The 72089-nt window shown below is 38.1% G+C and overlaps 4 protein-coding genes across 6 annotated transcripts; all 4 read right to left on the minus strand.

The window, feature by feature from the left end:
- Positions 1–3490: 3490 nt before the first annotated feature.
- Positions 3491–10824, minus strand: LOC143471353 (uncharacterized). The gene is made up of 5 exons (XM_076969810.1): positions 10658–10824; positions 10330–10396; positions 8056–8280; positions 5261–5411; positions 3491–5088 (listed from the first exon to the last, which is right to left on the minus strand). Exons 1-5 carry the CDS (start codon positions 10807–10809, stop codon positions 4757–4759), a joined length of 927 nt encoding a protein of 308 aa, XP_076825925.1. The 5' UTR covers positions 10810–10824; the 3' UTR covers positions 3491–4756.
- Positions 10825–13584: 2760 nt separating this feature from the next.
- LOC143470821 (DNA-directed RNA polymerase III subunit RPC3-like) lies at positions 13585–26560 on the minus strand. The gene is made up of 11 exons (XM_076969099.1): positions 25037–26560; positions 24609–24803; positions 24300–24424; positions 21827–21930; positions 18923–18981; positions 18555–18803; positions 18165–18319; positions 16560–16680; positions 14785–14916; positions 14599–14688; positions 13585–13795 (listed from the first exon to the last, which is right to left on the minus strand). Exons 1-11 carry the CDS (start codon positions 25181–25183, stop codon positions 13598–13600), a joined length of 1575 nt encoding a protein of 524 aa, XP_076825214.1. The 5' UTR covers positions 25184–26560; the 3' UTR covers positions 13585–13597.
- A 72-nt stretch (positions 26561–26632) lies between these two features.
- Positions 26633–30830, minus strand: LOC143470822 (deaminated glutathione amidase-like). Of its 3 annotated transcripts, none has more exons than XM_076969102.1 (3): positions 29257–30830; positions 26840–26922; positions 26633–26772 (listed from the first exon to the last, which is right to left on the minus strand). In XM_076969102.1, exon 1 carries the CDS (start codon positions 30828–30830, stop codon positions 29907–29909), a length of 924 nt encoding a protein of 307 aa, XP_076825217.1. In that variant the 3' UTR covers positions 26633–26772; positions 26840–26922; positions 29257–29906. The 3 variants fall into 3 exon arrangements, with proteins under 3 accessions (XP_076825217.1, XP_076825218.1, XP_076825216.1); XM_076969103.1 differs by having other exon boundaries at positions 26840–26936; XM_076969101.1 differs by having other exon boundaries at positions 26840–30830.
- Positions 30772–36882, minus strand: LOC143470820 (uncharacterized). Its single transcript, XM_076969098.1, has one exon. It carries the CDS (start codon positions 34738–34740, stop codon positions 31408–31410), a length of 3333 nt encoding a protein of 1110 aa, XP_076825213.1. The 5' UTR covers positions 34741–36882; the 3' UTR covers positions 30772–31407.
- Positions 36883–72089: the final 35207 nt, after the last annotated feature.

A 72089-nucleotide genomic window follows, 5' to 3' on the forward strand; every position in this document is an offset into this window, starting at 1 on the left:
TTATTTAGCGCCGCGGGCCGTAAGGATGACAAGTTGATAACTGATTGAACGTACATGAATTGGAACAGGCAACCCAACAACACCAAGTGTTTGATGTTTAAAGCTCGGTTTATTATTTTTCTTAGAATACAAGTCCAACAAATATTGACGAAAAAAAGTAAAAATACGTCGCACTCAATAATATACCCTACCATGAAATAAAATAAAAGCTTACTTACCACGAAGTAGGTTTATTATTGAAAACAAGGCTTTGGGAAAACCAGTGTATTTCACGGAAATTGGGCTGCACAATCAGTTGGAACAACATTAACTTAAAAATATTTTATTAAGTCAGTGCTGCATTGTTCGATGTTTAAAGAGGGAGCACGACATATGGCCGCGGGAAAGTGGCCGCGAACAAACTCACCGGGGTCAACTGAACGTGACGTAAATTGACCGCAGACAAACTGACTGTGACATAAACTGGCCGGCGATCAAATTAACCGTCGATAAATTGGCCGGCGATCAAATTAACCGGCGACAAATTGGCCGTCAAAAGGTCAAAATTTTAAACTCGGTAGTATATGATATGTAAAGTAAATATTTGTTTGTAACTATTTCCTTTGTTTTTAACAAAATTGTTTTTTATTTCAATACACATTGACTGCAATACACATACTGGATAGTGACTAGATAGTGAATTAGAATTTTGACCTTTTGACGGCCAATTTGTCGTCGGTTAATTTGATCGCCGGCCAATTTATCGACGGTTAATTTGATCGCCGGCCAGTTTATGTCACAATCAGTTTGTCTGCGGTCAATTTACGTCACGTTCAGTTGACCCCGGTGAGTTTGTTCGCGGCCACTTTCCCGCGGCCATATGTCGTGGAACCGTTTAAAGAAGCCGCTCTTAAATATGAGCACAAAGTAGACCGATAAAATGAATATGTAAAAAATGAATGTACGCGGCTTACGGTATGCTATATAACTTTAAGCTCGTACGCAGAAATGCAGCAATAGGATTCTGTCAAAGACGACCGTACTACAGGTAGCCGGCGTCTAAAAATGTATATGAAACCAAGCATTTAAAAGTTAAAATTAGAAATTGCGTTAGAAAGTTTGGCCACATTGAAAGGTGCCGTACTATTAGTCTTGCCAAAATTAAACTGAGGCTGCTGAATAAGAGCAGTTTTAACTGGGCTATTTTTAATTATTCTTCTGTTGCAGCCCAGGTTACAAGCGATAGGATAAATCTATTTATTCTATCGTATGGTGGGGCAACTGCTGTGCTACTGTATTGTGCGATTTGTTATAATCTTGTTTCTTGGTTGAAAAAAGTAAGTTATACTGTACAATGATCCCGCGGGCCGGAAATAGTTCAATGTATGAAATAACTACGCGGGCCAAGTTTTATTGTAAAGCGGGCCGGGAGTTTGACATGTATGGCGTACAGCCTTATTATTTTCTCTCGAATAGCACCAGAAGCTGCTGCTAATACAAGAATTGATATAACCTTTGTAGCTAGAAACGGTAAAACTATTTTTCCTAAACTGAGTAAAGCACTTTAGAAATCTTCTTGTTTTTGTAATTGCGTTTTATTAAACTTTATTTCTACTCCATGTCCAAAAGTTTTAGCTTTTTCAAATCTATTAAATTTTTAATTTTAATGTACTGTCTCCATCAAATAAATTTTTATGTGTGAATCTTACTTTTATGTTAGTTTTATTTTTATATGCATTTGAAATTTTTTCGTTTGATTTTCTGTTAAATTGAGTAAATATTCGTAATACCTAGAAAGCAAACTTTTTTGTTTGCACATTTTATATTAAACACTATAAAGTCAACCCTAAATTTGGAATATTTACTGAGCAATAAACCTTTTCCAATCGTTTCTGGTTTAGTAAAATATTTAACTTTTCCCCACATCTACTTGAAGTTCCAAGTAATGCTTTACCCGTTAATCACCCCATTCGTCTACTGTCCGCCCATTAAAATGGGCCAGAGTGCGGTAATATTTTCTCATTCGAATGACAGGAAGTATGCAGTAGCACTAAATACCGAATAGGACCGAATGGGACCGAATGGGACCGTATAGGACCATATGGGACCGAATGGGACCGCTAAAAGTGGGGCTATTGGGGCTTAGTATATTTTATTTCAGAATGTTAACTGCGAATGTTAACTGCATGACCGAATGAAAGCCGCTAAAAGTGGGGCTATTGGGGCTTAGTATATTTTATTTCAGAATGTTAACTGCGTGTAAGCAAAAACAGACATTTTCAAAACGGCAATATAATACTGAATAACATAAATAACGCTATGCAGTTTAAACATGGATTCCTCAGCGTTTTGTTTAACTTGTATGTACTTTTGTTGTATGTATGTATGTTTTTGTTGTATGTACTTTTGTATGTACTTTTGTTTAACACGTTGTATGATAGGCCTATAGGCCTACCTGGACTGCTTAACTAGTACGGAGCAAATATACAGGCACCTGCTAAATAAAAGGATTAGGACAAAGTGGACAAATGCGATGGGTTTTACAATATAATCTTACATGAAAGATTGTGTTTACTAATTATATGCTACATCGACCTTACTATGGAAAAACTTTAAAAGTTTTTTAAACAAAAGAGGCCCCCAAATGAAAAGCTGAAAAACGCTTTTTTCTGTACTAAACTCAGCAACATCGTAAAGAAATTGGCAACGTTAACGTAACAATGGTAAGATCTATACAGTATATAAATTAACTGATTAGTATGTCCATGTTTAGTTTGGTAGATAAATAAATAATAATATAATCGATGCTGACCTGATCATGTCGTGCTGCTGTGAACGAAGCCATGTTATAATTATAATTTTGACCTTTCGGGTAATTTTTGCTCTAGCCTATATATACGTTTCATTAAAAATACAATGTTCCGAAATTGAAAATAATTTGTGTAACGTCATAATTAAGCGTTAATTTTTAGTGGGGTAATTTGAACAATAAATTGTTTCTATTTTAAGCATAAAATTTTACTTGAGTTGAACTTAAATCGCTCTCTAGCGCTATTAAATATTTACGTTTTCCTCACAGATGATTTTTATTTGAGTCCTGTATATGGTGTTGTGTAAGTTATAAGGGATAAGGGTAAAAATTATTAATCAAAAAACACTCAAATTAGCTTCTTACAATGCTCATTAATATGTTGATTGATTAGTTTTAAGTTAGGGACAGCTAATAGAAAAGTCGGAAGTGAAACCTTTTTTGGATGAAATATTTCTTACCATTTCTATAGCAAATACTGAATTTACGATAATTATCATTTCCATCTGGCCCACGACCTATGCGCCAATTACTATATGACTATCCTACTTGATGGCTTGTCCAATTGTTTCACAAGCAAGCAAGGAAATCTATAGTGTAAGCTATAATTTTAACGTCCACACTACTTTGAAAGTATATATACATACGGAAAAATTGCCACAAAAATGCATGGAATACGCAATACATGAACAAATATGGGGATAACAACTTTTTGGTATGTAATAAAAGAACAACGACAAAGAAATATTTCATCACAGACATTACACGGTTATAAAAAGCTGAAACAAGTTTCATACATATAGCCTTACATTTACTGTTGGTTTCTAGATATAACAAGTCATTTATTGACCAAATATCAATACCTGTGTATGAGTGTTTGATATTGGAAGATAAACTCAATATCATTCTACGAAACTATTATACTTTTTGCATACGCTTTGTCTGGGAATTTTGTCCATGACACCAACCAGAGATACAGTAGCGTAAGTGAGATTTAAATATTGCTTAACTTTTATCACTGCACCCATGTTCAGTTTGATTTTCTGTAGTACAGAGGTCGTATGACATTTCCGTGATAACTTTTCACTCAGGTGAATATTCTGTACAATACCGCTTAGTAGAATGGTGCATCATTGCACTGCTGCGAAGGAAATAGCTTATACAGGAAAAATGAATTGGGGAAGATTTCAACATATGCGATACAACCAGGTACAGAGCGTGACGTAATGATAAATACGGAATCGACAATGATGTCATAATTACTGTAAGCGTTGACAATTTTTGCTTCATAAAGCCTGCGCTAGAGTAACGTTTTGTACATTTGTCACCACTATCATTAAGACCACAACACAAAAGACTATATATGTTCTGTGAAGTTCATGACATTTGGTTGCATGAGGCTGAGAAAGTGTAGGCTATCGATAATAGCGTAACTATTTTTTCAACATTCTTCGCTTGATGTTGCACTACCTTTGGTTTTATTCTTTTGTCTATGGCGATTTTTATAGTGAAACGTAGCATGAATGTTATAGGATTACGTAAACCACAACGCACAAAGCGCTCTATTGATGTTCAGTCTAGGTTTGCAGTGATATTGAAAGCATCTCTTTCAATGATTTCTGAAAACAGTAGTCATTTCGTTGTAACTCGATAAACAACTATATTCACGAACACTGTCAGTTTGGTTAAAGTACTATGTCGTTCAACTTGTCTATCACAAAGTTCTACCATGTTCAGCATGTCGGTCATAGGCACGTATTTCTTGCAGTGACGCACCCCTGGTTGTAGTGCTTATTACTCGAAAACTACACGTCATAGAACAATCGGGTTTTCACAAGTAAAAAGAAAAATTCTTTGGCTTTTGGTTCGCTGCATGAAACTAGTGCTGTGAAAAACACACCTTGTGCAAAACGCCAAACTTTACATGAGCTTTACAAGCATGAACGTTCATCCAATTATTTTACTGCATCAACGAATGTAGCACACAGATAGCGTGACAAGGAATGAAAGGAAAATGAAAAACTTAATCCATAATCTCCAGTCTAATAACTCGTCCAAGATCCTTGTGTACCGGTATGAAGGTTGTCGAAGGATTGTTGCGAACGGTCGGTGACATTTGTGATCCGAGTGCCATAACCCAGGCTCGTCTGTATCATCTAATTTTGTGGAGTGGCAAAGCCCATATCCTGAGCACGAGTGAGTGTTTTGTGCTCGTTTGGCGCCAATCTCGTAACTTACCATACGAATTGGTCCCTCCTTTTCGAATAAAGTTTCTACTCGAGTCCAGTGTGGTCCTAGATCTAAAATAACATGTCAAGTATAAGGGAAGCAATTATCCGTAATGTAATACTTAATTAATCAAGCATACGTGCTTGCACATATTATAAATTAAGATGATGTGTGACTGAGTGTGTTCAAATAGCTTTATCAATGGATTTGCGGGGACACATTCCAGAGTTTACAGAAGCCTACATTTCCTCCACTCTTTGTAAATTTTAAGCTTTTCTGTTTCTAATGATTCTTTTCCAGAAGAAACAAAGCTCACTGATCTTCCCTGATCCAAAATTTCCCCACTGCATATTAAGTTCCACATCTCTTCCGACATCGAGTCAATGACTCTTACCTACGTGATATACATAACAGATATAAAACAAATCATTGTGCTCGTCCATTGTTACAGTGAATAAATGAATATGATATAAACAAATACAGAAACCAGATGTCTACTCCTAGCTTCAGTACCACTCAAACTTTGACAAAAACGGGCAAATGTCTTTGCTTTTTACATAGGCTATATAGTACATTATCCCACAAGGGCAACGATGCGAATTTTGAATCGGTCACACAATGTATGTGTGTAAAACCGTTGCAGAAGCTTTAAATCTGTCGTGCGGTCTTTAAATCAGTTGCAAAATCGTTAAATCAATTGCACAAACTAATCGGTTGCAAGATCTTTAAATTTGTTGCATAAATTTTAAAATGATTGCAGAATCTTGGAATTAGTTGCACAAACTTTAAAATGGTTGCGAAAACCTTATCAGTCGCAAAAACTGTGTACATGAACTGTGTCACTTCGGAATCGATTGGAAAGAAAAACATTTGGTTGCACATATTTTTTCATCCGCAGGTTGCGTATAGAAAGTAAGTCTTCTTAGATAGTTTTTCACTGAAAACTCGATTGATGTTGTAAAAGTTTAATATTGCACCAAATGTTGTATTAATTACTACAGCAACTATGCAATTAAAATTAATTTATTTTTTATTCGTATAATTGCATTTTCAAACAAGTTTTATTCAAAAAGCTTTTAAATAAATTATTTCTCAAAGTGCCGAATTATACATAAGTCCTGCCTTGTGGCCAACTTGTTTTTGTTACATGATTGGGTTTACAGCAAGGTATTGAATGACAGGAATACGGTAAATATTTATACGCTTTTTATATGTTCCTTGTTTTAAATTTTGACTTGAATTCAGTATTATAACCATAAATGTACCGATATACCTTTTTGCCAATGCTTAAGAAGTTGCAGTAGAACTACAATACTGACGACGATATTTGCCAGTAATGGTACCACCAACTATACTATGCTAACAGCGAAATTACGAAAAAGTAGCAAAAATAAGGTGGCCACAAGGCGGGGAATACGTATTCATCTTAATTTGAGAAATCACTTCTTTAAATTTTTTTCGAATAAAACTTGTCCAAAAATGCATTTATAGGACTCACGCGTATACTAATCGCACAACACTTTATGCACTTTTGATCTTGTACAACCGCAATCTAGTATTTCTAAAAACTAGATTAAGAGTGCCTATTTTCTGTACACAACCTGCGGATGAAGAAAATGTTTTGGTCTCAAACAATTCCAAAGTGACGCAGTTAATGTCAAGTTATCACGACTAAGATACTGTATTAAAGATTATAGTAACAGGCCCAAAAATAGATTAGGGAAAAAGGACTACTTCAAAATTCCGACATGGGGTTTCTGAAACTTGACGTATAAAGTATCCAGATGCCCTATAAGCAAAAACTTCATGTAATGTTAGTGAAATCAAATATTTTAAACTTTTTTGTTATATGGATCACTTATGAGTTGTAAGTAACCTATGTATATAGGGCCCCCCCAGTCTATAAAATCAAGATCTTTTAAAAGAAATTTTCTATTTTTAAATTTTTCGCAAAAAGCGCAGTGGGGACGAAAAATCAAGCCAGTTGTTACTAACACGCGCCAAATCAAACAACAACACTGTTTTTAGTTGATAGGAAACTCGTTTTCTGGAATAGACTATAATAGGTCAAAATTAAGTAAAAATTTACACTTGAGTAAAAATTTGTCAATATTTTTTTCTTTTCATGACATTTCTATACCAATAAATATCACGTTTGATTGTAAACACACGTAAAAGTATTGCAAACAAGAAAATAAAAAAAGTTACATCATATCAGCTTTGACTAGCGTATTTAGGGGGTAAAAGGCTTTGTACAAAGATCAATGATCATTCCCCTTAGAACCCATTTTTTAGGCCATAGGCTAAGCGTTTGTACATGTTCCTTCTTCTTTATTCATCATAGTTTCTTGTTTGTCACTATACTTATCGGATAAAAGTTAAAAAAATGAATATAGACCTACTGAAATTAGGTTGGTTATACAGAATCAAAAAATCAAAATCATTGTAAGTTATACGGCGTCTCAAAATTCTACAACATAAATCCATTAAATCGTTAGCTGTTGGATTTACATATGAGAATAGCAGCTTATATGTGGTCTAAAAACCTCAAAAAAATTCTCTTTGCGTTTTTTACGCAGGTTAGATGAATGCAGGGATTTTAGATCCAGCTTTTAACAAACTTTGTCCCTTACCCCCTCAACGCAATCCTATAAATAGACCACAGATATCAACATGATAAAGACAGGAAAACTGTCTTGGGTTAAAATAATTTTTACCATAAATCATTCATTGTTTGGTAATACCGGTCATTAGTTAGGCAATTACCAGTTCATGGATAAATTAATCTAAACAAATTAGTTAAATTCATTATGTTAAAAAAGTTAAAACTCAATCAAAATATATAGTCAAGAAATGGTCCAACTTATGACTCAAGACAAAAAACTTGTACAATAATATCATCCATCTCATAGTTTGTTAGACTATAACCATTATCGAACTATTATGAAAAGTCATTACCATTATGAAAAGTTTAACAGCCTCTATAACAGCGTTACTCCCACTCTCAAACCAAAACACTTCTTAATTTTTCAGCTTACCTTTGTTAGTTTAACAAAGTTTAACTCTTCAAGCGCCTTGAGGACCCAAACGAAGCCCAAGCCTTCTACAGCCCACCAACCAGGGAGCTTATGTATATCTTCATTCTTTTTGTCGTAGTAAGGTCCTCTGCGGTCTTGTCTTTTTATTACTGTCACATTGCGAGCAATCTCTTTCGGCGACACCCTTCGCCAGAGGGCATCGCGTATCAGATCAGTGACACTTTCCTTTGATTAGAAAATAATATATATACTGTATAACGAAGAACATGTATATTTTCAAGAGAAGGCCCACATTTTAGAAAAATGCCTTAATAAACTTCTATAGACTATATCGCAAAATTGTAATTGATGTTATCTTACATAAAAGAATGGTGTATTCTTGGTAAAATAACATTTTACTAGACCAGAGTTTTATGAAATTTATTAAAAGATAACTTGCAGACTTTCTAAAATGTTTTAAACAGAGAAATTTAACTAATTTGACGTTTGTACAACTTACTACTCGAGGCGCCGTTGTTATGAAAATTGCTTTATTATATATGAAGTTTTATATCGTTACACACGGCCAGATTTAGGGGAGGGCCCCAGGGCCCCCGCGACATTTTTGGTCAGCTGCTTTTTGCTATAAAAATACAGTAATATATAATGCAAAAATGTTCATCAAAGTTAAAGTTTTGTTTTATATTTTTATTTATGTTTAATATGCTTTTACTTTCTAACTATTGAATTGCATTGCCTAATTCTTCAATATGCATTGGACAATGTTTTTTACTACAACTATGATGACTCAAGAGAGACTTGTTAAGTTGTATAAAATAGCATAGTTAGGGAGGAGGCTATGCTTCCCTTCCACGAACCCAAGTTTTTGTTGGTTGTAGGCATTTTTACGTCTATCTTGTTTTTTGTTTGTTGTATTTTCCTGTTTGTATCTCCTTATCGGCTCTAACTATTGCAATATTAAATGCAATACTGTAGGCTAACTATGAAAGCTCTATCCAAATTGCTATCTGCAAAACAAGGAAATATGACAACATAATGTTCATTTTGAGGTGTTTTAAACATTTTTTTCCGGCGTAAAAAGCAAAATAATTCGCGTTTAAAACATTTTTGACGCGCTGAGCAGACGGGCCTATTTAAGAGCCAGTGTCAAATATAGGCTACACTACTCTTTGTTATTAACGTGCTTGTCATAACTACTCATAAGCACGGAATGCGATATCCTTCGAAAAATAAAATTTGCATTTATCAGTTAGAAATACAAGAAAAACACTTTTTAAGTAATCTTTACTTTTTAAGCCGAAATGTTGGAGCGCGGGTGTTTCAGAGCCAGCTTTCAAAATATTTTGCCCCGCTCCTCAACGCAATTCAAAAAGCGCCGCTACTGCTGGTTAACCTAATGGTCATAAGCATGGAGAACGAGGGCAAAATCTTTTGAAAGCTGGCTCTGGAACACCTGCGCCCAAATTGCTCGGGGCGCAAAACTTTTGCTTAATATTCCTCAAAAACTGTTTATCACGCCTCAAAATGAACTGTATATTCTTATAGTTACTTATATACACTAGATGGCAATTTGGATGGAGCTTTCATGGTATGGTAGTCCTACTATATTTAACATTGCAAAAACAATGATCGTTAAGGATTGGTAAAGAAGAAAATGCAACGAACAAAAAGCAATAAAAACGTAAAATCATTTACAACCTACAAAAAATTGGGTACGTAGGGGGAAGTATGGTTCTCTCCTTAAACATGCTAGCGTTAACGAGTTTTTCTTGAGTCATCAACGTGTGCAGCCGGTTTTCGACTAGCATTAGTTTAAGTGAATAATAGTCTATTCTCTTTTGTGTTGCATACCAAATAAATATACAATGCAATTGAATTACTTGAAAAAGTAAAGGATAAAAAATATAAATAAAAAATTAGACAAAAAATGAGACAAAACTTTACCTTCGGAGAAAATATTTGCATTACACTCCCTGTAATTTTTGTTCATTTTTGGCAAAAAGCAGCTACTCAAAAAAGTGGTGAGGCGGGGAAGGCCCCCCTAAGTCCCGCCCTGTAGGCCTTCCACCAAAGCTGGGCCCCAGGTTACTCCACCGTGTATATCCGGCACTGCATGTTCAGAAAAAAAGCCTTGAAAATCTACAAAGGTGATATTGCTTTAAATCGCAAAGTTTGTTCGTAGTTTTCATTTCCAAAGTGTTTTTGTGTTTTAAAACGTTTGCTGCATCATGTACTGATACATTTATCATATTTCAACAATTTGAAAGTACCTACCTTGAAACCCTCAGATTCAAAACATATTGGTGATATCACATCTCTTGTATAAAGGATCTCTGACGGTCTGTGCAAAAAATTATTTTATTGGTTTGTCTTATTTTGTTTTGAATTTTAAAATACCGCCATTATATCCAAGAAGATGACTACATGCCGCGATCGTAAAATCTTGAGTTTTCTATTTTTGGGCAAAGCATTTCGAAATAATTTAGTGTTATCCATTTACCAAACGATAAGGGAAATTTTGTTTTTATGTTTTATACGGTCATTTGATTTTAAAGGAGATATAGGCCTACATATTATCTACAGTAATTTCTATTTTGTGTACCTGAGGCTGATGTAGGTTGCTGTGCTTTCATGAAAAATATCTGATAAAGCATTCAACACTTTGTTGGCTTGCGCTATGCCGAATCGAAACACAGCACTAACATACCATTTAATTTTCAAACCACTTAAAAATAACTTGTATTTTATCCACATTTTACTTTTGTTATGATGGCTCAGGGCACTGTACAATAGAGTAGTAAGTAAATTCTACAGTTTCTGTTTTTTTTTAAGTCAGTGTTTCGTCATAATATTGTTTTTGATAAAAGAATTACTAATTGACTTGAGTAATAAAATAGTAAATATAAGCAACCTTTAGTCTGATTGGCTAGCGCTAGACAAAGTGTAGGCTACATGCAGCAGAACTGTAATTTTTATTTTTGTTCCGAAAAGAGTCCACAAGTTCATGGTTTATTAACTTCATCATCATAAATTTAATCAATCACTATATGGTTAGCGTTAGATGAATTTATGGTTGAAAAAGTGCGTATTTTTTAATGAGTTTATGTTATGTTTTAAGCTGCCTTGGCTTTAACCATTTCTTTGTTTGAAACATAATTGTTTTGATTGCTATAGTTTAAGATAGGCATTGCCATTTTAATCGAACCATGTAACTTTATATTTTTCCAACGGTGTAGTTGTTTCCTTGTTTGAGTTATTTTGGCCTTAAATTCGTTAAACTTAGGAATTACTTGGTTTGGTGGCAATGCTAACCTACCAACCTAATAGCGCAATTGTTTTATTGCTATCTTGCATGTTTTAAAGTTAAACCCTTGGGCTTGGCCACTTTTTCTTGCTTCTCAACTATTCGTGAGAATGAGTTTTATTATGCTATAACTACAACGGTTAGCATCGTAACTTTAGCCCCACACAGTTAATGACGAAAAATAAACAATACAATATAGTGAATATACTATACAAACGATGTTCTTGAACAATCTGGTTACGTTTCAGTACCAGGTTTCTCAGGCTTCGGTGTATTTTCTCCAATCATTCTCAGAAAATTTGTACAAAACATATCGACTTATTATTATGACCATCATCCTTATAATGCAAATCTTTCCAATTTCTTTTTCCTTCCTAGAATATGAAGCTGATAAATTTGGCAAACAATTGCGCATTATCTTGTGACATTAACGCTATTATAACTCTATCTATTATATCCTCTCGTGATTTCATAATCTTGTGACCAGATTTTAATTACCTGTTTGTTAGGTTTAAAAATTGAAGTTTGTAAGCATGGCGCAATGCAACCCAACCCCATAAAATACGCTAGTCTAGTGGGTGGGCCTAATGCCTTAGTAGGCTGTTGCCTGGCCTGAAGAGTTTGTGGTGAACGGTGGCATATGTTTTAGATTTCTTTTAATTGTACTTAATCAGTTAGGGAGTTCTGGTATGCGCGTTTTCGTCATTGTTCATTGGCCTTTTACTTAATATTGAAGCTATTGAATCAACATAGTCCTAAGAATAGAATAAAGTACATACGGATTTATTTACATCTCTGCATCACGCCTCATTATTCTAACTGCTTGTGAAACTGTGTGAAAACGCCCTTCTAAGGAGTCAGACACCTTAACTGAGTCATACTTTAGTTTAGTATAGCGGCGGCTTCTCAAGTATCAAATCTCTTCGAACACGTTAAGTGTGTCATAATACCTCTCATTCCATTTTTACACATTTATTTTTCAAAGGGCCCAAGCCAATCCTCGAGTCCGGGAATAAACGTTGTGACATAATATCACTTTGCAATCTTTGTGTGTAATGTTGGGCGATCGGACGGAGTGCTGTGGCAAGAGCCAATTCATCAAGTCTAGAATGCAATCTTAATTGCATTGCAATTTTCACACCAAGTTGTTAACTGAGTTACGTCGAGCATGTTCTGCGTTCCTGTGCATAGACATTAGCTTAGTTCAAATCATGCAATTATCCAGAATTATGCTACTGTACAATGATTTTAAAAAGGGTTCCCGTAACACCTCATTTAGAATAAATTAAGAAGTATGGTGATATTCACATACTTTCCTGTGCTTGCCTCATTCTTATTCCGTTAAACTATTTCGTGCGTCAGTCATTTCGTGTGCCATTTACAAGGTATATTGTGTTGAAAATATTAGGCTACTCACGCATTAATTATTGTTGTGATGTGTTGCTAGCTATTAACAGAGTGGTAACCAAGTCAGTAAACTCGAGTCGCAAGTCAAGTCATTTGCCATTTAAGACTCGAGTCAAGTCGAGTCGATTAATATTCGAAACCAAGCCAAACAAAATGTAAAAACACCCCTTTCCATCAACTCCAAATGTTTAGGATTATTACACAATTTGCTTCATTTGGCTGCAACGTACACATTTGTAGACAAATAAAATCATTTCAAGTTACATTTTAAAGTATTCCGACCAAAGAATAGAGATTCGTTTTACTTTAATTCTGAAACGTAATCAAAAAGACCTTACTCGAGTCATTTCAAACGACGACCAGAGTCAAGTCGAGTCTTCACTAAGTATTTTTAATTATAAACTGCAATCTTCTGAGAATGTTTTGGTAACGGTTAGTTAATGTAACACGTTGCCACATCGTAAATAGGCTACAACGATTTTGAATTGCCGTATTCTTGCCTATTATATGTTTTTCTGGGTTATGGCCGATAAACAGTCGCAAACAGGAAGTGAATCAAAACGTAAATAAATGAATGAATGAATTTTGTAAAAACGCTTAAAACGACCTCTTTACAACTAACCAAGAATTTAATAACCGGTTCGGGCGAATAGGTTTCAGAACAACAATCGCATCGAATATGCAACCCTTGATGTGTTTTGGTAAGTTTCTAAATGATACAGGGGAACAGTAACAGTTTTCAACAAAGTTATTGTGATTAACGCCAGTAATTTGCTCTATTTATCTCCAGCTGAGTCAACAAGCATCAAACGCATAAATGCTGCCAAGGTCTTACTTTATTGATATTGCAAATGTTTGCAAGGATTTCACGTAAGCATTCAATATGAAAACCGTTTCGGTTATTTGTAGCTGAGCATTGTGCAACTTATTACTTTGATGTTCGTGCTTTGCCAAGCGTGCTCTTTCTGATGACGTCAACATTTCGTCAATCTCATCTAGTTGGTCGGGATCAGCGTCAAGTAAAGTCTCCTGGCGGAATTCAATATAGTTAAGAATTAGATCTCCTTAAAATGGATACTTGACAACACTGTTCTAACATATCGCATAAAAATGCTTTATGAAATAAACACAGCTAAAGAAATAGCTGTATTTATAGCTTAGGCCAGTGGTTCCCAACCGAGGTTCAGCGGACTTTTGAAGGTGGCACAGAACGTCCGTGAGTTATACTACAATTTCTCATAAATAGCGTATTATGTAACAAACTGGGGATATGCAAAAACATTTTTGCAGCAAGGGGTCGGCAAGTAGGGAACCACTGGCTTAAATCCTACATGAAGATTGCCCAGCCAAAGAGTCACATGCCAGCCAGCTCTTAAGTGGCCACCGAAACATTTCCAAGTCGATGCAAAATAAGTGTTAAAATTTTAGTAACGTGCAATAAAAAAGTTGAAAAATATAGTAGACATGATTTGGCTTCCCTTCAGCTATTTTATGTCTTTGGTTGCCGTAGAGTTCGGTTTATACCGTTTCTTTAACAAAAGCATTTTGTATCATTTCGACTATCAATATAACAATGATAGGTACTGTATACCAAAAGATGTTGTTTTCCATAAAAGCAAAACGTTAAAAAACTCTTTGCTGCAAAACATGATAACTGACAGATAGAACGGGTTAACACAACTGTTTCAATCATTGCAATTATTCATATTTGTGGTGATATTTGCCAAACAAATGTCGCTCACAATATGCAAAATGTTGGGCAGACCTGCTCCATATGTTAGCTACAATTGCTGTGCCTTTTAATCAATTATAAGTTTTGTGTTCTAAAGTACCTTGATTGCAGTAATCCTCTCTTGTTTTTCTAATAAACGAGTGTTGCTTTTTTCTTCGCACTTTCGTCGAATAATCATATTTGTGATCGCCTGAAGAATACAAAGAATAGTATTGCAAGTAGAATTCATACACTTGCATGTTATTAAAAACTAGGAATTTAAAAACTTGTGGAAGATATATGTTACCTTGTAAGACCTGATGAGAAGTATCTTTGCAATTTTTTGAACATTGACTGAAAAAAGATAGAAAGTACGCGACGGTGCGTGATCAGGTGTTCGTGGTATCTCTTGCATGACTAGCATGTTTTCAGCAAGCATCTAAAATTTTAATTGAGAGGTATGTATAAAAATTTACTAGACTTAAATAGTTACTTCTTGAAATATAGGTTGTGAAAACACGTAACTGTAAAAATTTGCTATTGGTAACAAAATTGTCTCAATACAGTAACAAAATTAAGAACAACTAAAAAATGTGTATGAAAAGTACATTAAACAGAAAACCTACGTTTAAACCAACATTTTCATTTTGGGATGCTTTTCTAAGTAAATATAAGCAATCTCAGCCAAAACTTTTACGGTTATCCTTAAAATCTCACTTTAAAGAAAATGTTAGGAATAAAGGAAAAAAATGGAGCATTTTTTTCAGACAAAAATTTAAAAAAGCTGTCTTTTCAAGATGAAAAGGTGAAAAGTGAAAAGTATTCAAACAAAAACATTACTTAATGTGGATCATTCGAGAGCTCATTTCATTAGCAATTAAAAACAAAGTTTTCCACTTTGTTCAGGTTTATAAAACATAACAAACAATTTACTGATCAGAGAGACATCTCAAGAAACACTGATTTGTGAAAACATTACTCTGTTTGGGTAGCAGTGATTAAATTCATGATACAATTTCTTTTCCGCCAAAATGCCACATTTTATTAAACACTGTAATTTGCAATCCAATGAAAAAGTCTATGCCCAAGACCTATGTTCTGAATGCAGATGCAAATTTTGGTAGGACAAATAGGTTTGTCCTAAATACAGTAGGTTTTGTCCTTTCTCCATACCACATCACCCTACCAAATTTCTAAAGGGAGATGTTGAAGTGACAAAGTGATAAAAAATTACATGAAGAACAACTAACAGCAAACACTAACAGCAGACACTAACAGCAGATGCGCTGGATAAATTTTCTCTCAAAAAATCTAACAAACCCTAAGTTGATTGCCCTGGAAAGACATCATGTATAATGTTATGCGTCATTTCTGATCCTAACATTTTAGGCAGGTTGAAAAAGCAAGAACAGAACAAGGCAGTGGTCTAGTTTTGTTCTGCAAAGTACAGGATCTTGCTAAGTTCTACAGCTAATAGCTGGTTTACATAACCAAAACAATGGCTGTATGTCTCTTGGCTTCAAAATGGTTTGAGATCATAACAATTGCAATCGAGGTCAGCAATGGTTGGATATGATAAATATGAACCTTATTTGGAAAAGCAGAGAGAGGGACAGCGAGAAAAGCCGGACTTTACCACAAAACTGGACCATTCCACATTAAATAAAGTGGATGTGAGACGTATGATATGTACGAGCAACAAAAGCTATCCAACTGTGGTCATGTAATGCAAAGCAATTTATTAAAAAAAGTAAAATGACTGGCAGTGGAACAAAACAGTTGGTCTAGAAAGTTAGCAAAATTAAAAGAATCTTCTAGGGACCAGTAATCATAAAGGAGATGTATAGGTAAAAAATACATTTCTCTGATTTTGTTAGAATCTTACGTAGTACCTTAAAAAAGCTGTTTAGACCAATCAGAGGGCGGCATGATTGATGTTGTTTTTAGCCCGGAAATAAATAATCAAAGAAATTGACACTTTTTTGAAACCATACACCTCCTAAAAGCAGTTGATCCATAGAGTGACAAAGGTTCAATTTTGAATGAATGGCTTAACTACTACCAATATTTGTAAAAACTTGCATTGTATAAATACTCCTTTGCTTCTTTGCTTGGGATCATAGCAAACTCTTCAACTTGTTTTTGCTCAAGATGCTTCTTCATGAGAAGAAGTCGAAATATCCGACATGATTTGCTTCCAAATCTAGAGAGTTGCACATTAACATCACTAACTTTTGAGTTTCATCATAGATATACACAAAACTTTAATTAAAGTGAGGAGCAAATGCTAAGATAGGTTTATCTTAAATCAAAGAAGAGTTATCAGTAAATATACTGGAAAATGCACAAAAAATTGTTCAATACAACGTAATAGTTAAGAAGCTATTGTCAAAAGTGTATTGCAGATTCGCCTCTAGCTACGTGAAGGTGGCGCCGATTATGGCACCACAATGTGAAATTAACATGCTTGATGGCTGGTGCTTGCAGCTGAAAGTAGTAAGTGGGAGGCCAGCTAACACATTTTGGGTTGACTTTAATCTTGCAGGTAAGTGATTAGTTGCAGTTCATGTCTAATTTCAGCAAAAAAAAAGTAATGTACAGTACCACTACCAGTGAAGCATTTGTGTCCTTACAACAAACAAGTACTGGAGAGAGCGAAAGAGAGAGTTTATTTCACCATTTAAAGTAAATTAAAAAGTATCATAATATAATTTTAACATAATTGATTGGTGTGAGGCAGTGAAAAGATCTCACCGTCAACTACGTTCCTTTTTTGTACACAGGGATCACTTTGGCTACCGTATTTTCTTGAATAAAAACCGCGGCTACTATTTTTTATTTTTGAACGTTTTGTGCGGCTTCTATTCGAGGGCGGCTTCTATTCGAAGGCGGCTTCTATTTTTATTTCATGAAGTACCGGTAGTGTTGATTAGGTGACAATAAAATTCTGCGCTCTCTTTTGACAAAAAGGTTTTATTCTATTACTATCCGATCAGCGATTTCAGCGTTGTCTTCTGCTGCTTCTATGCGAGGTTTCTATTCAAGAAAATATGGTATTTTAAGTTCTGGTGGGTAGATACCAGTGTTTATGGCTTGGTTAAAAGCATGTGATAATGGTTCAGAGATTAGATATTTGCAACCTTTTAGGATCTTGGATGGTACATCATGAACAAGTTTGCCCACTCCTGTATTAGTCGTATTGTTGGTTTATCTAAGATTAGTCATATATTGTGTTACACATTGCAATATAAATAGGAAAATGGTCTGATAAATCATGTGATAGGATTACCAAGTAATAAATATCCTGGACTAGGCTTTAGCAGTAATAATTCATCAGCTGAAAGTTAGGCTAGACTTAACTAACCAAAGAAGTTCTAGTTATGCACGTACACATACACTCTACCTACTTCTATGTATACCTTCATATCTTACTAGAGTTACGCAATACGCATACTCGATTCAAACACCAGTGCATGCAGCATGCACATACATTTTGCAATATAACATCATAATTGCCACCATATATGTAAAAATTAGTGGTATGTTTGCGCTTATTTAAACCACTAATGATTAATTATTGAGAAATTATCTAATGTCCATTATACTTACTGACAGTGACAACTATTGTTTGGAGTAAGTCAATTTGTTCAGAGGCCACTTCAAATATTACTGCAACATGAAGCCCACCTTTCCTGTATATATGACATGATGCTAGATGTAGCAAGAGCTTGGCTTGCATTCTTGAAATTAATAACATAAGAGCCACCACCACCAGAGTCATCAACAAGCTCAATGATTTTGTTGCCATCATTTGAGAGAATTCGTAGATACTGATTGATATGCTAAAGAAATAAATGTACAACAATTCTGACAAAAATTTTTTGATATAGGGTCAACTTTCTTTGCAATTACCCTTTACTGCAAATACACATTGATTTTTTAAAACTGTTCTAAGTAATTTTTCAGGTTTAGTATTTTGATTGTACTTAAAATTTAAATTCGTTCAAATGTTTTTTGGTATTAAAAATTCAACAATTTTTAAATTTTTTTTAGAGATTCTCTCTGAGTTTTTCTCACCTCTGCTGAAAGGGTGTAATTTGGGGGCAAGGCTCGAAATATCTCAGCTGCAGATACTAATTGTGTTTTCCACGCATCTGACAATGTAGTAACTTCACTGATTCTTAACATGGCTCTCACAATTTCCCCACAAGCTTGACCGTGCTTGCGTGTAGCTGCTGAAACAATTGCTTGATCTCTAAAGTATTGCTCAAACCTCTGAATATTTATAGACCAGTATATTCCATCATCGTCAACCTCACCACACTTCTGTAACACAATAAATTAAAAACTATAAGGTGGATAAAATCACAACACACACAAGCACTGTAAAAAATAAAGTATACATAAACATTAACAAGAAAAACTGATTTAAAGTTTTCTTCAACCTTCTGTCGTTTTGCCTGTGGTTCACCTTCATTTTCTTCAGATCTCTGCCGCTTTAATGCTAAAAGAAACAAAGTATGAAGAAACCTTTACAATGATGGAAATTATACTAAACATATATTACCAAAATTACGCCAGAAAACCTTCAGAATTTATGCTTTCTTTGACCGCAGTGCACAGTTCTGCTATACCTAGGAGCTAAGTTGAGCCACAGAAAATTCTGTAAGATTTAAAACACTCTCCAAAATCAAGACTCTTACCTAGAACAAATACAATGATCAAGACAGCAGAAAACATTTTATTACTCCTTTAACTGTTGCTAATTTTATATCTTGGCTCTTGTATTCATTCTACGCATGATTTATAACTCTCAACACTTTGCTTCTAAAATCTATCCTACTTGACATAGTTTTTGGAATCAATGCTACTCACTTTTTTCGTTATTTTTAATGGTTCAATTAGCTTATTTCAACTGCTGTAAACTATGATGGCTTTAGCCTCTAAGGGATGACTTTGTCCTAATTAGAAAACTTTGTTTGTCTTAACCATAAAATTTGGTAATTTGTATTAATTCTTAAAGCTTTGCATATAGCTGAAGACATTACTTCATAAATGATTTTTTTTGGTTTTCTATACATGTTCAAAACCCCTCAAAAAATTTTAAAAGGATTTATCCCCCTATCTTTTCAGCAAAGGTATTATAATTGTGAAATATGAGCATTTGTTATCAGATTTCAATGTGAGTTTAGTTGACCTTTTGTGTGGTGTTGTTTTAAAGTCATCACAAAAAGAGTACCTGTTTGTACTTATTAGGGGATGATTTAGGTCTAACATAACATTTCTCCCTCAAGTGTTACCATTCTAAAAATTCATTAATAAATTAGTTAACTTTTTGATGATATCAGTATCGCTACTCTACAATTTGAAAAAAATTACAAAAAATGAGGAAAGTAATTTTCATATTGCTAACTAAACTGAACAGAACTAACTAAACTGAACATATTTCCAAAGACTCATGATAGTTGTACTCCCACAACAATGTGAGAAATATATTTTCAGAATGACAAAATACACTTAAACAATATCTAGAAGATTGATTAAATTAATTAATTATACATTAGGGATTAACTGATCATAATGCATTAAAGAGGTCCAATCGTGCCCAGCAAGCAAAAGTCCAAAGATTAGCTAACACATTATGTACACAATTGGCATTGAACGCCAACCTTCTTTTAACTTTCAATGAGATAAAAAGCAAAGTGCAAGAAAAACTGTTATTAGTAAGTCTGCTACGTTAGTGAAGCACAAAGGATAACAAAAAATTATTCTTTTAAGTTTTACACTACTTACCAAGTTTTACACTATTACAAGCCTGTTGGTGTGCACTGTATATGTTTTCAAATTTAAATTCATAGCTTCGTATAAATGTTTATATAAAAACAAAAAACTCATCCAAGTTTTTAAGACTATTTTATTTAGCAAAAAATATTTGGACCAAAGTTATACTTCTGCAACCATAACACTGTTATAGGGGCATTACAAACCGCTTTGTTGTTGCAAATAAGTTGTGGGCTAAAATTACCCCAACCTTTGGAGTGGCTCTGTCCCACCACTGTTTTGAAAAGATGTGCTTTGAAATAACTTTTTTCTATGAAAATAATTGTGTTTTTTTAGACATAATCGTATATAATTCAGTAAATGCTTATGGAAAATTTTAGGTTCCTACAGTATTTTAATGAACTTGCAAAATTGTACCCAAAAGTTTTTCTCACATTATTATTATTTATTGGACAGTAAGTTCATCTCTATCTACCAAAGATGATACACCATCCTGTAATGAGCAATGTTGTCATGTCTCATCAAAGATCATGATCGGTGTGCAATTCTGTTGTACAAACTAGGACTAATCACTAACACCCAACATTTTCACCATGGCAACTACAAACCTATAAAATCCACTTTCATGACGCTAATGCTCGGATCAAATATGAATAGGATGTCTCATATAAAAGATATGAAATGGGTACAGTTTATACATACTGTATTTTATGCAGAACAGGAATAAATGTGTTAGTCAGGTTTAGCGTATGGCAGCTTTACGGATATGCTTAGTCACAGTTCATTGAGTTTATTGTTGGTGCTAGCCTATTCCGGACAGGTAACTGCCATAAAGATGTAAACACTTCACTAATACTTGTACATCTGTTGTCTTCTGTAACATTGCTAGCTATATTGAAAGCAACTGCCACCTGCCTGCAAAGTTTTATTCCCTAAGTCCTGTCAGCCAGCTTACACTACTACTGACACCATTTCTTTAATCAAATGCCAGTGATCAAGCATGTTGGTTTCATATCTTGTCAAAATCTCCACCACCTCTATCATTAATAGTGTTGAAGTTGAAATACATTTTTGGCATTAATCATTTAATCACCAAATATTATTAAAAAAATTCTTTTATTCAAGTCTTTTATTTTTTATTCTAAAATTCAAGTATACTTATAGACAACTCTTCTTAACTTGAAAAACAACTTGTTTTAGCACTTGCCCCTTACTCTAAGTCAAGAGAACTTGTTTTCAAATATGTAACTTTTAACTTTTGTTTTCAATTTTAAATTTAAAATGCTAACCCATGCTAGTGCCTAGTTGTCACCATCTTTTTCATGCAAGTTTAAAGCCAAAGCTTTGTCACTTTTTGTCGTGCATAGTGCATGATATTATCCACGAGCACAGTTTATTTTCATACTCAGTGTCACACCATGTAACAGTGGATTTTTAAAATCCATCAAAAAATATGATCTTAAAATAATATTGGCAATAGCGCTGAATATCATTGGTATAACACTTCATTGGCATATATATTGAATTGATAGGCTGCGAGGCTAAATACCATGATATTGAAAGCTTACTGTTTTCTGAGATCAGGGGAATACGATAGAGATTTTCCTTGGTGCTAGAAAATGTAGGAATCACATCATCCCCATTATCATCAGTTATCCACAGTTCAGGTTCTCTACAGAAAGTTATGAAGACTTAAGACAAACAGCAGATAAAAAAGTAAGTTCTGCAGCTACACCAGACAAAAAAACGTGAGACTGAGATTACAATAGGCAATTTTACTATATAGTAGTTATTATCTACATCAGCGGTTCCCAAACGGTGGTTCATGAGAATATTTTGCTAGTCTGCAAGACACTGTAACTATCTGTTATTATTATGTTAACTAAAGGCTAAAGTAAGGCAACTTTACAATTAATAGCTCTAACTTGATTTTTTTCATCTTAATATCTTCATAATAATTTCTACAATTAAAGAAATGTACTAACAAGTGAAGTGAGGGAAACAGTCATACTAAAATGTGCCCGTGCACTATGGACGCAAAGCTAAATTTTGACGGTGCAAAAGGTCATTTTCATCTGTCACACCAATTTAAACACGGTACCATTACCGTCTTGGACTTCAAGCAGCCCTCCAGCTTACAATAACATCAATGGAGACAAGTATCCATAAACTAGTTTCAAATAATGAGGAACAACGTCTCACTTAATGATCAAAATGTATAATGCTTGAATTAATTTCACTAGTTTGGAGTGTTTGGGCTCGTTTGTCAATTTACAAATACACCTTAAGAGGTGTAGCCAACTCAAACATCAATGAGCGTCTACTGTAGATCATTAAGAATGAATGGCAAAGACTTTGATTTGTGGTACCTCTCAAAGCAATAGCGAAAAGCATTTTAACACTTTGACAATAAAATGAATGTTTTTAAGTTCTTAATTATACAAGTTGTTAACCACAAGCTTAAAATGATAAATTTAGTGGTGAGTGAAGACTAAAACATTGACGACTGCTGATTTACATACTAGTATTGTGGTAAATTTTTAACAATTCCACAAACTTTCATTTTTTAGTAATGGCCTATGAGAACGATTCCCTACAGCAGAGGTCCCCACTGTTGTGGGCCCTTGGGCCAAATACGCTACACAAGGAGACCTTCAAATGGGCTGATTTTTACCAGAAACTTATCACTTATGATTAATGATTTTCAAAAAGCTAGTAAAATATTTTCTTAAGCCTACTGTTTATAACAAGTGACTCCAACCCTTTCGGCCACAAATCCAAAATGATGACGGTAAAGTGTTGGGATAACTAACTAAAAAACCTTTTACTGCAGTTCTAAGACCAAGTCCGTCTCACTATACTTAAAATTTAAAAAATTTTAATATAAAATCTTCAATTTTAACAGCATTGTGATACAACAATGCATAATTTCATCACGTTCTTATGTTGAGTGGAGATGATAAGTGAAACCCATTACGTTTTGCCACTTTGCTACGAAAGTAATAATAACAAAAAGCATTTAATGAAATTTTCGATTTAATAAAGGCTGCCACTATTTTACCAGAAAAAAATCTTGTGTTCGAAGCTATTTTTCAGTTCCATGTTAACCTAACTTAAATGTTATAACTTAGTAACCTAAATCAACCTCTTAATATAAATTTAACGCCAATAAAACCTCAAATAGCTAAAATCAAAATCATTTTGCATACCCATTCTCCTAACCTATCGTCTATCTTTAACAACAGGCTGCATGACCTACATACGGTGAAATAGTCTCTTCATTTAATAAAAAGCCGGGAAGTGATGAATCTGTTAATGAAATTTACCCTGTGTTTGACATAAAACCTTAATTTGATCTGATAGAGCAGTAATGTGATGCAATCATTTGTAAATGGAATATTGGAATATGCAGATAAATAGTACACCTTGCTTGTAAGAATACATATGTTGCTGACTTGTTAGTATTCGCTAAGTATGACTTATTTGAGTTTGTGTTTGTAATATAACATCCCTAATATTAATACCATTTCAGCCAAAATATACTGAAAACAGGAAATGTCGTTGTAAGTTAATGCAATTGAAAGCAGTATATTTATTTAAATATTCACACCTTTCCAGAGAACTTGAATAATTTTTAACTGCCATGAAGCAATAAATCAAGCCGCAAGCTTACTTTTGGTAGGGCAAACTAAAAATCCAACATTTGGAAAAGCACAATTAATTTTGTCATAGCCAAAATTTGTGGCAACAATTTATTGGTAAGATTTAAAAGTACAACAGTCAGCAATGTCAGTCAGTATAAAAAAAACTGTCGTCATGGCATAACACTATGACACACTGTGAAGAATCTTTAGGATGTTCTCAGCATGTAACCTCTTAAAAGTCCATCTTAACTGGCATTATTGTTACCTTACAAAATACTGTACTTCAAAAGTGCTCATGCGCAAAATGGAAATAGAGATATATTGTTTGTGAAATACTGTACTAAAAATATACACTATTGAGTAGACGCAAATACTGTTTCACATATAGTATATATACCTTTGCAAGAAATGGGTGTGTACTAAATCCTGAAACGCTGTTTGAACTTTATCAACTTTATTTTCTTCTTGGGTAGAATTTTGCCATCTGTCTAGCACCCGTTTTAGTATTTCACTCATTAATCCCTGGAATATTATATTAGTACACGAGAATACAAAGCAGGGTAAATCACACAAGATAATTGTCAGTCAGATGCTTATTTAATGAAGTGTCAAAGCTTTGGTACATTATGTTATTAGAATAAGCCTTAGCAAATCAGACTAGGGTATATATTAATTTTTACATATGTATCATGAGCAAATATCTTACTATTCCGAGAAAAAGTGTTTCTTCAACTATCAGTTCTGCAATGTCCCCATAAAGTAACTTAGCAGTATAAATCATCCGTGGATAAAAAATTAAGTTGACAATTGACTTAATATCTGCTTTGTATTCAATTATTTGTTTCCTCATTTGAAATTGAACCAACTTATGTTGGATGAGAACACACAGTGCTTTTCGTATCTGTACAATATTCAGAGTAAGTGGTAACTTTTTAAACTGAAAAACTAGAATTTCTAAATTAACACATAAAACATGATCCTTATTCAATATGATTCAGATGTAGATTAGAATATGGCAGCATACACATCACGCTTGTTTTCAATAAAAGAAAATTATTTTTTTCTAGACAATTTTCTGTAAAATCATGTCAGTAGAAATCATCAGACTTTACTGTGAAATCATTGAATACTAACTTGGTCATGTTTGAGTTTAGTGCCAGATGCAATAGAACGTAGTAGTTGCCAGCCGTTTCTGCAAAGATAACCAGCTACTTTCGCAACAAGATTCCCATAATGCTCACAAATAAGCTCCTCACACAGGTGACTTTCTTTGGAGCACATTTTTCAGCATTAAGAAACAAAATGAATCATAGCCTCAGGTTTCACTTAAACAATAGACTTGGTTTATTATGACCACCTTGAGACCAGACTATTTTGGGAATAATATCCAAATGGTCACAATAACCGAAATTGCTACAGTAACGTTTAAACCACACAAGGATCAATATAGTTATACACAAAATGAAAACAATACTGAATTCATTAATGTTAAGCAGCACTGACATGAAAAATTGATATAAAAATCTGAAAAAGTTGGTCATACAAAGTGGTTCTACTGTACAACCAAAAAGATAAAATTTACATAATGGAAGGACTATATTTTACCCATAGTGGCTACCAGTTTGTAAACAAAAGATTAAGTGTAAAACAATTCTAAAAAAGGAAGAAATTTAAATACAATAGCAAAAACTAATTCATAAATTGACGAGATCACTGGTGAATTCAAAAATGACTTATTTCTTTCCTGACACATTCCAATAGCTAGTGTTGGGAACATTTTTTGTATCTGCATAAAATTTATACTTGCACATTTAGAATATCGCTGTAAAGTAGAACTTGAAGGGTAGATTACTGTACAGTATAAAGCATGACAGCCATTGTTTGAAAAACAAAGTAGGCAGTGATTATTTTCAGAGAAATGCCACACCAAACACCAATCCGAGTTTCAGACATGGATATTAATCAGACCTGGGTGTTTACAGTGAACAACCCCCTGTACCCAACCTAGTGCTCCGCTTAAATTCTATGACATGTCACCTACTTCAAGGGGTTGAGGGCAAAGTTAATAGAAGACCCAGGTTAAGCAGACGATAGTTGTCATGTGACTAGTTCTATAAACAAAAAATATCCCAATTGCAACCATTTGTGTGAGAAAAAATTGGGAAAATAAAAAAAAGAAAAAGTTTTATCATATGACATACACACGCTGAATTAAAAAGCTGTGATAGGACATGTAGTGATAGCTGTTTGTGCAAAATTCAATGCCCAACATAGCAACAAGTTGCAGTGGCTGTTTGTATACTGCGTGATACAAGCTAATATCAGAATGAGGGCTTTTGGTTTTTGCAAAGTGGCACAGCGAGTATAGCAGAGCAGCTAATAGCTTAATATAGCTCATGTTTAGATAAAGTTAATTTTGCATGGTTTTGTAAATTGTTTTTCACAGCATACAAATAGCATCAAAGTTTACAAGAACAAGTCCAAAAACATGTTGACTTTAAGTCAAATAATATCACCATAAATCAAGATTCACTGCCCACCTCCCAAATCTTTCACAGTCATGACTGAGAAAGAAGTGTGAATGCAATGATAAATGTAGAATGCACAAATATACAGCTTACATATACAAGAACTCTTCAGGGCTACTTAAAGCATATCTAAACCATCAAACTTTCTGTGAAACATGAAGAATAATTGGTTTTGGTCTTGATGAAAACACAAGTTTTGTTTTAATAATAGCATGAACAAGAAGTGGTTTGATGCCATCACATTGTTCTGAACTTTTCTTCAATACTGCTATCGGTTTTTCAAGATCCACTTTCTTGCCATAGATAACATGATGGCCAACAATTAAGACAGGAAAAGCTTTTCTGGTGAAGTGCAAATCTCCGATTAAATTATAGGCAAGTCCAGTTTCATAGCGTGATTTTAATTCACCTTGCAGTTCAATTACCATCCAGTTTTGGAGATTTTCAGATTTTTTCAACTCAATTTGTACCATATTCTTCAACCATGCGTCCCTAGCAAACAAATCCTTTTAAGAATAAAAATACAATTTATTAATGATTGATTGTGTTTCACCATATGACAACAGTGTTCGATAACTAGACATAGTCACATAAGAAAGACCTGTAAAAAAGCCAAAGATGTCGTATCATTAGCAGATTATCGTATGGTTGTTTTATCAATGGTTAGTTTTTTACTAAAGCCTGTTGCAAATAATAAAATAAGTTGGCTCCTATGTCCATTCTTTTACACTTTACATCATTCATATCCAAAAGTACCACATAGCATTAGTACGAAACACCAAGGTAAAGCAAGCCCGACTTTTTCATTTGTTTCGTGGGTCTGCAATTTGTGGCATGTCACAAAATTACTTTAAACAAAGCTGGAAATGAAAAGAAAGAGCAAAATATGCATCAGTTAGCAATGAAACATCCTAAATCAATTATATCTGGCTTATCTTGCTGGTTCATCCTTTAATTTCATACAAATATTTCACATAGTATCTTCAATATGCTGCTAAATGAATCGTTAATGAAATATTCTATCACTTTAAAACAGAAAAATATAAAGCTTGCTGGCATTATTTTTCGTTTTAAACTCAAACTAATTAGTGTCTTAACTTTGATCCTCACCGCTCATAAACGGTCACTTGCATTGATAAGGGCAAACTACGCATCAAATACAAGAGTGCAACCATTCAATCTTTCTCCAGTGCATATTTACATATTTATCAACATTTGTAACTACAGATTTATCTAACATCCTACCAAAAATTCCTTTAGGCCGGATAAATTTCCATCGATTCTTATTGAAATTTAGCCAAACATATTGCTAAATGGATGAAGGAAGCAGTGTTCATTCGTCACGCTTCGAAAATTGTAAACATTTTATATAAAATGGACTAAATGGGCAAAACCGAAGTAGCCCGCTATTTTGGCCAATCTTAGCCAGATCTGGAATGTTTTCTAATTGCGTAGTTTTAAAAAGAAATTCATGGTGAAATCCGGATGTCGTATGTTTGGATCTGTCGGAGGCCACAGTTTCTAGGACGCGACGGATTTAATTCGGCTTTTGCGCCAACTTTCTCGTGCAGAATTGCCTTTTTGTACAATACTCTATGTTATTAGTATGAGGTCTATGTTGGCGGGGCACAAATTTTGGCATTAAATTTATTGGCAAACTGAAAGCGAACGTTCCAATAGCCTGGGGCCGGACGTAAGTAGAAACTATAGCCTAGCTTTTTTACTTCTGGAAATCTGTCAGGCAATGAGTTGGAAAATTTAATTCCAGTATATATGATCATAATGACTTATAGCCTGCAAAAATGTTATATTTGAAGAAATAATTTGACTTATTGAGGTATCTTAACTTAATTTACCTGTTGCATTATCTGACTCTTTTGTTGCGTGTATTATCTGACTCTTTTGTTGCAATTAGAATACTACAACCTTTTTATTACACACTTTTTCAATATTACGAATAACTAAGAACATAAATAATACCACTGCTTGTAAAATGTTTATTAAGTTGCAATAACCATGTCTAGCTTAGACAACTTATCTGCTGATTTCGGTGATTCACTTGGCTAACCCTGCTCGCTGGTAGAAGTGCGAGCTTATCTACGTGAAGGTAATGGGAGTTAGAATGTTCGACATGAAAAAACGCTGGGAGTCTAGTAGGTTCAACGGGCAAAACAATTTTTAGACAATGGGAAATACATGTAGTTAAAGCTGACACATTGAGACATAGAAAAATAATAATCAGTGTTAAGGTTGAGAAGCGGACATTTCCAATAAAGACTTCTTATCAGCACAGATGTTGGAAAACAACCTGGAACGTACTAAAAGGAGTGTTCACACGAAGTTATTAAGAGCAAGTTTCCAAATATCAAACGACACTTGAAGTTGAAGTGTATGTCAAAAAGCAATTTCATAAACTTCATTTTTAACTGACCCTATAAAACCAGTGTTTTATGAATGCAAACCATAGATGGGCTTAAATATTTAAAATATAAGTAACTGAAAACTGTTTGACAAATGTTTTTGTAAAAAATCGCTATGGATTGGAGTGAGCCTAGAAAAGAGATTAAACGGCTACGGAAGTTCTGGCGTTCTTTCATTAGCTAAAGGGAATGTCTGCAATGTAGTAGGTTGGCAATCTACGGTAAGAGCTGGTATACACTAGTTCTGGGAGTCGTGGAGGTTGGTTCTGATTCTGGGGATTTAACTGGTAGTGGGTGTGAATCTTTACTCCTTAAAGCATAGTTACTCTTCGACATAGCAAGAAGCGGTGCTACTTTACGGACAAAATTAACCGAATCGAGCTCGGTCGGGTCAATGCACACTAACCTAATTCGTCAAAGTGTATTCCAGCAGGTTCGTCAAGGCTGCTCCAGAGTTGGAATTCGGTGTCTTCTAGGTTTGATCTGCGATGCTGATGAGAATGCTGGTTTTGGTCAGAACAGGTTAGTTCAATCACGTCTGGTTCACCAGTGTAGGCATGCTAAGCTGCGGCTGTGGGAAATATCTCTAGCTTCGGCTACCTACTAAACGTGGTACGCTGAAATAGAGTCCTATTAACCACCTCGCTGGACGAGGTTTAGTACAGTAGTCGAATGAAGGGTTAACAAATGACAGCGCAAAGGTCAGATTAGAAGAGTAAGCCCAAGGACAATTAAATAACACAATAAGTTATATAGTAGCGGTTCGCTACAAAGGAAATACGGTATTTACAATCAACACATATGGGCGATTGCATGTAAGAATGTCATTTTATGTGGCTCATTATGGGTAACATTACAGTGGGTTGAATTGGTCTGGAAACTTTGCTAACATATAAGATTTCATCCGTACACGTCGTATGCTGGAGTTGAGAAGCTCAAAAAGACATAAAACTACTGTTGAGGGCAAATGTGACGAAAATCTCCACGTAGGGAGAGGGTACTTCTGTTGAAACAGTTATACGTACTGATATGGAAATCTTAGAGCAAGAAAAACAGTTAGTAAATGTCTGGTCTGGTGTGATTAAAAACCGGCATGTTGGTTCGTATTTTCTTCAAGTAGTCCAAGTCAATTTCTGCAGTTATCACACCAATTTTGTCAGCATTGCATGCAATTACTTTTCCCCAGGGGTCTACAACCATGCTGTGACCAAACGACACACGTTTTGCGTTGTGATTGCCCACTTGAGCAGCAGCTACTATATAACATTGATTTTCAATTGCCCTAGCTCTTAGTAACACCTCCCAGTGGGCATGACCAGTAGGAACAGTGAAGGCTGACGGATATGTTAATATTTCTGCTCCTCTTTCTCTTAAAGTTGTAGAAATTTGAGGAAATCGTATGTCATAGCAAATCATAAGGCCAATATTTCCAACAGGTGTTGTAACAGGATCAGAAATTGTTTTTCCAGGTACGGTTATGTCGGTTTCCTTTAATACGACCTTATCAGGGATATCAACATTGAACAAATGGCATTTGTCGTAACAACCTTGCATATTTCCATTCTGGTCTAAAATTACATGTGTGTTTCTAATTTTCCCATAAGGATCAGTTGCACATCTTCTATGTAGACCACCCAATGACAGCCAAATTTCGTTGGTTTTGGCAAGGTTACTATATTGACCTAACAAGCTATCATTCATGCTGGAAACGTCTTCGCTCATTTCTATGCTTTCTTCTGGTTTATCAGCAATATAATCACAAGCTTCAGGTAAAAATGCCATGGCTGCACCAAGTCGTTTGCACTCTTCCACCAGCAATTTTGCTTGCACAAAATTTTGAACCTTGGAATTACCAACAGACATTTGGCATATACCTATTAAGGACTTCTGCATACTGATTTTACAATACTGTCTCACAAAATCTGCAAGATAGTAACACAGCATTTCATTATAAAAAAAATTGAAAACTAAAAATTTCATTTATACAAAATAATGTAACAACATCCAGGTTGACACAAACTTATTAAAAAGCATGCAACCACAAATACCAAAAATGCAGAATTATTGAAAGTTTGCATAGCATTTCCTCTTTTCTTAAAAAATTATAAAATAAGTAAAACTTATACTATAAAATGTAAACAAAATAAAATTTAATAAGACCTAAAAGTTTTCCTGAAAGGGCCCCGTAAAATTACACATAACCAGTCATAAAAACCAGACTTTTATCATAAAGCAACCAAACATTTTGAAAAGTCTATCAATATTTTATACAATGTGGTTTAACTGCATGTAAATACGGAATGCAGTTTGTGAAAGGTATCATATATTTTACAAACAACAAACTGCAAACAAACCAAAATAAAGTTGTTAAAGGATAGTACAGTTCTCTTGCAGCCATAGTAGCAGTTCAAGTGATTGCGAGTTCCTTGGCTGAAGTATTATTCTCAATGTATTTTCATTTAAAAAAGTAAAATTAACTTATTTGGCATAAAAAACAATAACAGTTGCAAACTATCAATTTTATCAAAACTGAGCACAAAAGTGCACACAAATTAAATTACAGTGAATCTTTGAAGTAATTTTGCATTCGAGACCAGTCATTTTTCCAAAGTTTTTTCCGAATTTCTTGAGTTATTCTCTGCCCAGTTGACCTAGCAACAGCAATATCAACCACAGTATTCACCATCAGCATCATGTACAACCTCAATGGCATGTGTCTGCAAGTCCAAATACCTTTCATCATGGAATTTTGCTCATGATAATGCCAACCAATCTCAACTTGGTTTAGTGAAGATTTTTCAAGTTCTTTTTTTACCCTAAACAGGGTTTTGTAGGATAAGGTAACTGATGAGTGGCTTTCTGTGTCTTGGCTAACAATCTTCAACATTGATGCTGTAGCAGAAGACCGGGGTTCAGCCAATGGTAAAGTAACAATATGCATCATATTGCCATCTGGATTTAGGAGCATAACGTAAGACCCTGGATCTAATTTTCTCAACCGTGAAGGTAAAATTAAACCAACCTCTTTTTCACTTTCGAGTCTCTTTGATGGCTGTACAAAAGCAACTTTTCTACCCGAAAGAACTGAGTGCACATAAAGTTTACCGGCAATGTTACTAATGATGTAGTCTGTACCACTTGTTTCAACAACTCTTGACAGAAAAAAATGTGCAGAATTTCCTTCTTTGCAACAATCGAAGGTTTCAGAGTTAATGTTAATTTGTATGGGTCCAATCAATCCTAACTGCATTGTTTTCATATCCAAATCAATAAAAGTAACATGTTTGCGTACTTTAGGGAGATATTCATCATAGAGCAACATAAAGTACATTCGATCGCCACAAGGAGCAAGCGCACTGTGCAGCAAATGAATAGCTGGTGCAGTAGAGCTTTCATATGTACGAAGGGCATATTTAACCAACACTCCAGAATCTCTAATCAGGGTAAGCACAGTAAACACTGCACCACCAGCAGATGCTTCAAAAAGATGGTCATCAGATGGAGCATAAATTCTTGTAATGAATTTTGAGGGCTTTTTCACTTGGTTCTTTTCCTCTAAATTATCAGAAAGCTCATCCGTGTGCCATGGGGATATATTTAAAATTTGCATTGTTTGAAGCTCTTTTAAGGCTTGCCTTCGTTCCTGTTCAACTACTTGCTTGCTCTTTGTCTTCTTTCCTTTCACAGATTTTTTCAGGGCTTGGATATCTTCAAAAATAATTTGGTCAGCACCTTTCGGAATCAGAATTTCTTCAACAAATGACAAGTTACATTTTCTGTATGGCATAAACCAACCGAAGCTGTTTACATATTTCGATTCTTCTTTCCATTGGCAAATATTGAAGTTTGAATCGATGCTAATCATGGTGCCATCAGTATTCTTGATAAAATTAACTCTTAACAGTGGGCATTTGTGGTACCGAAAAAGCTCTGCCGGAAGTTCTTGGCCAATTTTATTGTTGCTTTGTTCTTTCAAGGGTGGCCCCAACACATATGCCAAAGCTCCATGACTCTGTGCATTTATCATCAAATTATCTGTACAGTGCTGTTGGATAATGTTAAACAAGTTACATTTGATTATATCTCCATTGGTGAGGGCCAAAATAATACTGTCTTGGGTAGCAGCAAAGGACAGTCCATAATGAAAACTGACCAATGAAGGCAGCGATGAACCACCAACAGTTTCTATCAAGTTTCCCTGCTTAAATTGCAAATCACCTTGTGAAGATTCCAAAACACACAGTGCAGACAATTGTTGACTATTAAATGAAGTCGATGAGACTTCATAATCTAATGAAATTAAATTATTTACTGATACATATGGTGTAAGTGATACACTCCACACAATAATGCAACCTTTACTACTCAGTGATACTAATCTTGAGTAATCTAAGGTCCAGTCCATAGACATAATGGGGTCATCATATTTACCATCGTAAGAAACACAGCATGCCAGATATGGTGGATCCCAGGTCATGTTGTATATAAGTATGTCACCTCTGCTTGATCCTATTGCCAATAAGCTATGGTCGCTCGTAATGCATGAATAGCTAACTTTAAGTGTTAGTTTGGAGATTGAAGAAGTTGTTGTTTCAACTAACATGTCTTTCCAAAATGCACTTTCTGAATTAAAATATCTAAGCATATCAGATGAATTACCAAACTTTGTCTCCAATTTGGGAGAAGCTTTTTCTGAAGAAATTATTTCGGAATCTACAGTAGCGTCCAAAAAAACAGGAGCAGGGGTAGCTTCAGAAGTTGGCATTTGGAGAGACAATTCTTCTTTCTTGGTAGGTTGCGTGTGGCTCCAGATATCATGTCTAAAGTAATTACGACTCGACTTAATGCTGAGAAAGGAACTTTCAAGTTTCTTTTCAGGTGGCTTTTTGGATTTCTTAACACTAGCAAGTACACCATTAATAAACGCATCTTCACTAAATACAAAAGCTATCTGAGCCAGATGAATACATTCTTCACAGAAATTCTTGGTCAACGTAGCACATGTGTCTGTAATTATTTCATTCAAAATATCCAGTGCGACATCGGATCTAATAAGTTGTAGTTGTAATTCATCATGCTGTTCTTGATCTGATAATAAAAGTAATTCTAAGAGCTGAGCATCTGCAAGATTACTCGAAGCACATTGCTTAGAAACGTTTTCAATTACAAGATTTAATATCCATTGTACAACTTCTACTTCATGCTTGTGGGTCAACAAAAAATCCTCAAATGATCTTGACCGAATAAGATTTGTTGTAGTTGTGGATAAATCCCTGGCATGTTTAAGTTTCATGAGTTTGAGTGACTGTTCCATTGCGGGCAAATTCTTTTTAGTTTCAAAAATCAATTTTGGTAAATTTTCACCTAAAGTGTCTTCAGAAATATAACTGGTGTGTTGACTTAATTCCAACTGTTTATCGACAAGAATTTGCTGTTTACGAAGGCGTAAAGTTCGATTTGCATTTAGTTTGCTTTTTCGTCTCTGGTTAAGTTTATCAATAAATTCTTTTCGTTGAACTTCCACTTCTTCTCCATTATTTGGCCTTTGAAGCTTTTTGGATAATGAAGTAAAATGTTCAGCAGCTTTGGTAACACCATGCTTACCATAGGTTGCATCAAGTTCATGTTTCAAAATAGTCCTTTCTAAATATGGCTGTAACTCACTGGTGGTCAACGAAGTGCCAACACTACCAAGCACACCCCCAAAATGCAAACGGCTATTTTGAAAAGCTTTCATTTGTCGTAAAGCCATTAAGTCTTCAATATTTTTTTTCTTTTTCTTGATGCGATCAGAATTTAGGTTTCCTAAAGAATTACTTTCTTCATGTTCACTTGCATTAGAATTCCTTCTCATCTCAAGGCTTGACATATTTTCGACTTTCCTGTCCATCTTGGATATTTTACAAGTTACAGTTCATGTTATATTAGAACTAAATCAAGCTTAACATAAAACCAAATACAATAACCCACATTGTAGTGCATTCTAGCTATGTAGACAATCCTGATTTTGAAAAAAAATATACTAGTGCAGAGGTTGATGCACAGTTTATCAGTCTTAACTTATGTTATTTGGACTTAGTTTACCTGCCGAATTAATGATCTGACTCCGTGGTTGCGTGCGGTTAGAATTCTCTAACCTCTTGCTAGCCGAAAGCTCTTACGATATTACAGATACAGTTTATCAGAAACGGTCCTTTATTGTAGGAACTGTACAGGTTCCGAATATTACACACAATCACAAACTTAGTATTCACCATTTAAAACAGGTCTAAAGAATTGCAATTAACACGACTAACGTAGTACGTTCGTACAATTCTGTATCTCTCCGTCTGAGCGGTTACTTGCGTAGAAGTTTGAGGTTATAACAGCGTGGAGCGGTGTGAGCGGAAATAACCAACATAAAATACACGAACATTTCAGAACGTACGAACGATAAAAATAAGCGTTGGCAATGGGGATTACATTCAGTTAAAACTAGGACGTTATGAAATCACCTGGTAACGTACTAAACGGCGTTTTCACATAAAGTTATTTAGAGCAAGTTTCCAAATATTAAACGACAATTGCAGTGTTATCAATAAACAATACTTCAATAAATAACTGGCGAACACTTTCCCAAGAATGATATAATGGTATTAAAAATGCCACCCAGGCCACTACACTAGCATGGAAGAAAAAGCAATTTTACTTTAAGCATGTAGTACAACCTTCAATATAGATGCTACGCATCAACTACGCAAAATACATGCTTTCCGTGTACCTGATTGATGCTTTCCGTGTTTCGAACAAGCTACACATTATGTTCTATTATCATAGCTTCACATCACAATGCTATGTACATTATGGCGTTAGCTAATACTTACTTTACATCAGAGATTATTAAAATGGGTTTGATCAAACCACTGGGGTTTTGTGAGTCAGTGTCTGATATATGATAGAGATCAGGATAGATACATTGCACATGATCACTAGGCCTAGCCACATTTTTCGTAACCATAAACGATTTTACGTCTTTCTTCCTGTCCATTTATCACAGTTTCTTTTTGGAACAATTAATTGACTATAACCATTGCTGTACAGACAGAATTGTTTCAGGTTACAATTAAAGGACAGTCAATCACAACAGAATGATTGTCACATTCTTGGTGGTCAAAAATTGACAATTTGGGCATTGTATTTGGTAATACTGGGTCGTTTGTTGTCTAATCAAATTGCAGAAGCAAGCTTACGTTAACCATGCGTTCCAAGATAGCTACTGGGATGAAATATACCCTACTCATAAAACCTGAAAACTCATTACGACTTCAGTATGATCACGAGCCCTTTACAATGCCGTACAAGCTTTGTTTATAATTAGAAAACTTAACTGGTCCTTGACCTTGCACAATACATGATAAGCGGGTTATACAACATTACAAAATCGTTTCACTTTGCAAGCATTGTTTCTAACTTGCATGCCATAAATTGCCAACCTTTTTGCCTGGATTGTTTACATAACCGTGAAAGAAAGTGGTTTTGGTGTAATAACAAGTACCATACATTAAAATAAGATACAATATTTTGAGGGTAAAATCTTGAAATTTTTTGATTTATCTCATTTTGTGTATTTTCCCTGATCACAGCCCTAAATAAGTCGTGTGCAAATGGCGTACAAGCATAATTTGATGCCCCTGGATTTATATGAATCTGCTATGAGCCAGTTAAAACTTCACGCAAAGAACTGCATCGGCCTGGGTGGTATTTTTAATACCATTACGGCATTTCTTGCAAGTGTGTTTTCTAGTTTTGCTCGAACTTTATGAATTTGCTTTTTGACATACACTTCAACTTCAACTTCAACTGTCGTTTGATATTTGGAAACTTGCTCTTAATAACTTCGTGTGAACACTCTTTTTAGTATGTTCCCCGTTTTTTTTTCAGCATCTGGGCTGATAAGAAGTCTTTATTGGAAATGTCCGCTTCTCAACTTTAACATTGTTTAATTATTTATCTATGTAGACTATGTCTCAATGTGTCAGCTTTGACTACATGTATCTCACAATTCACATCGTTAAAAGATTGTTTTGCCCGTTACACTAGCGTTACACCCGTTACGTTTTGCTTTGCCTGTCCACTATGTGGCGGCAGGGAACAACGTTTATTTGCAAAAAAAAGTTATTGTATTTTACTCTACTTCAGTGGTTCTCAACCTTCTGATCTTGGCGGACCCCTTTTGGTGCTGTCAAAGCAGTTGGCGGACCCCTGAAGTTGAAGCAAACTAAGGGTTCTGAGACTGCACTTAAATGTTGCTTTGCTTAGTTTTACTTTACTTAATAGTCTTGGTGCACAACTGCGCTATTCATTCACAATAACATCAAACTATGCGGATATTTTTATTTATTTCAAAGCGTTATCTATACCTTGCTCACAACAAGCTGCTAGTTACAAGCTAAAACTGAGAAAGCGATTATGTGTAATCTCCAGCAACTTAAAATCACTGTATCCAGCTGTCTTCTCGTATAATCCGCAATCTTGTGCATCACAATAGGCCTTCCCTGCGGGTGATAAATCTCAATAAGCTTTTGTATTGTCCCATCACAATAGGCAATTAAGCAAATGTTCCAGCCTATTTCAAAAAGCAATGATAAACAGCAAAAAATTTTTAAAACTCGTACTTTATGTTGCAAATTTCGAAGTTCTCAAGGACCCCCTAAAAACGTTTCGCGGACCCCCAGGGGTCCGCGGACCACCGGTTGAGAACCACTGCTCTACTTTATTAGTTCGCATTTCGAGTTTCGACTCAGTCGTCCTTAAGGGGCTGTAGACCCATCCGAAGCCCTATCTAAAACAATGCAAAGTACCACTTTTCAATTTGAATTTGCTTCTAAACAAGCCCGGTCACCTCGCTGAGTTTTTGTATCCGCCGAGATGTAGGACAAAAGGACTTAATGCAGTATTTTGAACAAATTCTCGTATCTGGAATTCTCACACCAAATGCTTCAACTTTTTAACAACTTTTTTCCTTGTATTTTTCCAAAAAATCAGCCAAAAAGCCTTATCTTTGAACCAACACAAAACGTCAACTTTAGCCTGAACCTACACTCCGCACACGCCATAACAACAGCAAACCTTCACAGATTAAGGTCACGTGCGCACTGGACCGGAACCATTGATACTTTTTCTATAGTGACGTCTTGCATGCGACCTTCGTCACAATCGCCGTGTTGCCGTTTTAATACTGCTCAAAATGGTACTACAGGCCCTTTAAAGGCAAATTGTCAAGTTGACTTGGCTATCACGCACAACTCTTTTTCGCTTTAAGGACAGTAAATAGGCATTATGCGTGCGATTGCCATCATCGTTATCCTAAAGAGCAGAATCTCTAATCGAAACGCAAAAAAGTCGTTTGCCGCTAGATGGCGCAAAAAACAACGTATTTTTTCTCGTTATACAAGGACTCTACGGAAGCGCTCGAGAAACCAAAAAAAAAAAAATTTGAAAGCAACTTCCGTATAGATATTGGCGACAGTCTAACAAAAAAAAATTGCAAAAATACCGTCAAGAGTCACGACGAGAACCGTAGCGGTGCGATCCCGACAAAAGTTTGCAATGGAGCGTCAAAGCAGACTTTTCGCTGAATACAAAGAGTGCCTATCAAAATACGGAGAGAGACATTGATGCAATGACCGCGAAACTGCTCGGCACAGCTGACGCCATGCCAGGCTGCCTACAAAGTGACCATAGGCTACAAGCTGTTGTGATTTGTCTGTTACGGTAAAGAAGAGCCAGTAACTTGGAACAGCCGCAGGATGCAACTTGTGCTTGACGGAGCAGGCGAAACTAACTAGTAAGCGGGCAATAGTCAAATATCCCAGTAAACCAATTCTGTCAAGAATACGTCTTGGCAGAAATACAAATAAGTTTGAAAGTGTTAACGCTACACTGTCAACGACTTTGCCAAAAGGTCGAAATTTTCAAAGTACGATGCCTGGCTGTAATGTGCCGTAACAATGGACTGGGCAGTGATATAGTTAAGGTATAGTATGCTGAATGAAACAAGAGCAAAAAATGACAAACGGTATAAAAGACTGCGGCAGCACCTTATCGGTATTCTATTTGAATAAGGTAAGTCAATCTGAGCTTTGGCTCTTCTTTTTCTACAAATGAATCTAGAGCAGTGCGAAACGCTTTACGTCCCGTATGCACCAGCAGTCCCGTCGTGGATCGAACCCCAGTCGTTAAGGATGTCATTGTAAGTATCATCCGCGTCCGCATGTCTCGTTCAGTCCGATGGACCGTCTGACGGCTCGTCACTTTGCTGCCGGTGACTGTTCTGGCCAGCGCTTTGCTTTTCGTGTCGTGCCACCTAGATATTATTTCCCATACCTTCCTCTAAGCTCCGTGCCGTCGTCAACTGCAAAGGTTGCCAAAGTCAGTACTGAAGATGACTTTAAAACAAAAGCAAGTTAGTTTGATGACATTCTACACATTCTCGAGGTAAGTTGAATGTAGGAGGCTCTGGCTTTATGTTTTCTCAACGAAAAACAGCAACTAAATTGCAGCTGACACAGTTATGGAGTCTGCAGTGTTTTGCTCCCTTAGAAAAGCGCAATAAAAAAAACTATCAAAACGTCGGAAAAGAGTACAATATCTTACGATTCTTCCTTTCATACGTGGTTTACCTTTATGTGGAATATTAGCTTTGTTGGTAATATTGTTATTAAAACCCATTAGCCGGCAAAAGTGCTGTCCCCTAGTGGCGGTCCCATTAAATAAACCTAGCATGTTATAGCGGGTATGCTGAATGAAACAAGAGCAAAAAATGACAAACGGTATAAAATACTGCGGCAGCACCTCACAGATTTTGATTCAAACCTTCACAGATTAAGGTCACGTGCGCACTGGACCGGAACCATTGATACTTTTTCTATAGTGACGTCTTGCATGCGACCTTCGTCACAATCGCCGTGTTGCCGTTTTAATACTGCTCAAAATGGTACTACAGGCCCTTTAAAGGCAAATTGTCAAGTTGACTTGGCTATCACGCACAACTCTTTTTCGCTTTAAGGACAGTAAATAGGCATTATGCGTGCGATTGCCATCATCGTTATCCTAAAGAGCAGAATCTCTAATCGAAACGCAAAAAAGTCGTTTGCCGCTAGATGGCGCAAAAAACAACGTATTTTTTCTCGTTATACAAGGACTCTACGGAAGCGCTCGAGAAACCAAAAAAAAAAAATTTGAAAGCAACTTCCGTATAGATATTGGCGACAGTCTAACAAAAAAAAATTGCAAAAATACCGTCAAGAGTCACGACGAGAACCGTAGCGGTGCGATCCCGACAAAAGTTTGCAATGGAGCGTCAAAGCAGACTTTTCGCTGAATACAAAGAGTGCCTATCAAAATACGGAGAGAGACATTGATGCAATGACCGCGAAACTGCTCGGCACAGCTGACGCCATGCCAGGCTGCCTACAAAGTGACCATAGGCTACAAGCTGTTGTGATTTGTCTGTTACGGTAAAGAAGAGCCAGTAACTTGGAACAGCCGCAGGATGCAACTTGTGCTTGACGGAGCAGGCGAAACTAACTAGTAAGCGGGCAATAGTCAAATATCCCAGTAAACCAATTCTGTCAAGAATACGTCTTGGCAGAAATACAAATAAGTTTGAAAGTGTTAACGCTACACTGTCAACGACTTTGCCAAAAGGTCGAAATTTTCAAAGTACGATGCCTGGCTGTAATGTGCCGTAACAATGGACTGGGCAGTGATATAGTTAAGGTATAGTATGCTGAATGAAACAAGAGCAAAAAATGACAAACGGTATAAAAGACTGCGGCAGCACCTTATCGGTATTCTATTTGAATAAGGTAAGTCAATCTGAGCTTTGGCTCTTCTTTTTCTACAAATGAATCTAGAGCAGTGCGAAACGCTTTACGTCCCGTATGCACCAGCAGTCCCGTCGTGGATCGAACCCCAGTCGTTAAGGATGTCATTGTAAGTATCATCCGCGTCCGCATGTCTCGTTCAGTCCGATGGACCGTCTGACGGCTCGTCACTTTGCTGCCGGTGACTGTTCTGGCCAGCGCTTTGCTTTTCGTGTCGTGCCACCTAGATATTATTTCCCATACCTTCCTCTAAGCTCCGTGCCGTCGTCAACTGCAAAGGTTGCCAAAGTCAGTACTGAAGATGACTTTAAAACAAAAGCAAGTTAGTTTGATGACATTCTACACATTCTCGAGGTAAGTTGAATGTAGGAGGCTCTGGCTTTATGTTTTCTCAACGAAAAACAGCAACTAAATTGCAGCTGACACAGTTATGGAGTCTGCAGTGTTTTGCTCCCTTAGAAAAGCGCAATAAAAAAAACTATCAAAACGTCGGAAAAGAGTACAATATCTTACGATTCTTCCTTTCATACGTGGTTTACCTTTATGTGGAATATTAGCTTTGTTGGTAATATTGTTATTAAAACCCATTAGCCGGCAAAAGTGCTGTCCCCTAGTGGCGGTCCCATTAAATAAACCTAGCATGTTATAGCGGGTATGCTGAATGAAACAAGAGCAAAAAATGACAAACGGTATAAAATACTGCGGCAGCACCTCACAGATTTTGATTCAAACCTTCACAGATTAAGGTCACGTGCGCACTGGACCGGAACCATTGATACTTTTTCTATAGTGACGTCTTGCATGCGACCTTCGTCACAATCGCCGTGTTGCCGTTTTAATACTGCTCAAAATGGTACTACAGGCCCTTTAAAGGCAAATTGTCAAGTTGACTTGGCTATCACGCACAACTCTTTTTCGCTTTAAGGACAGTAAATAGGCATTATGCGTGCGATTGCCATCATCGTTATCCTAAAGAGCAGAATCTCTAATCGAAACGCAAAAAAGTCGTTTGCCGCTAGATGGCGCAAAAAACAACGTATTTTTTCTCGTTATACAAGGACTCTACGGAAGCGCTCGAGAAACCAAAAAAAAAAAAATTTGAAAGCAACTTCCGTATAGATATTGGCGACAGTCTAACAAAAAAAAATTGCAAAAATACCGTCAAGAGTCACGACGAGAACCGTAGCGGTGCGATCCCGACAAAAGTTTGCAATGGAGCGTCAAAGCAGACTTTTCGCTGAATACAAAGAGTGCCTATCAAAATACGGAGAGAGACATTGATGCAATGACCGCGAAACTGCTCGGCACAGCTGACGCCATGCCAGGCTGCCTACAAAGTGACCATAGGCTACAAGCTGTTGTGATTTGTCTGTTACGGTAAAGAAGAGCCAGTAACTTGGAACAGCCGCAGGATGCAACTTGTGCTTGACGGAGCAGGCGAAACTAACTAGTAAGCGGGCAATAGTCAAATATCCCAGTAAACCAATTCTGTCAAGAATACGTCTTGGCAGAAATACAAATAAGTTTGAAAGTGTTAACGCTACACTGTCAACGACTTTGCCAAAAGGTCGAAATTTTCAAAGTACGATGCCTGGCTGTAATGTGCCGTAACAATGGACTGGGCAGTGATATAGTTAAGGTATAGTATGCTGAATGAAACAAGAGCAAAAAATGACAAACGGTATAAAAGACTGCGGCAGCACCTTATCGGTATTCTATTTGAATAAGGTAAGTCAATCTGAGCTTTGGCTCTTCTTTTTCTACAAATGAATCTAGAGCAGTGCGAAACGCTTTACGTCCCGTATGCACCAGCAGTCCCGTCGTGGATCGAACCCCAGTCGTTAAGGATGTCATTGTAAGTATCATCCGCGTCCGCATGTCTCGTTCAGTCCGATGGACCGTCTGACGGCTCGTCACTTTGCTGCCGGTGACTGTTCTGGCCAGCGCTTTGCTTTTCGTGTCGTGCCACCTAGATATTATTTCCCATACCTTCCTCTAAGCTCCGTGCCGTCGTCAACTGCAAAGGTTGCCAAAGTCAGTACTGAAGATGACTTTAAAACAAAAGCAAGTTAGTTTGATGACATTCTACACATTCTCGAGGTAAGTTGAATGTAGGAGGCTCTGGCTTTATGTTTTCTCAACGAAAAACAGCAACTAAATTGCAGCTGACACAGTTATGGAGTCTGCAGTGTTTTGCTCCCTTAGAAAAGCGCAATAAAAAAAACTATCAAAACGTCGGAAAAGAGTACAATATCTTACGATTCTTCCTTTCATACGTGGTTTACCTTTATGTGGAATATTAGCTTTGTTGGTAATATTGTTATTAAAACCCATTAGCCGGCAAAAGTGCTGTCCCCTAGTGGCGGTCCCATTAAATAAACCTAGCATGTTATAGCGGGTATGCTGAATGAAACAAGAGCAAAAAATGACAAACGGTATAAAATACTGCGGCAGCACCTCACAGATTTTGATTCAAACCTTCACAGATTAAGGTCACGTGCGCACTGGACCGGAACCATTGATACTTTTTCTATAGTGACGTCTTGCATGCGACCTTCGTCACAATCGCCGTGTTGCCGTTTTAATACTGCTCAAAATGGTACTACAGGCCCTTTAAAGGCAAATTGTCAAGTTGACTTGGCTATCACGCACAACTCTTTTTCGCTTTAAGGACAGTAAATAGGCATTATGCGTGCGATTGCCATCATCGTTATCCTAAAGAGCAGAATCTCTAATCGAAACGCAAAAAAGTCGTTTGCCGCTAGATGGCGCAAAAAACAACGTATTTTTTCTCGTTATACAAGGACTCTACGGAAGCGCTCGAGAAACCAAAAAAAAAAAAATTTGAAAGCAACTTCCGTATAGATATTGGCGACAGTCTAACAAAAAAAAATTGCAAAAATACCGTCAAGAGTCACGACGAGAACCGTAGCGGTGCGATCCCGACAAAAGTTTGCAATGGAGCGTCAAAGCAGACTTTTCGCTGAATACAAAGAGTGCCTATCAAAATACGGAGAGAGACATTGATGCAATGACCGCGAAACTGCTCGGCACAGCTGACGCCATGCCAGGCTGCCTACAAAGTGACCATAGGCTACAAGCTGTTGTGATTTGTCTGTTACGGTAAAGAAGAGCCAGTAACTTGGAACAGCCGCAGGATGCAACTTGTGCTTGACGGAGCAGGCGAAACTAACTAGTAAGCGGGCAATAGTCAAATATCCCAGTAAACCAATTCTGTCAAGAATACGTCTTGGCAGAAATACAAATAAGTTTGAAAGTGTTAACGCTACACTGTCAACGACTTTGCCAAAAGGTCGAAATTTTCAAAGTACGATGCCTGGCTGTAATGTGCCGTAACAATGGACTGGGCAGTGATATAGTTAAGGTATAGTATGCTGAATGAAACAAGAGCAAAAAATGACAAACGGTATAAAAGACTGCGGCAGCACCTTATCGGTATTCTATTTGAATAAGGTAAGTCAATCTGAGCTTTGGCTCTTCTTTTTCTACAAATGAATCTAGAGCAGTGCGAAACGCTTTACGTCCCGTATGCACCAGCAGTCCCGTCGTGGATCGAACCCCAGTCGTTAAGGATGTCATTGTAAGTATCATCCGCGTCCGCATGTCTCGTTCAGTCCGATGGACCGTCTGACGGCTCGTCACTTTGCTGCCGGTGACTGTTCTGGCCAGCGCTTTGCTTTTCGTGTCGTGCCACCTAGATATTATTTCCCATACCTTCCTCTAAGCTCCGTGCCGTCGTCAACTGCAAAGGTTGCCAAAGTCAGTACTGAAGATGACTTTAAAACAAAAGCAAGTTAGTTTGATGACATTCTACACATTCTCGAGGTAAGTTGAATGTAGGAGGCTCTGGCTTTATGTTTTCTCAACGAAAAACAGCAACTAAATTGCAGCTGACACAGTTATGGAGTCTGCAGTGTTTTGCTCCCTTAGAAAAGCGCAATAAAAAAAACTATCAAAACGTCGGAAAAGAGTACAATATCTTACGATTCTTCCTTTCATACGTGGTTTACCTTTATGTGGAATATTAGCTTTGTTGGTAATATTGTTATTAAAACCCATTAGCCGGCAAAAGTGCTGTCCCCTAGTGGCGGTCCCATTAAATAAACCTAGCATGTTATAGCGGGTATGCTGAATGAAACAAGAGCAAAAAATGACAAACGGTATAAAATACTGCGGCAGCACCTCACAGATTTTGATTCAAACCTTCACAGATTAAGGTCACGTGCGCACTGGACCGGAACCATTGATACTTTTTCTATAGTGACGTCTTGCATGCGACCTTCGTCACAATCGCCGTGTTGCCGTTTTAATACTGCTCAAAATGGTACTACAGGCCCTTTAAAGGCAAATTGTCAAGTTGACTTGGCTATCACGCACAACTCTTTTTCGCTTTAAGGACAGTAAATAGGCATTATGCGTGCGATTGCCATCATCGTTATCCTAAAGAGCAGAATCTCTAATCGAAACGCAAAAAAGTCGTTTGCCGCTAGATGGCGCAAAAAACAACGTATTTTTTCTCGTTATACAAGGACTCTACGGAAGCGCTCGAGAAACCAAAAAAAAAAAAATTTGAAAGCAACTTCCGTATAGATATTGGCGACAGTCTAACAAAAAAAAATTGCAAAAATACCGTCAAGAGTCACGACGAGAACCGTAGCGGTGCGATCCCGACAAAAGTTTGCAATGGAGCGTCAAAGCAGACTTTTCGCTGAATACAAAGAGTGCCTATCAAAATACGGAGAGAGACATTGATGCAATGACCGCGAAACTGCTCGGCACAGCTGACGCCATGCCAGGCTGCCTACAAAGTGACCATAGGCTACAAGCTGTTGTGATTTGTCTGTTACGGTAAAGAAGAGCCAGTAACTTGGAACAGCCGCAGGATGCAACTTGTGCTTGACGGAGCAGGCGAAACTAACTAGTAAGCGGGCAATAGTCAAATATCCCAGTAAACCAATTCTGTCAAGAATACGTCTTGGCAGAAATACAAATAAGTTTGAAAGTGTTAACGCTACACTGTCAACGACTTTGCCAAAAGGTCGAAATTTTCAAAGTACGATGCCTGGCTGTAATGTGCCGTAACAATGGACTGGGCAGTGATATAGTTAAGGTATAGTATGCTGAATGAAACAAGAGCAAAAAATGACAAACGGTATAAAAGACTGCGGCAGCACCTTATCGGTATTCTATTTGAATAAGGTAAGTCAATCTGAGCTTTGGCTCTTCTTTTTCTACAAATGAATCTAGAGCAGTGCGAAACGCTTTACGTCCCGTATGCACCAGCAGTCCCGTCGTGGATCGAACCCCAGTCGTTAAGGATGTCATTGTAAGTATCATCCGCGTCCGCATGTCTCGTTCAGTCCGATGGACCGTCTGACGGCTCGTCACTTTGCTGCCGGTGACTGTTCTGGCCAGCGCTTTGCTTTTCGTGTCGTGCCACCTAGATATTATTTCCCATACCTTCCTCTAAGCTCCGTGCCGTCGTCAACTGCAAAGGTTGCCAAAGTCAGTACTGAAGATGACTTTAAAACAAAAGCAAGTTAGTTTGATGACATTCTACACATTCTCGAGGTAAGTTGAATGTAGGAGGCTCTGGCTTTATGTTTTCTCAACGAAAAACAGCAACTAAATTGCAGCTGACACAGTTATGGAGTCTGCAGTGTTTTGCTCCCTTAGAAAAGCGCAATAAAAAAAACTATCAAAACGTCGGAAAAGAGTACAATATCTTACGATTCTTCCTTTCATACGTGGTTTACCTTTATGTGGAATATTAGCTTTGTTGGTAATATTGTTATTAAAACCCATTAGCCGGCAAAAGTGCTGTCCCCTAGTGGCGGTCCCATTAAATAAACCTAGCATGTTATAGCGGGTATGCTGAATGAAACAAGAGCAAAAAATGACAAACGGTATAAAATACTGCGGCAGCACCTCACAGATTTTGATTCAAACCTTCACAGATTAAGGTCACGTGCGCACTGGACCGGAACCATTGATACTTTTTCTATAGTGACGTCTTGCATGCGACCTTCGTCACAATCGCCGTGTTGCCGTTTTAATACTGCTCAAAATGGTACTACAGGCCCTTTAAAGGCAAATTGTCAAGTTGACTTGGCTATCACGCACAACTCTTTTTCGCTTTAAGGACAGTAAATAGGCATTATGCGTGCGATTGCCATCATCGTTATCCTAAAGAGCAGAATCTCTAATCGAAACGCAAAAAAGTCGTTTGCCGCTAGATGGCGCAAAAAACAACGTATTTTTTCTCGTTATACAAGGACTCTACGGAAGCGCTCGAGAAACCAAAAAAAAAAAAATTTGAAAGCAACTTCCGTATAGATATTGGCGACAGTCTAACAAAAAAAAATTGCAAAAATACCGTCAAGAGTCACGACGAGAACCGTAGCGGTGCGATCCCGACAAAAGTTTGCAATGGAGCGTCAAAGCAGACTTTTCGCTGAATACAAAGAGTGCCTATCAAAATACGGAGAGAGACATTGATGCAATGACCGCGAAACTGCTCGGCACAGCTGACGCCATGCCAGGCTGCCTACAAAGTGACCATAGGCTACAAGCTGTTGTGATTTGTCTGTTACGGTAAAGAAGAGCCAGTAACTTGGAACAGCCGCAGGATGCAACTTGTGCTTGACGGAGCAGGCGAAACTAACTAGTAAGCGGGCAATAGTCAAATATCCCAGTAAACCAATTCTGTCAAGAATACGTCTTGGCAGAAATACAAATAAGTTTGAAAGTGTTAACGCTACACTGTCAACGACTTTGCCAAAAGGTCGAAATTTTCAAAGTACGATGCCTGGCTGTAATGTGCCGTAACAATGGACTGGGCAGTGATATAGTTAAGGTATAGTATGCTGAATGAAACAAGAGCAAAAAATGACAAACGGTATAAAAGACTGCGGCAGCACCTTATCGGTATTCTATTTGAATAAGGTAAGTCAATCTGAGCTTTGGCTCTTCTTTTTCTACAAATGAATCTAGAGCAGTGCGAAACGCTTTACGTCCCGTATGCACCAGCAGTCCCGTCGTGGATCGAACCCCAGTCGTTAAGGATGTCATTGTAAGTATCATCCGCGTCCGCATGTCTCGTTCAGTCCGATGGACCGTCTGACGGCTCGTCACTTTGCTGCCGGTGACTGTTCTGGCCAGCGCTTTGCTTTTCGTGTCGTGCCACCTAGATATTATTTCCCATACCTTCCTCTAAGCTCCGTGCCGTCGTCAACTGCAAAGGTTGCCAAAGTCAGTACTGAAGATGACTTTAAAACAAAAGCAAGTTAGTTTGATGACATTCTACACATTCTCGAGGTAAGTTGAATGTAGGAGGCTCTGGCTTTATGTTTTCTCAACGAAAAACAGCAACTAAATTGCAGCTGACACAGTTATGGAGTCTGCAGTGTTTTGCTCCCTTAGAAAAGCGCAATAAAAAAAACTATCAAAACGTCGGAAAAGAGTACAATATCTTACGATTCTTCCTTTCATACGTGGTTTACCTTTATGTGGAATATTAGCTTTGTTGGTAATATTGTTATTAAAACCCATTAGCCGGCAAAAGTGCTGTCCCCTAGTGGCGGTCCCATTAAATAAACCTAGCATGTTATAGCGGGTATGCTGAATGAAACAAGAGCAAAAAATGACAAACGGTATAAAATACTGCGGCAGCACCTCACAGATTTTGATTCAAACCTTCACAGATTAAGGTCACGTGCGCACTGGACCGGAACCATTGATACTTTTTCTATAGTGACGTCTTGCATGCGACCTTCGTCACAATCGCCGTGTTGCCGTTTTAATACTGCTCAAAATGGTACTACAGGCCCTTTAAAGGCAAATTGTCAAGTTGACTTGGCTATCACGCACAACTCTTTTTCGCTTTAAGGACAGTAAATAGGCATTATGCGTGCGATTGCCATCATCGTTATCCTAAAGAGCAGAATCTCTAATCGAAACGCAAAAAAGTCGTTTGCCGCTAGATGGCGCAAAAAACAACGTATTTTTTCTCGTTATACAAGGACTCTACGGAAGCGCTCGAGAAACCAAAAAAAAAAAAATTTGAAAGCAACTTCCGTATAGATATTGGCGACAGTCTAACAAAAAAAAATTGCAAAAATACCGTCAAGAGTCACGACGAGAACCGTAGCGGTGCGATCCCGACAAAAGTTTGCAATGGAGCGTCAAAGCAGACTTTTCGCTGAATACAAAGAGTGCCTATCAAAATACGGAGAGAGACATTGATGCAATGACCGCGAAACTGCTCGGCACAGCTGACGCCATGCCAGGCTGCCTACAAAGTGACCATAGGCTACAAGCTGTTGTGATTTGTCTGTTACGGTAAAGAAGAGCCAGTAACTTGGAACAGCCGCAGGATGCAACTTGTGCTTGACGGAGCAGGCGAAACTAACTAGTAAGCGGGCAATAGTCAAATATCCCAGTAAACCAATTCTGTCAAGAATACGTCTTGGCAGAAATACAAATAAGTTTGAAAGTGTTAACGCTACACTGTCAACGACTTTGCCAAAAGGTCGAAATTTTCAAAGTACGATGCCTGGCTGTAATGTGCCGTAACAATGGACTGGGCAGTGATATAGTTAAGGTATAGTATGCTGAATGAAACAAGAGCAAAAAATGACAAACGGTATAAAAGACTGCGGCAGCACCTTATCGGTATTCTATTTGAATAAGGTAAGTCAATCTGAGCTTTGGCTCTTCTTTTTCTACAAATGAATCTAGAGCAGTGCGAAACGCTTTACGTCCCGTATGCACCAGCAGTCCCGTCGTGGATCGAACCCCAGTCGTTAAGGATGTCATTGTAAGTATCATCCGCGTCCGCATGTCTCGTTCAGTCCGATGGACCGTCTGACGGCTCGTCACTTTGCTGCCGGTGACTGTTCTGGCCAGCGCTTTGCTTTTCGTGTCGTGCCACCTAGATATTATTTCCCATACCTTCCTCTAAGCTCCGTGCCGTCGTCAACTGCAAAGGTTGCCAAAGTCAGTACTGAAGATGACTTTAAAACAAAAGCAAGTTAGTTTGATGACATTCTACACATTCTCGAGGTAAGTTGAATGTAGGAGGCTCTGGCTTTATGTTTTCTCAACGAAAAACAGCAACTAAATTGCAGCTGACACAGTTATGGAGTCTGCAGTGTTTTGCTCCCTTAGAAAAGCGCAATAAAAAAAACTATCAAAACGTCGGAAAAGAGTACAATATCTTACGATTCTTCCTTTCATACGTGGTTTACCTTTATGTGGAATATTAGCTTTGTTGGTAATATTGTTATTAAAACCCATTAGCCGGCAAAAGTGCTGTCCCCTAGTGGCGGTCCCATTAAATAAACCTAGCATGTTATAGCGGGTATGCTGAATGAAACAAGAGCAAAAAATGACAAACGGTATAAAATACTGCGGCAGCACCTCACAGATTTTGATTCAAACCTTCACAGATTAAGGTCACGTGCGCACTGGACCGGAACCATTGATACTTTTTCTATAGTGACGTCTTGCATGCGACCTTCGTCACAATCGCCGTGTTGCCGTTTTAATACTGCTCAAAATGGTACTACAGGCCCTTTAAAGGCAAATTGTCAAGTTGACTTGGCTATCACGCACAACTCTTTTTCGCTTTAAGGACAGTAAATAGGCATTATGCGTGCGATTGCCATCATCGTTATCCTAAAGAGCAGAATCTCTAATCGAAACGCAAAAAAGTCGTTTGCCGCTAGATGGCGCAAAAAACAACGTATTTTTTCTCGTTATACAAGGACTCTACGGAAGCGCTCGAGAAACCAAAAAAAAAAAAATTTGAAAGCAACTTCCGTATAGATATTGGCGACAGTCTAACAAAAAAAAATTGCAAAAATACCGTCAAGAGTCACGACGAGAACCGTAGCGGTGCGATCCCGACAAAAGTTTGCAATGGAGCGTCAAAGCAGACTTTTCGCTGAATACAAAGAGTGCCTATCAAAATACGGAGAGAGACATTGATGCAATGACCGCGAAACTGCTCGGCACAGCTGACGCCATGCCAGGCTGCCTACAAAGTGACCATAGGCTACAAGCTGTTGTGATTTGTCTGTTACGGTAAAGAAGAGCCAGTAACTTGGAACAGCCGCAGGATGCAACTTGTGCTTGACGGAGCAGGCGAAACTAACTAGTAAGCGGGCAATAGTCAAATATCCCAGTAAACCAATTCTGTCAAGAATACGTCTTGGCAGAAATACAAATAAGTTTGAAAGTGTTAACGCTACACTGTCAACGACTTTGCCAAAAGGTCGAAATTTTCAAAGTACGATGCCTGGCTGTAATGTGCCGTAACAATGGACTGGGCAGTGATATAGTTAAGGTATAGTATGCTGAATGAAACAAGAGCAAAAAATGACAAACGGTATAAAAGACTGCGGCAGCACCTTATCGGTATTCTATTTGAATAAGGTAAGTCAATCTGAGCTTTGGCTCTTCTTTTTCTACAAATGAATCTAGAGCAGTGCGAAACGCTTTACGTCCCGTATGCACCAGCAGTCCCGTCGTGGATCGAACCCCAGTCGTTAAGGATGTCATTGTAAGTATCATCCGCGTCCGCATGTCTCGTTCAGTCCGATGGACCGTCTGACGGCTCGTCACTTTGCTGCCGGTGACTGTTCTGGCCAGCGCTTTGCTTTTCGTGTCGTGCCACCTAGATATTATTTCCCATACCTTCCTCTAAGCTCCGTGCCGTCGTCAACTGCAAAGGTTGCCAAAGTCAGTACTGAAGATGACTTTAAAACAAAAGCAAGTTAGTTTGATGACATTCTACACATTCTCGAGGTAAGTTGAATGTAGGAGGCTCTGGCTTTATGTTTTCTCAACGAAAAACAGCAACTAAATTGCAGCTGACACAGTTATGGAGTCTGCAGTGTTTTGCTCCCTTAGAAAAGCGCAATAACAAAAACTATCAAAACGTCGGAAAAGAGTACAATATCTTACGATTCTTCCTTTCATACGTAGTTTACCTTTATGTTGAATATTAGCTTTGTTGGTAATATTGTTATTAAAACCCATTAGCCAGCAAAAGTGCTGTCCCCTAGTGGCGGTCCCATTAAATAAACCTAGCATGTTATAGCGGGTATGCTGAATGAAACAAGAGCAAAAAATGACAAACGGTATAAAAGACTGCGGCAGCACCTTGTCGGTATTCTATTTGAATAAGGTAAGTCAATCTGAGCTTTGGCTCTTCTTTATGCAGTTAGTTACGGTTTGATCAGTTAGCTTTAGTTCTTGTTCAGTAAAGGCAAAGGTACACTGCAAAGAGTCTATTTTAGGACTACCTTTCCCACAGTTACTGAAACTATTAGCAGAGCTACACCGCAAGGAGCCCTCTTTAGGGCTAGCTCACAAGATATTATGGTACTCACGTACGCAGATCGAGTTAAAAGACAGGGTATATGGTCTTTTGACCTACCCAAAGACTACAACCGAGAAAGAGAAGTTTCCGTCAAGTTTAAAACCGCTCTAAAACGTCAAGAGATTTACGAAGTACTGAGAAAGGCGAGAATTCCACTGCTTTCTTTGGAAGGTGTTGTCCAGCGCCCGGGACAACAAGTGGAATTGGCCTTCAACAGCAAAAATACAGCCGTGAAAATGGCCCAAGCATTGAGAAGTGTACCAAATGTACAGAGTGCTATAGCCCAGGGAGATGAGTTTACCAACATAACCGTCGCGTGGGTTCCAATCAACTTCCCCCCGCACGCGATAGATCAATTTGTTGCAAAAATTGGACCATTCAGCAAGGCAAAGATTGGGACCGACAGGCTGCAACAGAAAAAAGATGGCAGAAGAATCTATACCGTCAAAAGAGAAGATCTCATTAAGGCCAGACCACCGTCGTTCATATACTTCGGACACTACAGGTTTTTAATAGAATACGAGGGTCAAGCTGTGGTCATGTGGTTACTGCTGCGAAACGGGGCATCTAGCCAGAGAATGCGAATACAGAATAAGGAAAGAAAACCTACACTCGGAAACTTTTTCTCTAGAATCATCAAGCCACTCAACGACGGATGGAATAAAATTCTCACAAAGCAGACATTCTGACGCTGATACGGAAGAACTCGCCCCAACCCCAGCCGAATCTCTACTGGAAAGATATCGACAGCCACAACATTCGACACCAACGGCAAAGAAACACGATAAAGGTAATGCTATGGCAAAACCAAAAATTGATTATTATGATGAATCTATGATTGAAACAACAGCACCAAAAGGAGACAGTGACACCCCCCAACCGAACCGGGAAACCAATCTCCTAAGAAAAAAGATCACCAAAAGACGAATCCGAACACCAAACAACTCCAGTGATGAAAAACCCCCACACCAAAAGCAAAAAGAAGACGAAGACTACGAAACCAACTCCACAGACTCGGACGACGAATACCCCCAAACACAGAAACCACAAGAAGATGGATTGGAAGAAGAAAGGACCTACAATGAAAACACCAATAATTACAGTGAACAAATTTACGAAGGTGAGATTGTGTGTTCTTGCAATGAAACTTTACAGCAACCAGGCTGCAATGAAATTGTTCAGTGTACAAACTGTAGTAAAGTATATTACTTATGTCATTGTCCGGATAACAATTTAAGAGGCACGCACAGATTTAAACAGCAAACCTGTGAAACCTGTGATTACACATATGTACCGGATAATTTGAAATTAAACGCAACCGCAAATGTTTGAACAATTTCCTGATCATTCTTTTGGAATGTTAGTGTGTGAAGTTAAAAAACTTAATTACTCTAAATTGCTAAAGCGTGCATTCTCTGATAATGAGATGGAATTTTACGTGTTGAAACTCGCACTCTGCCACCGTTTCTTGATTACTGTAATCAACGGATTGCAAAAGCGTGGGATGCGTGATTGTCGTTTTTGCCACACCTGCGGGGTGGCCTGTTGCAAACGTGGCTGTGAAGAGAGGAATGCTGGTGTGTTTGTTTTCGGCTTTCCAATCTCCCATGACTGCATACCTCAGTATCACATCGCTTAATTGTAGAGGCTTAAATAATGCCATAAAACGCCGCGAATTGTTTGAGTGTTTAAAAAATGATAAAGCGCAAGTAATTTTACTGCAAGAAACCAAATGTCCCCCGGAGAAAGAAAACGATTGGCGCAGAGAATGGGGCGAGACAAAAGCGCTTTTTAATTCCGCGCCCAAAAAAAAATACCAGGTTGGGGGAGTTGCAGTTTTGATCAATCACCCCGCCGTTAGCTTTAAAGAAACAGATTACGACATAGAGGGAAGGATAATTAGCGCGGTTTTATCAATACATAGCCACCTTTTAAAAGTAATAAATATTTACGCACCAAACGTAAATTCCGGGGATATTCGTGAAAACGATAAATTTTTTAAACAAATGTACCAGTATGTCGATGGAAAATTGCCCACAGTTCTAGCCGGTGACTTTAATATTGTCGACGACCTGACTTTAGACAAATATCCTCCCTTTCGAAACCGATATAGGAAAACTGAACTGATGAAACTTTGCGAAACATATGATCTAAAAGACCATTTTAGGGAAATATACGGCCAAAAGAAAATTTATACGTGGCAGAACGGAATTAGTAAATCGCGCCTTGACCGATTTTATCTGTCAAAATATCTCCACGCAACAGAAATTAGCCAGCAACCGTCTCATTTGACAGACCACGAAAAAATAACAATAAACTTAAATGTCGTCGCCCCTCCCCCTAGAGGTATCGGCCTCTGGAAAAATAATACGCAAACTTATACAGATAAGGAATTTCTCGAAGTTTTAGAATGCAGATGGAAACAATGGTGCACGCTGCAAGAATTTTTATATAAAACCCCCAGTGATTGGTGGACGGACACCAAACGTAGGTTAAAAACATTAATTGTGGAATTTACAAAAGGTCGACACGCTGAAAGAAAAATGTATGAAGATTACTTAATGACTAATTTAAAATCCGCACAAATACGACTCGGTGACAACCCGGCCAACCACTGTAAATACGTTGAAGCGAAACGAGAACTAAGAAATTATAGAAAGAAACGAATTTATGAATCGATCTTAAAAAACAGAGAAAGTAAAGAAAAAATTGGCTCACGGGAATTTTTTGCACATTTTAATAAAAAACGTTCACAAACATATATCGAAGAAATATATGACAAAAACGGCTTGCCCACCAGCGTACCGGGGGAAATGCTACGGACCACTAAAAATTATTATACCAAATTATACTCGTCAAGAAAGACAGATGTAGAAATACAAGATTTGTTCATTTCGAGCAATCTGCGCCATATTTCGCTCGAAAGTGTTCTAAAATTAAATTGTGAAATAAGTAACGCCGAAGTCCAAAACGTTGTGCAGACTCTTGCAAATGGGAAATCGCCTGGGCCGGACGGACTAAGCGGAGAATTTTATAAAACTTGTTGGAATATAATAGGTAACAAAATGAGTGAAATCTTTAAACACTGGTTTAATGAAAAAAAAATCCCCAAAGAGATTAAGAAAGGCGCCATCACTCTAATTTATAAAAAAGGCGATGATGCGGACCTAGACAATTACCGACCAATTACCCTGTTAAATTTGCACTACAAAATATATACAAAAATACTGGCAAATAGAATAAGGGAAACTCTCAAAGAGGTCATACATGAGCATCAGCACGCCACAAAAGGTAAGCAATTGTCAGAAGCCACGATCCTTTTAAGAGATTTACATGAAAATGCGAAAAGAAAAATGCAAAGCCTGTACTTTTTATCCCTTGATTTTAAAAAAGCTTTTGACTCAATAGAACATAATTGGTTAATGAGAGTCTTGACTGAAATGCGGTTCCCAGAAACACTATGTGCATGCATAAGAGATTTGTATAGCGATAGCGTTGCGAAAATAATCTTAAACGGACACTCGTCAAAAGATTTTAAATTGAACCGAGGCGTGAGACAAGGAGACCCCTTAAGTCTACACTTGTTTCTAATAGCGGTAGAGCCTTTAATGTCCAAGCTCAATGAGACTGCATATATCAAAGGTCCTCAGTTAAGCGACAGAAAAGAAGTAAAATGTGTAAATTACGCTGACGACACAACGTTGTGTCTTAAAAACCCTGCTGATATCCATCTCGCGCTCGATTTGGTCGACAGATTTTCAAAGGCATCTGGCTTAACCTTAAACGAAGCTAAAACCAAAGGATTAGCTGTGAATCAGCCGATAGACAACCCACTCTTGCCCAACTTATCCTGGACAAACATAAATATAGAGTTATTAGGATATGAAATCGGAAACGTTATAGAACGCCAACAATGGGAAAACTTAATTCCAAAGGTAAAAGAGCAACTAAAAAGTTTGAGCACAAACTATGCCACCTATGAAGATAAAGCAGTTTTATTAAAATAAAAAATTCTGCCAGTAATCACTCAGGTTGCAAAAACATACCCTCCAGACCAAGATATAATTGGGAAACTAAATAATCATGTTCTGCAATACGTGCAAGGCAAAGAAACAGCTGTTTCTATCGATATTTTACAACGCGATAAGTTAAAAGGTGGTTACCGAATGCCAAACATTCAAGTCTACGCTGATCTGACTTATGTCAAATCGATACAAAAGTATTGCCTCGGTAGAGTAATGAATGAATCAATGTCAACACACGATCGATATGTGGAGTACCAATTAGGACACGTTTTGGCTAATGTACTTGATGTTCAGAAATTAAACAATATCCCGCACATCGCACAACCAAGTTCCTACTATAGGAAAATCCGGGAAATTGTTGAAAAATACAAAATAAGTAAAGTTGAATTAGCCAGTCCAAAATTAGGAAACACGTACAGTCGAATAATCAAAGAAAGCACTCCAGAAACGCAGCCGAGTGAACAAAACCGAATAAAATGGGCTAGGATTCATAACCCGTTTTTACCAAATTACTTGAAAACCTTTAATTACAGATGCGCGTGGAATCTACTACCCTTTAGGGGAAAATGCGGTCTTTTCCAAATTAACTCGGATACATCGTGCGCATTTTGCGCCATTGGTCCAGACACCGACTACCACACTTTCCGAAAATGCGACAAGATAAAACGACTTTGGGTTACAGTGAAAATGTTTGCGCAAAAATTCGCCAACCTCAACCCGGCTATGACAAAAATCGAAGATTTAGAAAGTTTTAACTTTAAACAGATTGAAAGCGAAGTAACGGACCAGACTTTGAGCGCATTGATCACCATGGTTAAACACCAAATATGGAAAACTAGAAACAAATTTATATATGAGAACAAATCTCCTCCAACCCTTGACAAATTGGTGACAAGCATAGACCGGGCCTTTAAATACAGATTAAATCAAATGGCAGAAGGTGGGAAACTGGAGCTGCGCTTAGAACCCGCTTTTAAATTGAATGATTTGATGCCACCGTAATTTGATAAACTCAATCGTAGTTTAATATGTGTTGTATATTGTCTTTACATCGCTATGTTCGTGTCTTTAAAGTTTTTGCGACTATATATGTGTTGTGTCAAGCATTGCCGCATGGCGCATAGGCAAATGGTGTTTTTCGTGATTGATTGCGATTATGTTGCTATGTGATATAATAGAAGTGAAGGTGGGTCACCTTTGGTATCAACTTAAAAATCATGAACCGAAAAGTTATACTGTTTAAATAGTTGTTTTTCGTGTGTTTTCATATTTTGTTCCGTGTACTTTTTGTTTTTCTTTTCATTATTTGCGTGTTACGAATTAGCGTGCAAATAAACAAACCATGGCTCTTCTTTTTTCTACAAATCAATCTAAAGCATTGCGAAACGCTTTACGTCCCGTATGCACCAGCAGTCCTGTCGTGGATCGAACCCCAGTCGTTAAGGATGTCATTGTAAGTATCATCCGCGTCCGCATGTCTCGTTCAGTCCGATTGACTCCCTGACGGCTCGTCACTTTGCTGCCGGTGACTGTTCTGGCCAGCGCTTTGCTTTTCGTGTCGTGCCACCTAGATATTATTTCCCATACCTTCCTCTAAGCTCCGTGCCGTCGTCAACTGCAAAGGTTGCCAAAGTCAGTACTGAAGATGACTTTAAAACAAAAGCAAGTTAGTTTGATGACATTCTACACATTCTCGAGGTAAGTTGAATGTAGGAGGCTCTGGCTTTATGTTTTCTCAACGAAAAACAGCAACTAAATTGCAGCTGACACAGTTATGGAGTCTGCAGTGTTTTGCTCCCTTAGAAAAGCGCAATAAAAAAAACTATCAAAACGTCGGAAAAGAGTACAATATCTTACGATTCTTCCTTTCATACGTGGTTTACCTTTATGTGGAATATTAGCTTTGTTGGTAATATTGTTATTAAAACCCATTAGCCGGCAAAAGTGCTGTCCCCTAGTGGCGGTCCCATTAAATAAACCTAGCATGTTATAGCGGGTATGCTGAATGAAACAAGAGCAAAAAATGACAAACGGTATAAAATACTGCGGCAGCACCTCACAGATTTTGATTCAAACCTTCACAGATTAAGGTCACGTGCGCACTGGACCGGAACCATTGATACTTTTTCTATAGTGACGTCTTGCATGCGACCTTCGTCACAATCGCCGTGTTGCCGTTTTAATACTGCTCAAAATGGTACTACAGGCCCTTTAAAGGCAAATTGTCAAGTTGACTTGGCTATCACGCACAACTCTTTTTCGCTTTAAGGACAGTAAATAGGCATTATGCGTGCGATTGCCATCATCGTTATCCTAAAGAGCAGAATCTCTAATCGAAACGCAAAAAAGTCGTTTGCCGCTAGATGGCGCAAAAAACAACGTATTTTTTCTCGTTATACAAGGACTCTACGGAAGCGCTCGAGAAACCAAAAAAAAAAAAATTTGAAAGCAACTTCCGTATAGATATTGGCGACAGTCTAACAAAAAAAAATTGCAAAAATACCGTCAAGAGTCACGACGAGAACCGTAGCGGTGCGATCCCGACAAAAGTTTGCAATGGAGCGTCAAAGCAGACTTTTCGCTGAATACAAAGAGTGCCTATCAAAATACGGAGAGAGACATTGATGCAATGACCGCGAAACTGCTCGGCACAGCTGACGCCATGCCAGGCTGCCTACAAAGTGACCATAGGCTACAAGCTGTTGTGATTTGTCTGTTACGGTAAAGAAGAGCCAGTAACTTGGAACAGCCGCAGGATGCAACTTGTGCTTGACGGAGCAGGCGAAACTAACTAGTAAGCGGGCAATAGTCAAATATCCCAGTAAACCAATTCTGTCAAGAATACGTCTTGGCAGAAATACAAATAAGTTTGAAAGTGTTAACGCTACACTGTCAACGACTTTGCCAAAAGGTCGAAATTTTCAAAGTACGATGCCTGGCTGTAATGTGCCGTAACAATGGACTGGGCAGTGATATAGTTAAGGTATAGTATGCTGAATGAAACAAGAGCAAAAAATGACAAACGGTATAAAAGACTGCGGCAGCACCTTATCGGTATTCTATTTGAATAAGGTAAGTCAATCTGAGCTTTGGCTCTTCTTTTTCTACAAATGAATCTAGAGCAGTGCGAAACGCTTTACGTCCCGTATGCACCAGCAGTCCCGTCGTGGATCGAACCCCAGTCGTTAAGGATGTCATTGTAAGTATCATCCGCATCCGCATGTCTCGTTCAGTCCGATGGACCGTCTGACGGCTCGTCACTTTGCTGCCGGTGACTGTTCTGGCCAGCGCTTTGCTTTTCGTGTCGTGCCACCTAGATATTATTTCTCATACCTTCCTCTAAGCTCCGTGCCGTCGTCAACTGCAAAGGTTGTCAAAGTCAGTACTGAAGATGACTTTAAAACAAAAGCAAGTTAGTTTGATGACATTCTACACATTGTCGAGGTAAGTTTAAAGTAGGAGGCTCTGGCTTTATGTTTTCTCAACGAAAAACAGCAACTAAATTGCAGCTGACACAGTTATGGAGTCTGCAGTGTTTTGCTCCCTTAGAAAAGCGCAATAACAAAAACTATCAAAACGTCGGAAAAGAGTACAATATCTTACGATTCTTCCTTTCATACGTAGTTTACCTTTATGTTGAATATTAGCTTTGTTGGTAATATTGTTATTAAAACCCATTAGCCAGCAAAAGTGCTGTCCCCTAGTGGCGGTCCCATTAAATAAACCTAGCATGTTATAGCGGGTATGCTGAATGAAACAAGAGCAAAAAATGACAAACGGTATAAAAGACTGCGGCAGCACCTTGTCGGTATTCTATTTGAATAAGGTAAGTCAATCTGAGCTTTGGCTCTTCTTATTTCTTCTAAAAATCAATCGAAAGCAGTGCGAAACGCTTTACGTCCCGTATGCACCAGCAGTCCTGTCGTGGAACGAACCCCAGTCGTTAAGGATGTCATTGTAAGTATCATCCGCGTCCGCATGTCTCGTTCAGTCCGATGGACCCCCTGACGGCTCGTCACTTTGCTGCCGTTGACTGTTCCGGCCAACGCTTTGCCTTTCGTGTCGTGCTACCTAGATATTATTTCCCATACCTTCCTCTAAGCTCCGTGCCGTAGTCAACTGCAAAGCTTGCCAAAGTCAGAACTGAAGATGACTTTAAAACAAAAGCAAGTTAGTTTGATGACATTCTACACATTCTCGAGTTAAGTTGAATGTAGGAGGCTCTGGCTTCATGTTTTCTCAACGAAAAACAGCAACTAAATTGCAGCTGACACAGTTATGGAGTCTGCAGTGTTTTGCTCCTTTAGGAAAGCGCAATAAAAAAAATTATCAAGACTTCGGAAAAGAGCACAATATCTTACGATTCTTCCTTTCATACGTGGTTTACCTTTATGTGGAATTTTAGCTTTGTTGGTAATATTGTTATTAAAACCCATTAGCCAGCAAAAGTGTTGTCCCCTAGTGGGGGTCCCATTAAATAAACCTAGCATGTTATAGCGGGTATGCTGAATGAAACAAGAGCAAAAAATGACAAACGGTATAAAAGACTGCGGCAGCACCTTGTCTGTATTCTATTTGAATAAGGTAAGTCAATCTGAGCTTTGGCTTTCCTTATTTCTTCTAAAAATCAATCTAAAGCAGTGCGAAACGCTTTACGTCCCGTATGCACCAGCAGTCTTGTCGTGGAACGAACCCCAGTCGTTAAGGATGTCATTGTAAGTATCATCCGCGTCCGCATGTCTCGTTCAGTCCGATGGACCGTCTGACGGCTCGTCACTTTGCTGACGTTGACTGTTCTGGCCAGCGCTTTGCTTTTCGTGTCGTGCCACTTAGATATTATTTCCCATACCTTCCTCTAAGCTCCGTGCCGTCGTCAACTGCAAAGCTTGCCAAAGTCAGTACTGAAGATGACTTTAAAACAAAAGCAAGTTAGTTTGATGTCATTCTACACATGCTCGAGGTAAGTTGAAAGTAGGAGGCTCTGGCTTCATGTTTTCTCAACGAAAAACAGCAACTAAATTGCAGCTGACACAGTTATGGAGTCTGCAGTGTTTTGCTCCCTTAGGAAAGCGCAATAAAAAAAATTATCAAGACGTCGGAAAAGAGCACAATATCTTACGATTCTTCCTTTCATACGTGGTTTACCTTTATGTGGAATATTAGCTTTGTTGGTAATATTGTTATTAAAACCCATTAGCCAGCAAAAGTGCTGTCCCCTAGTGGCGGTCCCATTAAATAAACCTAGCATGTTATAGCGGGTATGCTGAATGAAACAAGAGCAAAAAATGACAAACGGTATAAAAGACTGCGGCAGCACCTTGTCGGTATTCTATTTGAATAAGGTAAGTCAATCTGAGCTTTGGCTCTTCTTTTTTCTACAAATCAATCTAGAGCAGTGCGAAACGCTTTACGTCCCGTATGCACCAGCAGTCCTGTCGTGGATCGAACCCCAGTCGTTAAGGATGTCATTGTAAGTATCATCCGCGTCCGCATGTCTCGTTCAGTCCGATTGACCCCCTGACGGCTCGTCACTTTGCTGCCGGTGACTGTTCTGGCCAGCGCTTTGCTTTTCGTGTCGTGCCACTTAGATATTATTTCCCATACCTTCCTCTAAGCTCCGTGCCGTCGTCAACTGCAAAGGTTGCCAAAGTCAGTACTGAAGATGACTTTAAAACAAAAGCAAGTTAGTTTGATGTCATTCTACACATGCTCGAGGTAAGTTGAAAGTAGGAGGCTCTGGCTTCATGTTATCTCAACGAAAAACAGCAACTAAATTGCAGCTGACACAGTTATGGAGCCTGCAGTGTTTTGCTCCCTTAGGAAAGCGCAATAAATAAAATTATCAAGACGTCGGAAAAGAGCACAATATCTTACGATTCTTCCTTTCATACGTGGTTTACATTATGTGGAATATTAGCTTTGTTGGTAATATTGTTATTAAAACCCATTAGCCAGCAAATATTCTGTACCCTAATGGCGGACCCATTAAATAAACATAGCATGTTATAGCGGGTATGCTGAATGAAACAAGAGCAAAAAATGACAAACGGTATAAAATACTGCGGCAGCACCTCATCGGTATTCTATTTGAATAAGGTAAGTCAATCTGAGCTTTGGCTCTTCTTTTTTCTACAAATCAATCTAGAGCAGTGCGAAACGCTTTACGTCCCGTATGCACCAGTAGTGCCGTCGTAGATCGAACCCCAGTCGTTAAGGATGTCATTGTAAGTATTATTCGCGTTCGCATGTCTCGTTCAGTCCGATGGACCACCTGACGGCTCGTCACTTTGCTGCCGGTGACTGTTCCGGCCAGCGCTTTGCTTTTCGTGTCGTACCACCTAGATATTAATTCCCATACCTTCCTCTAAGCTCCGTGCCGTCGTAAAGTGCAAAGCTTGCCAAAGTCAGTACTGAAGATGACTTTAAAACAAAAGCAAGTTAGTTTGATGTCATTCTACACATGCTCGAGGTAAGTTGAAAGTAGGAGGCTCTGGCTTCATGTTATCTCAACGAAAAACAGCAACTAAATTGCAGCTGACACAGTTATGGAGCCTGCAGTGTTTTGCTCCCTTAGGAAAGCGCAATAAATAAAATTATCAAGACGTCGGAAAAGAGCACAATATCTTACGATTCTTCCTTTCATACGTGGTTTACCTTTATGTGGAATATTAGCTTTGTTGGTAATATTGTTATTAAAGCCCATTAGCCAGCAAAAGTACTGCCCCCTAGTGGCGGACCCATTAAATAAACCTAGCATGTTATAGCGGGTATGCTGAATGAAACAAGAGCAAAAAATGACAAACGGTATAAAAGACTGCGGCAGCACCTTGTCGGTATTCTATTTGAAAAAGGTAAGTCAATCTGAGCTTTGGCTCTTCTTTATGCAGTTAGTTACGGTTTGATCAGTTAGCTTTAGTTCTTGTTCAGTAAAGGCAAAGGTACACTGCAAAGAGTCCTTTTTAGGACTACCTTTCCCACAGTTACTGAAACTATTAGCAGAGCTACACCGCAAGGAGCCCTCTTTAGGGCTAGCTCACAAGATATTATGGTACTCACGTACGCAGATCGAGTTAAAAGACAGGGTATATGGTCTTTTGACCTACCCAAAGACTACAACCGAGAAAGAGAAGTTTCCGTCAAGTTTAAAACCGCTCTAAAACGTCAAGAGATTTACGAAGTACTGAGAAAGGCGAGAATTCCACTGCTTTCTTTGGAAGGTGTTGTCCAGCGCCCGGGACAACAAGTGGAATTGGCCTTCAACAGCAAAAATACAGCCGTGAAAATGGCCCAAGCATTGAGAAGTGTACCAAATGTACAGAGTGCTATAGCCCAGGGAGATGAGTTTACCAACATAACCGTCGCGTGGGTTCCAATCAACTTCCCCCCGCACGCGATAGATCAATTTGTTGCAAAAATTGGACCATTCAGCAAGGCAAAGATTGGGACCGACAGGCTGCAACAGAAAAAAGATGGCAGAAGAATCTATACCGTCAAAAGAGAAGATCTCATTAAGGCCAGACCACCGTCGTTCATATACTTCGGACACTACAGGTTTTTAATAGAATACGAGGGTCAAGCTGTGGTCATGTGGTTACTGCTGCGAAACGGGGCATCTAGCCAGAGAATGCGAATACAGAATAAGGAAAGAAAACCTACACTCGGAAACTTTTTCTCTAGAATCATCAAGCCACTCAACGACGGATGGAATAAAATTCTCACAAAGCAGACATTCTGACGCTGATACGGAAGAACTCGCCCCAAACCCAGCCGAATCTCTACTGGAAAGATATCGACAGCCACAACATTCGACACCAACGGCAAAGAAACACGATAAAGGTAATGCTATGGCAAAACCAAAAATTGATTATTATGATGAATCTATGATTGAAACAACAGCACCAAAAGGAGACAGTGACACCCCCCAACCGAACCGGGAAACCAATCTCCTAAGAAAAAAGATCACCAAAAGACGAATCCGAACACCAAACAACTCCAGTGATGAAAAACCCCCACACCAAAAGCAAAAAGAAGACGAAGACTACGAAACCAACTCCACAGACTCGGACGACGAATACCCCCAAACACAGAAACCACAAGAAGATGGATTGGAAGAAGAAAGGACCTACAATGAAAACACCAATAATTACAGTGAACAAATTTACGAAGGTGAGATTGTGTGTTCTTGCAATGAAACTTTACAGCAACCAGGCTGCAATGAAATTGTTCAGTGTACAAACTGTAGTAAAGTATATTACTTATGTCATTGTCCGGATAACAATTTAAGAGGCACGCACAGATTTAAACAGCAAACCTGTGAAACCTGTGATTACACATATGTACCGGATAATTTGAAATTAAACGCAACCGCAAATGTTTGAACAATTTCCTGATCATTCTTTTGGAATGTTAGTGTGTGAAGTTAAAAAACTTAATTACTCTAAATTGCTAAAGCGTGCATTCTCTGATAATGAGATGGAATTTTACGTGTTGAAACTCGCACTCTGCCACCGTTTCTTGATTACTGTAATCAACGGATTGCAAAAGCGTGGGATGCGTGATTGTCGTTTTTGCCACACCTGCGGGGTGGCCTGTTGCAAACGTGGCTGTGAAGAGAGGAATGCTGGTGTGTTTGTTTTCGGCTTTCCAATCTCCCATGACTGCATACCTCAGTATCACATCGCTTAATTGTAGAGGCTTAAATAATGCCATAAAACGCCGCGAATTATTTGAGTGTTTAAAAAATGATAAAGCGCAAGTAATTTTACTGCAAGAAACCAAATGTCCCCCGGAGAAAGAAAACGATTGGCGCAGAGAATGGGGCGAGACAAAAGCGCTTTTTAATTCCGCGCCCAAAAAAAAATACCAGGTTGGGGGAGTTGCAGTTTTGATCAATCACCCCGCCGTTAGCTTTAAAGAAACAGATTACGACATAGAGGGAAGGATAATTAGCGCGGTTTTATCAATACATAGCCACCTTTTAAAAGTAATAAATATTTACGCACCAAACGTAAATTCCGGGGATATTCGTGAAAACGATAAATTTTTTAAACAAATGTACCAGTATGTCGATGGAAAATTGCCCACAGTTCTAGCCGGTGACTTTAATATTGTCGACGACCTGACTTTAGACAAATATCCTCCCTTTCGAAACCGATATAGGAAAACTGAACTGATGAAACTTTGCGAAACATATGATCTAAAAGACCATTTTAGGGAAATATACGGCCAAAAGAAAATTTATACGTGGCAGAACGGAATTAGTAAATCGCGCCTTGACCGATTTTATCTGTCAAAATATCTCCACGCAACAGAAATTAGCCAGCAACCGTCTCATTTGACAGACCACGAAAAAATAACAATAAACTTAAATGTCGTCGCCCCTCCCCCTAGAGGTATCGGCCTCTGGAAAAATAATACGCAAACTTATACAGATAAGGAATTTCTCGAAGTTTTAGAATGCAGATGGAAACAATGGTGCACGCTGCAAGAATTTTTATATAAAACCCCCAGTGATTGGTGGACGGACACCAAACGTAGGTTAAAAACATTAATTGTGGAATTTACAAAAGGTCGACACGCTGAAAGAAAAATGTATGAAGATTACTTAATGACTAATTTAAAATCCGCACAAATACGACTCGGTGACAACCCGGCCAACCACTGTAAATACGTTGAAGCGAAACGAGAACTAAGAAATTATAGAAAGAAACGAATTTATGAATCGATCTTAAAAAACAGAGAAAGTAAAGAAAAAATTGGCTCACGGGAATTTTTTGCACATTTTAATAAAAAACGTTCACAAACATATATCGAAGAAATATATGACAAAAACGGCTTGCCCACCAGCGTACCGGGGGAAATGCTACGGACCACTAAAAATTATTATACCAAATTATACTCGTCAAGAAAGACAGATGTAGAAATACAAGATTTGTTCATTTCGAGCAATCTGCGCCATATTTCGCCCGAAAGTGTTCTAAAATTAGATTGTGAAATAAGTAACGCCGAAATCCAAAACGTTGTGCAGACTCTTGCAAATGGGAAATCGCCTGGGCCGGACGGACTAAGCGGTGAATTTTATAAAACCTGTTGGAATATAATAAGTGACAAAATGAGTGAAATCTTTAAACACTGGTTTAAAGAGAAAAAAATCCCCAAAGAAATTAAGAAAAGCGCCATCACTCTAATTTATAAAAAAGGCGATGATGCGGACCTAGATAACTACCGACCAATTACCCTGTTAAATTTGCACTACAAAATATATACAAAAATACTGGAAAATAGAATAAGGGAAACTCTCAAAGAAGTGATACATGAGCATCAGTACGCCACAAACGGTAAACAATTATCAGAAGCCACGATCCTTTTAAGAGATTTACATGAAAATGCGAAAAGAAAAATGCAAAGCCTGTATTTTTTATCCCTTGATTTTAAAAAAGCTTTTGATTCAATAGAACATAATTGGTTAATGAGAGTCTTGACTGAAATGCGGTTCCCAGAAACACTATGTGCATGCATAAGAGATTTGTATAGCGATAGCGTTGCGAAAATAATTTTAAACGGACACCTGTCAAAAGATTTTAAATTGAACCGAGGCGTGAGACAAGGAGACCCCTTAAGTCTACACTTGTTTCTAATAGCGGTAGAGCCTTTAATGTCTAAGCTCAACGAGACTGCATATATCAAAGGTCCTCAGTTAAGCGACAGAAAAGAAGTAAAATGCGTAAATTACGCTGACGACACAACGTTGTGTCTTAAAAACCCTGCTGATATCCATCTCGCGCTCGATTTAGTCGACAGATTTTCAAAGGCATCTGGCTTAACCTTAAACGAAGCTAAAACCAAAAGATTAGCTGTGAATCAACCGATAGACAACCCACTTTTCCCCAAATTATCCTGGACAAACACAAGTATAGAGTTATTGGGATATGAAATCGGAAACGTTATAGAACGCCAACAATGGGAAAACTTAATTCCAAAGGTAAAAGAGCAACTAAAAATTTTGAGCACAAACTATGCCACTTATGAAGCTAAAGCAGTTTTATTAAAATCAAAAATCCTGCCAGTAATTACTCAGGTTGCGAAAACATACCCTCCAGACCAAGATATAATTGGGAAATTAAATAATCATGTTCTGCAATACGTGCAAGGCAAAGAAACAGCTGTTTCTATCGATATTTTACAACGCAATAAGTTAGAAGGCGGCTACCGAATGCCAAACATCCAAGTCTACGCCGATATGACTTATGTCAAATCGATACAAAAGTATTGCCTCGGTAGAGTAATGAACGAACCAATGTCGACACACGATCGATATGTGGAGTACCAATTAGGACACGTTTTAGCTAATGTACTTGATGTTCAGAAACTAAACAATATCCCGCACATCGCACAACCAAGTCCCTACTATAGGAAAATCCGGGAAATTGTTGAAAAATACAAACTAAGTAAAGTTGAATTAGCCAGTCCAAAATTAGGAAACACGTACAGCCGAATAATCAAAGAAAGCACTCCAGAAACGCAGTCGAGTGAAAAAAACCGAATTAAATGGGCTAGGATTCACAATCCGCTTTTACCAAATTACTTGAAAACCTTCAATTACAGATGCGCGTGGAATCTACTACCCTTTAGGGGAAAATGCGGTATTTTCCAAATTAACTCGGATACATCGTGCGCATTTTGCGGCATTGGTCCAGATACCGACTACCACACTTTCCGAAAATGCGACAAGATAAAACGACTTTGGGTTACAGTGAAAATGTTTGCGCAAAAATTCGCCAACCTCAACCCGGCTATGACAAAAATCGAAGATTTAGAAAGTTTTAACTTTAAACAGATTGAAAGCGAAGTAACGGACCAGACTTTGAGCGCATTGATCACCATGGTTAAACACCAAATATGGAAAACTAGAAACAAATTTATATATGAGAACAAATCTCCTCCAACCCTTGACAAATTGGTGACAAGCATAGACCGGGCCTTTAAATACAGATTAAATCAAATGGCAGAAGGTGGGAGACTGGAGCTGCGCTTAGAACCCGCTTTTAAATTGAATGATTTGATGCCACCGTAATTTGATAAACTCAATCGTAGTTTAATATGTGTTGTATATTGTCTTTACATCGCTATGTTCGTGTCTTTAAAGTTTTTGCGACTATATATGTGTTGTGTCAAGCATTGCCGCATGGCGCATAGGCAAATGGTGTTTTTCGTGATTGATTGCGATTATGTTGCTATGTGATATAATAGAAGTGAAGGTGGGTCACCTTTGGTATCAACTTAAAAATCATGAACCGAAAAGTTATACTGTTTAAATAGTTGTTTTTCGTGTGTTTTCATATTTTGTTCCGTGTACTTTTTGTTTTTCTTTTCATTATTTGCGTGTTACGAATTAGCGTGCAAATAAACAAACCATGGCTCTTCTTTTTTCTACAAATCAATCTAAAGCATTGCGAAACGCTTTACGTCCCGTATGCACCAGCAGTCCTGTCGTGGATCGAACCCCAGTCGTTAAGGATGTCATTGTAAGTATCATCCGCGTCCGCATGTCTCGTTCAGTCCGATTGACTCCCTGACGGCTCGTCACTTTGCTGCCGGTGACTGTTCTGGCCAGCGCTTTGCTTTTCGTGTCGTGCCACCTAGATATTATTTCCCATACCTTCCTCTAAGCTCCGTGCCGTCGTCAACTGCAAAGGTTGCCAAAGTCAGTACTGAAGATGACTTTAAAACAAAAGCAAGTTAGTTTGATGACATTCTACACATTCTCGAGGTAAGTTGAATGTAGGAGGCTCTGGCTTCATGTTTTCTCAACGAAAAACAGCAACTAAATTGCAGCTGACACAGTTATGGAGTCTGCAGTGTTTTGCTCCCTTAGAAAAGCGCAATAAAAAAAACTATCAAAACGTCGGAAAAGAGTACAATATCTTACGATTCTTCCTTTCATACGTGGTTTACCTTTATGTGGAATATTAGCTTTGTTGGTAATATTGTTATTAAAACCCATTAGCCGGCAAAAGTGCTGTCCCCTAGTGGCGGTCCCATTAAATAAACCTAGCATGTTATAGCGGGTATGCTGAATGAAAGAAGAGCAAAAAATGACAAACGGTATAAAAGACTGCGGCAGCACCTTGTCGGTATTCTATTTGAATAAGGTAAGTCAATCTGAGCTTTGGCTCTTCTTTTTTCTACAAATCAATCTAAAGCAGTGCGAAACGCTTTACGTCCCGTAGGCACCAGCAGTGCCGTCGTGGATCGAACCCCAGTCGTTAAGGATGTCATTGTAAGTATCATCCGCGTCCGCATGTCTCGTTCAGTCCGATGGACCGTCTGACGGCTCGTCACTTTGCTGACGTTGACTGTTCTGGCCAGCGCTTTGCTTTTCGTGTCGTGCCACTTAGATATTATTTCCCATACCTTCCTCTAAGCTCCGTGCCGTCGTCAACTGCAAAGCTTGCCAAAGTCAGTACTGAAGATGACTTTTAAACAAAAGCAAGTTAGTTTGATGTCATTCTACACATGCTCGAGGTAAGTTGAAAGTAGGAGGCTCTGGCTTCATGTTTTCTCAACGAAAAACAGCAACTAAATTGCAGCTGACACAGTTATGGAGTCTGCAGTGTTTTGCTCCCTTAGGAAAGCGCAATAAAAAAAATTATCAAGACGTCGGAAAAGAGCACAATATCTTACGATTCTTCCTTTCATACGTGGTTTACCTTTATGTGGAATATTAGCTTTGTTGGTAATATTGTTATTAAAACCCATTAGCCAGCAAAAGTGCTGTCCCCTAGTGGCGGTCCCATTAAATAAACCTAGCATGTTATAGCGGGTATGCTGAATGAAACAAGAGCAAAAAATGACAAACGGTATAAAAGACTGCGGCAGCACCTTGTCGGTATTCTATTTGAATAAGGTAAGTCAATCTGAGCTTTGGCTCTTCTTTTTTCTACAAATCAATCTAGAGCAGTGCGAAACGCTTTACGTCCCGTATGCACCAGCAGTCCTGTCGTGGATCGAACCCCGGTCGTTAAGGATGTCATTGTAAGTATCATCCGCGTCCGCATGTCTCGTTCAGTCCGATTGACCCCCTGACGGCTCGTCACTTTGCTGCCGGTGACTGTTCTGGCCAGCGCTTTGCTTTTCGTGTCGTGCCACTTAGATATTATTTCCCATACCTTCCTCTAAGCTCCGTGCCGTCGTCAACTGCAAAGCTTGCCAAAGTCAGTACTGAAGATGACTTTAAAACAAAAGCAAGTTAGTTTGATGACATTCTACACATTCTCGAGGTAAGTTGAAAGTAGGAGGCTCTGGCTTTATGTTTTCTCAACGAAAACAGCAACTAAATTGCAGCTGACACAGTTATGGAGTCTGCAGTGTTTTGCTCCCTTAGGAAAGCGCAATAAAAAAAACTATCAAGACGTCGAAAAAGAGTACAATATCTTACGATTCTTCCTTTCATACGTGGTTTACCTTTATGTGGAATATTAGCTTTGTTGGTAATATTGTTATTAAAACCCATTAGCCAGCAAAAGTGCTGTCCCCTAGTGGCGGTCCCATTAAATAAACCTAGCATGTTATAGCGGGTATGCTGAATGAAACAAGAGCAAAAAATGACAAACGGTATAAAAGACTGCGGCAGCACCTTGTCGGTATTCTATTTGAATAAGGTAAGTCAATCTGAGCTTTGGCTCTTCTTATTTCTTCTAAAAATTAATCTAAAGCAGTGCGAAACTCTTTACCTCCCGTATGCACCAGCAGTCCTGTTGTGGATCGAACCCCAGTCGTTAAGGATGTCATTGTAAGTATCATCCGCGTCCGCATGTCTCGTTCAGTCCGATGGACCCCCTGACGGCTCGTCACTTTGCTGCCGGTGACTGTTCTGGCCAGCGCTTTGCTTTTCGTGTCGTGCCACTTAGATATTATTTCCCATACCTTCCTCTAAGCTCCGTGCCGTCGTCAACTGCAAAGGTTGCCAAAGTCAGTACTGAAGATGACTTTAAAACAAAAGCAAGTTAGTTTGATGACATTCTACACATTCTCGAGGTAAGTTGAAAGTAGGAGGCTCTGGCTTTATGTTTTCTCAACGAAAACAGCAACTAAATTGCAGCTGACACAGTTATGGAGTCTGCAGTGTTTTGCTCCCTTAGGAAAGCGCAATAAAAAAAACTATCAAGACGTCGAAAAAGAGTACAATATCTTACGATTCTTCCTTTCATACGTGGTTTACCTTTATGTGGAATATTAGCTTTGTTGGTAATATTGTTATTAAAACCCATTAGCCAGCAAAAGTGCTGTCCCCTAGTGGCGGTCCCATTAAATAAACCTAGCATGTTATAGCGGGTATGCTGAATGAAACAAGAGCAAAAAATGACAAACGGTATAAAAGACTGCGGCAGCACCTTGTCGGTATTCTATTTGAATAAGGTAAGTCAATCTGAGCTTTGGCTCTTCTTATTTCTTCTAAAAATTAATCTAAAGCAGTGCGAAACTCTTTACGTCCCGTATGCACCAGCAGTCCTGTTGTGGATCGAACCCCAGTCGTTAAGGATGTCATTGTAAGTATCATCCGCGTCCGCATGTCTCGTTCAGTCCGATGGACCCCCTGACGGCTCGTCACTTTGCTGCCGGTGACTGTTCTGGCCAGCGCTTTGCTTTTCGTGTCGTGCCACTTAGATATTATTTCCCATACCTTCCTCTAAGCTCCGTGCCGTCGTCAACTGCAAAGGTTGCCAAAGTCAGTACTGAAGATGACTTTAAAACAAAAGCAAGTTAGTTTGATGACATTCTACACATTCTCGAGGTAAGTTGAAAGTAGGAGGCTCTGGCTTTATGTTTTCTCAACGAAAACAGCAACTAAATTGCAGCTGACACAGTTATGGAGTCTGCAGTGTTTTGCTCCCTTAGGAAAGCGCAATAAAAAAAACTATCAAGACGTCGGAAAAGAGTA

This window comes from Clavelina lepadiformis, chromosome 9 (genome assembly GCF_947623445.1).
Source record: "Clavelina lepadiformis chromosome 9, kaClaLepa1.1, whole genome shotgun sequence".
Lineage (NCBI taxonomy): Eukaryota > Metazoa > Chordata > Ascidiacea > Aplousobranchia > Clavelinidae > Clavelina > Clavelina lepadiformis.

What these genes read in the sequence shown, in the direction of transcription:
- LOC143470821 (XM_076969099.1), bottom strand. Translation starts at nt 25,183, where the DNA reads ATGTGCTCCAAAGAAAGTCACCTGTGTGAGGAGCTTATTTGTGAGCAT. An exon ending in CACAGGCAAAACGACAGAAG is followed by an intron (nt 18,804 to 18,922) that starts GTTGAAGAAAAC and finishes ATTGTGTTACAG; the next exon opens with AAGTGTGGTGAGGTTGACGA. An exon ending in AGAGGATTACTGCAATCAAG is followed by an intron (nt 13,796 to 14,598) that starts GTACTTTAGAAC and finishes GAATTCCGCCAG; the next exon opens with GAGACTTTACTTGACGCTGA.
- LOC143471353 (XM_076969810.1), bottom strand. Translation starts at nt 10,809, where the DNA reads ATGTGGATAAAATACAAGTTATTTTTAAGTGGTTTGAAAATTAAATGG. An exon ending in ACTTTGTTAAACTAACAAAG is followed by an intron (nt 5,412 to 8,055) that starts GTAAGCTGAAAA and finishes TATATCACGTAG; the next exon opens with GTAAGAGTCATTGACTCGAT. An exon ending in TTACAAAGAGTGGAGGAAAT is followed by an intron (nt 5,089 to 5,260) that starts GTAGGCTTCTGT and finishes ATGTTATTTTAG; the next exon opens with ATCTAGGACCACACTGGACT.
- LOC143470822 (XM_076969102.1), bottom strand. Translation starts at nt 30,830, where the DNA reads ATGAAATTTTTAGTTTTCAATTTTTTTTATAATGAAATGCTGTGTTAC.
- LOC143470820 (XM_076969098.1), bottom strand. Translation starts at nt 34,740, where the DNA reads ATGGACAGGAAAGTCGAAAATATGTCAAGCCTTGAGATGAGAAGGAAT.